This window comes from Muscardinus avellanarius (genome assembly GCF_963383645.1).
Source record: "Muscardinus avellanarius genome assembly, chromosome: 3".
NCBI lineage: Eukaryota > Metazoa > Chordata > Mammalia > Rodentia > Gliridae > Muscardinus > Muscardinus avellanarius.
Window position 1 is genome coordinate 110,314,965 of NC_137788.1, and position 52,461 is coordinate 110,367,425.

Genomic DNA, 52,461 nt, shown 5'->3' on the forward strand with positions numbered 1-52,461 from the left:
CTCTGATTTTGTGGCTCCAGGGCTGAGCTCTCCAGGAGGTGTCCAGGAGGCAGCGAGCCTGGCTAGGGTGTGAGGCTCGGACCCTTTCACCCACAGGACCTGGCCCCCCCATTCCATCTTGGTCTGTGCCTCCTCTTGGAGATGCCCTGGTCTCCCTGCCCCCCGCCTTTGCCTCTTCCTCCGTAGCCCCTTCCACGCACTTGCAGGGGAAGCCGGAGGAGCCAAGGATGGGATCCCACCGCCCCACCCAGGTCCTTCCCTCCTTCCCTCCCTGGCTGGCGCCCATTAGCTAGCCCAGGCCGTGGGGGCGGCGGCTGCGTCTCTGAGCCAGGCCCGGCCCCCGGAGACACCTGTTCTGACCTGCTAAGCAGGTTCCTAGGTTTCTGCCGTCGTCGTCGTTGGCCACGGCGGCGTGGGAAGCAGCTCTGGGGAGCTCTAAGCTCCGGATCGTGGCTCCTTGGGGGTAGCCACGGCCAGCCGGGCGGGCAGGGAGCACGGGACCAGGTGCCCTAGCAGAGACCCAGGGGCCACGGCGCTGGTGCCTGGGGACCTCGTGCTGGCTCCCTGCCTCTGGGTTGGTGCCAGCCTGCTTTAGAGCCGGCTCCCAGGGAGAACTCAACTGCGCTGGGAACTTCAACCGCGCTGGGCAGGTCCGCCTCCCAACCCATGCCCCCGTCCCTGGGAGCCGAGATGTGGGGCCCTGAAGCCTGGCTGCTCCTGCTGCTCCTGACGGCATTTACAGGTAGGACCTCCTTCTGGCCCCAGCCGGACACAGACACGCACGCACAAACATCACTTTCCCTGGACGGAGGAGCGGGCTCTCTCCCACCCCCGGCTGCCGACAGCGCCCCCAGAAAAGTGTGGGCGGCTCTTCCTCTCCAGGTCCCTCACAGTCCTCCAGGTCTGTCACTGTGTCTGGGGGCCTCAGCCTCCTCTGTCAAAGCCTTGCCTAGGCCCAGGGTATCTCACGGGGGATGGATGTGACTTGGTGCAGGGTGAGGACCCTGCGCAGCCCTGGATTGCCTCCCCAGCCCAGACCCTGGCCTCCAGAGCTGCCACAGAGCCGGCTGACTCAGGGCTGAGCTGGCCCAGCAGTCATCAGCTTCGGGAAGCCTGGGTTCAGGGAGTGGGCTGGCCATTTCCTTCTCCCCCCACATTGGAGGTACCAGGACTCGGGCACCTGCGGAGGCTCCGAGGGAGCTGAGAACCCCTCTTTATCCGGGCCCTCTCTTTCCCTGGGCACACCTACAGTTAGGTGCCGTGATGTCGAGAGGTGTTTTAGAGGGCCAGGGTCAAGGGTCAGGAGGCCTTAGAGATGGGATATGGGAGCTGGGTGCGGTGGCGCACGCTTGTAATCCCAGAATTCAGGAGGCTGAGGCAGGAGGATCGTGGCTCGCAGACAGCCTCAGCTACTTAGTGAGGCCCTCTGCAACTCAGTGAGACCCGGTTTCAAAAATAAAAACAAAAAATAGTAGGGCTGGGGGTGTCGCTTGGAAGTAGAATGCCCCTGGGTTCCATCCCCAGTACCACCAAAAAAAAAAAAAAAAAGAGTTGGGGTGTGGTGTCCTTTGTTCATCTCCTGTCCCCCGTTTTCTCAGATGCTTTACACATCTCCTGGTTCCCTGTCTCTGTGAGGTGTATGGAGAAGATAGACAGCTACAACCTTCAGAGCCGGGGGCGGGGCAGCAATGGTGGACACCCTGGACTTCCCAGAGCAGTCTCTCCTGGACAGCCAAGCCCTATCTGGAAAGGACAATGGGACCCTTAGCCCCAGGAGCAGTGCCGGGGTCTCCATGGTCTCCCTGCACCTGTTTGAGGCTCCCCGTGCTCAGTGGAGGCTCTCTGGAGACCAGGGCCTGGGTGGCTGGACCGGCGGGTCTTCAGGGGTCAGTGGCCCCGCCTCCCATCTCAGGATAGCAAGCTCCCTCCCGCCATCATCCTGGCTCGGCCTTGATTCCCATCTTCCAGGGGACGATGGAATCACTTGCTTGGGCCGAGAGGGCGGGGCTGGCCGCTGGGCTGGGGAGCCTCCAGCAGGCCCTTTCCTGTAGGATCTACTCACCCCCGGACCTTGGAGTCTTGCTGTCTCAGGACTGGGAAGGGATCAAAGGGCTCCCCACTCCAATTCCCTCACTGCACAAATGAGACCTGCAAGATTCCCCGGCGCTAGTAACATAGCCAGGCTCAGTGTCCAGGCTCCTGACTCCTGGTTCACTGAAGTCGGCTGAGCAGCGCAGGATGAGTGTAACCGAGGGACACCGCGGCCTCCGTTAAGATGCGATCCCGATCCCACCCTCCAGCTTTGTGACTTTTTTTTTTTTTTTTTTTTGCGGTACTGCAGATGGAACCCAGGGACATTCTACCTCCAGCTACACCCCCTGCCCTATTTTTTTTTAATTTTTTATTTTGAAACAGGGTTTCACCAAGTTGCAGAGGGCCTCACTAAGTAGCTGAGGCTGTCGGTGAACTTGAATCCTTCTGTCTCAGCCTCCCAAGTACTGGGATTGCAAGTGAGCGCCACCACGCCCGGCTTGATTTTTTCTTTTTTTTTTTTTTTTTTTTGTGGGTCTGGGGATGGAACCCAGGTACATTCTACCTCCCAGCCACACCCCCTGCCCTATTTTTATTCTTTATTTTGAAATGGGGTCTCACTGTGTTGTGTTGCAAAGGGCCTCACTAAGTAGTAGCTGAGGCTGTCCGCGAACCTCAAGCCTCCTGTCTCAGCCTCCCAAATGCTGGGGTTACAAGCGTGCGCCCCCATGCCTAGCTCTTTTGCTTTTTTGGGGGGGGATTGAAACTCCGGTATTCTATCCTAGAGCTGTGACCTACCCCTTTTTATGATCTGTTTGGTTTGATTTGGTGGTTTTGGGGTTTGGACCCAGGGAAGTTCTACCTCTGAGCTACACTCCCAGTTTTATTTTTTATTTTTTTTATTTTTTAGTTTGAAACGGGGTCTCACTAACTTGCCGAGGGCTTCACAGAGTTGCTGAGGCTAGCCTCAAACCTGCAATCCTCCTGTCTCAGCCTCCCAAATATTGGGATTACAAGTATGCACCTCTGTACCTGACTTTCATGTCTCATTTTAAGCCAGGGTCTTGCTTAGTCAATGAGGTTGGCTTGGAACTTGTGGTCCTTCTTCCCCAGCCTCCTGAGTGGCTGGATTACAGGCATGCACGACCTCACCCAGCTGCAGACTATTCTTTGGAAGAGGAAGGAGCCCAGGGAAGGGGTAAAGCCCTTCTAGTTAGGACCAGCTGCAGAAGGTAGAGAGCCTGGCTCCAGGGCCGCCCAGGAAGCAGGTTCCTAGGAAGACCCCACTGGGCGGTTGCTTGGCCCCATGCAGAGATAGAGGTACCTCAAGGGCCCCACACACCGGCCCCCCCGCCCCATGCAGAACAGGCAGATGTCCCTCTACCACCGCCCCGCTGCGTCTTCTCCTCTTCTTGGTGGCCGCAGAGCCTGGGCTCTCTCATGACTGATAAATCCCTGACTGGAGAGTCAGGATCCCATTTCTGCTATTAATTTGCTAGGTGATCCGGAGCAACTTAAGACTCCCAATAGACCCCGAGAGCTGGTCTCTCCAGACCATCCCGCTCTGAAGTGCTGACTCTGGGGTTATCCCACCCGGGGGTAAAGAAGGTGTTGGGACATTAGAAGTTGACCCACCTGGCTGTGACTGAGGACAGGGACTCTTCCGTGGGATCCTGCCTTCCCGGCCCTGTGCCCACCCCCCCCCCACTCCTGGGCCATCAGCGCTCTGAGCCCCAGGGCCCTGCCCCACCCTGCCAGGGAGGGGAGCCCAGGCTTGGGAGGCACCCCAACACCACAGTTCTTTGTCTCTCCTTAATGGGATGAGTTTCCGGGTGAGGTCCCCTCCCTCCTCCCACCCTCTCTCCTCCCTCCCCGTCTCATGCCCTGAAGCTTAGGGGCCCAAACTTGCCAGGCACCTCTCAAGAGGTCCTGGCCGTGAACCTGCTGGACCAGAGGGGCTGCAGGCCCCTAAATCCCCGGCTCAGGCTCCAGAGCGGAGGATCAGCTTGTAGTCTGAGGTTGGTTTCCTAGAAAGGGAGGAGCCCCAACTTCACTCTCCTACCCCTATTTACAGAAAACCCAGAGAAACCAGCAGGGAGGCGTGCTCCGCCCAAGTGCTGAGAACTGGCAGGTCTGGGGAGACCTGGCCCCGGTGACCTGGCTCCACCCTGGTGTCAAGAGCCCTGGCCAAGGGACCCCAGGCCCTGAGCAGAGGCAGGGCAAGGAGTGTCAACAGTCTCTGTCCCATCTCCTGGACCACAGCCTCGAGGGGAGAAGGCCAGGCTCCCAGGTCCCCAGACCTACCGTCCTGACCACCGGGGTCTGGATTTGGAAACAGAACGGGGAGCTCACTGGTTCCTGGGGCAAGACCCTAGGAGGCTCCTCAGACCTCCGGGAGCTCTTCCCAGACACCCCACACATCTCAAGAGCTGGGGTAGAAGCTGTAAACTGGGGTGGGGCAGGGCTGGGAGGGGACTGGGACCACAGGAGTCTGGGAGCAGCCGAGTTCTGGGTCTCCCACCCACGTGCGCCACTGCGGTGAGCTCGGGGCTCAGACTCTGGCTCCGGGGGTTTAGGGGACTTACCTGTGCTGGGAGCTGTGTCTGGGCCCGAGCCGGCTGCCTCCAGGCCTGTCCTCCCCATTGGCCGCCTCTCCCCTGTGATCCAACGCCCCCCTCCCCAGACTAATCTGCGGTGGGCGCTGTGCCCGGTTGGGAAGCTCTTGCTAAGCCGGCGACTTAGGACATGGGGGTAACGAGGGGGGTGGAGGGAGAGTGCAGCTCTCGGGTCCTTGGCACCCAGGGCAGAAGCTGAGAGGGCTCACGGTTGCCTATGCCCCATCCTGGATGCAGGGCAGGGGCTCTCTTGAGTCTTTTCCTACCCACATGCTCTGGAAGGATGATGCCAGGGAGAAGGGGAGGCAGGAGTTGATGAGGACGGAGACCCTGGGCAGCTAGGACCCTCCCTCTGGCCCTAGGCACGTCTCCCCTTCTCACCTAACCCCCCAGACAGCCCTTGCCCCGGGCCTGGAGCTGGAGCTGGTTTTTCTGGTGGCAGCGGCAGGCAACAGAGCCGACAGATTCCCAGGGAGAGGCCCCCTGGGGGGCCAGAGGTGTGGGGTGTGAGGACGGTGGGCGGTCTCCAGTGGGAACCTGGGGTGAGGGAGGGGAGCTTTTGTTTTGTTCTGCTGGGGGAGGCACTTACAGGAATGGTGACCTCACCTCTAAGTACAGAGGCCGCCAGCAGCCTCAAGTTCAGGGGGAGGTGGGGAGGTCCGGCCACTCTCCACACGTGCGTGCTCAGAGGCGCACCGCCGCCGCTGCGGACAGACGGGTGGAAGCCCAGACGAGGGACTCACGGGCGTGCAGAGCTCCGCAGGACGGACCGCCCACTGTGCACACGGAGGATGAGACATGCGTGGAACAGTGCAAGCACAAGGACACGCAGCCACGCGTGTCCACACGCTCACACAGCCACGCGTGCCCACACGCTCACACAGAGCTATGTAAGTTCACACACACTGACACACAGCTACCTATGTCCACACACAGATACGGTTACACATGTCCACACACTCACACATATGTTCCCACACAGAGACACACAGCTACACATGTTAACACAGAGATAGATAGCTACCCCTGTCCACACACTCACACACAGCTCTGCCTGTTAACATACTAACACATAGCTATGTATGTCTACATACTCACACATAGCTACACACATTCACACAGTAACACAGCTGTACACGCTCACACACACTGACAGCTACGCATGTTCATACACTAACAGATACACAGCTACGTATACTCACACACTAATACATAGGTATGTATGTTCACAAACTAACACACAACTATGCATGTTCGCACACTGACACACAGCTATGCATGTTCACACACACAGCTATGTGTGTTCACACACTAATACATATCCATGTGTGTTCACACACTGACATGTAGCTACGCGTGTTCACACACAGCTACACATGTTCACACTCACACTCACACATGGCTCTTCCCTCTGGACTCAGAAAAATCAGCACGTACACGCCCCTGGAGACAAGACAGGGGTGCATATGTGTGAAGCCCCCATAAGTTCGTGCCCGCACGCTGGGAGGGCTGGCCAGACCGTCGCCCGAAGGCCCCGCATTCAGACACAAAGGACTCAGGCGATCTGTCTCCCCCGCACACCTGCTCTAGGACCCCCATGTTGCCCCTAGAGATTGCTAATGGAGAAAGACCCCTCATAAAGGAAAAGATCTCGTCCCCAAAGATGCCGCCATGGCGGGGGGCTGCCAGCCTCAGTTTCCCCTTCTGAGATCAGAGGCCGGGCCTCACATAGAGAGTGGGGACCCAGGTCCAAGGGGGTGCACCCAGCTGGCCCAGGGCCGGAATGGAGGCCTGTCTGGGCGGGCGGGGTACGCAGAGGGCAGGGCCCAGAGAGGCCCGAGGGGGCCCGGCCAGGGTGGGGGAAGGCTGAGGGCAGGGATCCCGTCTGGCCAGTCGGGCCTGTTCTCTCCCTTGCGCAAGGTGGTGGCGGCTGGGCTGCGGCTAGGCCTGCTGCTGTGTGGCGGCTTCTGAGTCACCCAGGCTCCTGACCAGCGTCCTGCTGCTCCTGGGAGCAGGGGCGGGGGGCAGGAGGAGTGGCAGCCCCCAGTCCATCGGCCTCGGCAACCATCTGCAGCAGAAGGGGCCGCGGGCCTGGCCCGGCCTCGCCACCACACACCCACCCGCAGGGTGACCTCACCAGGCAGGCCGTGTGTCTCTTTAGGGCTGGTGACCTCATCATGCTGACGCCTGGCAGGCACTGGGTGGGGGAGGAGGCAGGCCTGGCCTGCCCCAGCCTGGGAGCCGGGACTGTGGAGCCCAGCTCAAGGCCCAAACTCAACTCTCCTCTCCTCTCGCAGCTCAGGGGGTGAACAGCACCAACTAGAGGACTGTGTTGCCCCTGTTTCAAATGTTCCTACCAAATACTAGACTTGGGACCGAGAGGGCCATCTGGGAGGGACTTTTCTGGATCACCGAGCTCCTTATTCTCCGAAGCTCGGGCTTCTCTTTTGGAGGTGGGGATCTTGGACTGGCCAGAGGTAGGGGCAGGAAGATTGGGACTCAGGGGTGCCCAGGGTGCCCATTCCTGCTGTACACTAAGAAGGTACTCTTGGGGGGAAATACGGGCAGGTCGTGGCGGGGGGAGGCAGGCGGTTGGCAAGGGCAGGGGTGGCGATGAGATGTATGCCACCTGACATTGTCCCAGCAAAAATAATAAAATAAAATAAAAATGGAAAGACTAAAAAATAGTGCTGGGGGTATAGCTCAGAGGTAGGATGCCCCTGGGTTCCATCCCCAGTACTGAAAAAAAAAAAAAGGAAAAATAAAAAGAGCCTTAGAGAGGATCCCCGTGGGGCAGGGCTTGGGGCCCCAAGGACCTGCACAGACCCCGCTGTTTGAAGCAGAGGCTGTGGTGGGGAGCCCTGTCCCAGGCCCTCCCCCAGCCCCTCTTTGGCAGCCCAGATCTCCCCAGTGCCAGGGGGAGGTGCCCAGGAGGGTGCAGGCGGTTAGCTGGACTCCCAGGCTGGGCTGGGTGGGACCGGCATTAGCTTAGGCAGGTCAGGGCCCTGGTATCTGACCCTGCAAGTCTGTCCTGTCTGCTCAGGCCCTCCCTGCTGCCCGCAGCATCCTCCCTTCCTCTCCTCCGGCCAGCAGGGCTGCGGGACCCCTTCCTCCGCCCCACGGAGTGCTCGGGCCCCGGGCGACCCACGTTCTCTCTCACGCCTGCCTCCCTCCATCCCTCCTTTCTTCCTCCGCCCAGTCCACAGGTGAACTCAAATAGCCAACGCGCCCCGCCCGCTCACTCCTTTTTCTTCTTCTTTTTTCTTTTTTTGCGGTACTGGGGATGGAACCCAGGGCATCCTACCTCTGAGCTACACCTCCAGCCCTAGTTTTTAGTCTATTTTCATTATTTTATTATTATTATTATTATTATTATTATTATTATTATTATTATTTTGTGGTACTAGGAATAGAAGCCAGGGGCATTCTACCTCTGAGCAATACCCCCAGCCCAATTTTTTCTTTTCTTTCTTTCTTTCTTTCTTTCTTTCTTTCTTTCTTTCTTTCTCTCTCTTTCTTGTGGTACTGGGGATGGAACCCAGGGGCATTCTATCTTCGAGCTCCATCCCCCAGCCCTATTTTTTATTCTTTATTTTGAAACAGGATCTCACTGAGTTGCAAAGGGCCTCACTAAATAGCTGAGGCTGGAGGGGAACCGCGATCCCCCTGTCTCAGCCTCCCGAATGCTGGGATTACAAGCGTGCCCCACCACGCCTTTTCCTCTTTTGCCTGTCTCTCTCACTCATCCACTCCCCCATTCCCTCATTCATTCATTCCCTCAGTCAGTCAGAAAGTCACCAACTTTCATCAGATTATATGGCAGGAATGGGGACACACACCACTGAGCGCCAGTCACAAACCAAAAAGCATCCCTGACGTGTGACCCAGTTTCTGTTCTGATAGAGCTAGGCTGAGACAGACTAGAACACAGCACATCCAGGCGGCAGGAGGGGTGCTCCGAGGGGGGTAAACACGGGTGTGTGGCGAGCAGGCCGGCCGCCCGGGGCTGGAGGAAGCGATGCCTCTGTGGGTTTTGGGGCATGAGTAAGAGTTCTCCCAGCGGCGGTGAGTAGGTCACCGTGGGGAGAGGACATTCCAGGCAGGGCACGGAGCTGCCAGGAGCCCTTGGCCCCAGAGCGCCCGCACCTGCCCAACCCCTGGTTCTGAGCCCCCGACTCTCACATTTCTCTCTTCCCTGGACCCAGGCCAGCCATCCTGGACCTTGGGTTGTCTTTCTTTCTTTCCCCACCTCCTTGCCTGGCTCCACCATGCCAGGGCTACGGCGCAGCCTTTGGGTGAGCGTCCTGTCTAGCCGGACAGCCCTCTGACCACACCAAACATCAGCGCCCGCTGGCTAAGGAACCCTGGCGGCTCCCAGCTCTGCCTGACTAGTCTGAATTCCTTCGCTCATGGGAGGTCCTGGGCGACCCGGCCCCGCCCACCCCACCCTTCTGGGCACACACCAGGAACCAGCCACCTTGTTACCGCCTCCGTCCTTTCTTGGTCCCCCTCCTAACCCTATTGAACTCCCGAAGCTCTGCGGGCATGAAGTCAGAGGCCCCATGGCCACACACAGCTCTTCCTCCAGAGCAGACCTCGGGCCCCCAGGGGTAGGGATGGCTCCTATTTGACACAAGTTTACATCTTTTTGTTTTTTTTTTTTTTTTAATGAATTTTGAAACAGATTGCTGAGGGTCTGACTAAGTTGCTGAGGCTGGCCTCAAACCTACGATCCTCCTGATTCAGCTTCCCGGTTGCCAGGATTAAAGACCTGCACCAGCATACCTGGTTTAAATATATTTTTTTCCCAAATGTATAACCTTATTGCCCTAAGGATATTTGGGGTTGGTATTGTAGCACAGTGGTACAGAGCTTGCTTAAATACATGAGGCCCTGGGTTCGATCCCCAGTATAGGAAAGTCATTAAAAATTTTATTTATTTATTTATTGGTGTGTGTGTGTGTGTGTGTGTGTGTGTGTGTGTGTGGTGCTGGGGATTGAATCCAGGGGTGTTCTACCTCTGAGCTACACCCCCAGCAATATCTTTTATTTTCTATTTGGAAACAGGGGTCTCACTGAAGTTGATGTGAGCCTCACTGAGTTGCTGAGGTTGGCTTCAAACCTGCAATCCTCCTGTCTCAGTCTCTCAAGTACTGGAATTACGGTGTGAGCCACCATGCCTGGCCTAAAATAATAAAATTCTTTTTGTGTGTGTGTGTATGTGTGTGTGATACTGGGGTTCCTGGAAGCCCTTCTACTTCCAGGCTATACTCCCAGACCTATTTTTTATATTTTTATTTGGAAACAGGGTCTCTTAAGCCAGCAAGGTGGCTTTGAAACTGCGCGATCCTCCTGTCTCCCCCTCCCAAGCGCGGGGATTACAACCGTGCGCCACCACGCCCGGCTTAAAATAATAAAATTCTAAAAATTTGTTTTTATTTCTTAGCCAGGTATGGTGGCTCATACCTATAGTTGTGACACTGGAAAAGCCGAGACAGGAGGATCTCAGGTTCAAGGCCAGCCTCAGCAACTTAGCAAGACCCTCAGCAGTTGAACAAGACCCTGCTTCAAAATAAAAATAAAATAGGAAGCTGGGCATGGGGGTAGCACCCTTGTAATCCCAGTTCTTGGGAGGCTGAGACAGGAGGATTACAGTTTGCGGCCAGCCTCAGCTACTTAGTGAGGCCCTCTGCAACTCAGTGAGATCCTATTTCAAAATAAAGAATAAAAAATAGGGCTGGGGGTGTAGCTTGGAGATAGAATGCCCCTGGGTTCCAGCCCCAGGAAGGAGGAGGAGGAGGAAAAGGAGGAGGAGGAGGAGGAGGAGGAGGAGGAGGAGGAGGAGAGAAGGAGAGGAATCTACATGGATCCATCTCTGATTCCAAGGTCCCCGAAAGTCCCCGAGAGCCTCCCAGCACTCCCAGCCTATGTGTGGAACTCCAGCGTCCATGCCTGTCTTCTGGTCGTGGCTCCCCGTTCGGTTGCTGTCTACCTGACCCTACATCTCTGGGTCTTGGACCTGGGCCCCTGTCTTCAGGCAGGCTCCTTCCTGCCCCTGAGCTTGGGATCATGCCTTTCCTACCACATGCAATACCTCCTGCACTCTGGGAAGCCAGGTCTCCCATCTTTCAGCCACGAAAAGAATGTTTTGAAGGGGAAGACCCTACTGCCTGCGCCGGGTCCCAGGCCCCTACGGCAGTGGCTCTGGGTGCCAAGCTGAAGGCTTTCACGGTGGCAAGTTGGGCCTCTCTAGGGAGTTTGTCCAGGGCCTCTAGTTTCTGAGCACAGCAAATCCATGTCCCCAAGGGCAGGGGCTGGGGCTCTGGCCCCTTGCAGCCCCCACCCATCACACACTCAGGGCACCATCCTAGGCTACACGAGGCGGGTGAGCATCTGCCATCAATAGTTGTGCAGGTCCTCTTCTTGGGGCTCTGTGTCCTTGGAGGTCGAATGCCCCTGGGTTCAATGTCCAATAACCACACACACAAAAAAGAATAAAAATATAAATTAAAGCAGGGCATAGCGGTGCACGCTTGTAATCCCAGCATTTGGGAGGCTGAGACTGGAGGGTCACGGTTTGCAGACAGCCTCAGCTACTTAGTGAAGCTCTTTGCAATTCAGTGAGACCCTGTTTCAAACTAAAGAATAAACCGGGCATGGTGGGGCACGCTTGTAATCTCAGCATTTGGGAGGCTGAGACAGGAGGATTGGGCAGGTTTGCGGCCAGCCTCAGCTACTTAGTGAGGCCCTTTGCAACTCTGTGAGACTCTGTTTCGAAATAAAGAATAAAAAATAGGGCTGGGGGTGTTGCTAAGAGGTAGAATGCCCCTGGGTTCCATGTCCAGACCTGCCCCCCCCCCAAAAAAAAAAGTCTAAGCCGGGCGTGCTGGCACACACTCGGATCCCAGCATTTGGGAGGCTGAAACAGGAGGATCACGATCTGTTAAATGCTAAGGCGTGTTGATAGTCTAGGGCAGCGATGTTTCGTGCATCTAACGAGGCCAGTAGCCGAACACCCAGCGCACCAGGACCTGGCCCGGGGCGCCGCGTCCTCACCGCTCTCCTCTGCCCGCAGGTCGGGGCGCGGCCGGTGTGCTGGAGACCGCGGACCTGGTGACCGTGGTGCTGGGCCAGGACGCCAAGCTGCCCTGCGTCTACCGCGGGGACCCCGACGAGAAGGTGGAGCAGGTGGCCTGGGCTCGGGTGGACGCCGGCGAGGGCCCCCGGGAGCTGGCGCTGCTCAACTCCCAGTACGGGCTGCACAGGAGCTCGGCCTACGAGGGCCGCGTGGAGCAGCCGCCCGCGCCGCGGGACCCGCTGGACGGCTCGGTGCTGCTGCGCAACGCGGTGCAGGCCGACGAGGGCGAGTACGAGTGCAGGGTCAGCACCTTCCCGGCCGGCGTCTTCCAGGCCCGCCTGCGGCTGCGCGTGCTGGGTGAGTGGCCGGGGCCAGGCCGTGGGCGGACGCGGAGGGCGGCGTCCAGGCCAGCCTGGCAGGCAGCTCATTCCTGGTGGTGCTGGGGTGGAACCCAGGGCCTCGACCTCTGGACCGTATCCCCAGCCCTATTTCATTTTATTTATTTATCTATTCATTCATTTACTTATTGTGATGCTGGGGGTGGAGCCCAGGGGCCTCTACCTCTGGACCATACCCCCAGCCCTATTTCATTTATTTATTTATTTATATTTATTTATTTATTTATTTATTCATTTACTTATTGTGATGCTGGGGGTGGAACCCAGGGGCCTCTATCTCTGGACCATACCCTCAGCCCTATTTTATTTATTTATTTGTTTATTTATTTATTTATTTATTTAAGTTTTTGCGGTACCGGGGCTGGATCCCAGGGGCATTCTACCTCAGAGCTACACTCCCAGCCCTATTTTTTATTCTTTATTTGGAAACAGGGTCTCTTAAGCCAGCGAGGCTGGCTTCGAACCAACGCGATCCTCCTGTCTCCGCCTCCCAAGCAGGGGGATTACAAGCGTGCACCACCGCGCCCAACCCTAGCCCTGTTTGTTTGTTTGTTTGTTTGTTTGTTTAGTGGTACTAGGTATTCGACTTCTGAGCTACAACCCCAGCCCTATTATTTATTTATTTATTTTGCAGTTCTGAGAATAAAACCCAGGGGCATTCTACTTCCAAGCTACACCCCCAGACCTATTATTTATTTATTTATTTATTTATTTATTTATTTATTTATTTATTATTTTTGCAGTTCTGGGAATAAAACCCAGGGACATTCTACCTCCAAGATACACCCCCAGCCCTATTTTTTTATTCTTTATTTTGAAACAGGGTCTCACTAAGTTGCAGAGCGCCTCCCTAAGTAGCGGAGGCTGGCCACAAACTTGCCATCCTTCCTGTCTCCACCTCCCAAGTACTGGTGTTACAAGTGTGCGTCACCACATCCAGCTCCTATTTTATTTATTCATTTTTTTTTTAGGTCTCACTAAGTTGCTGAGAGCCCCGCTAAGTTGCTGAGGCTGACTTCGAACTTGGGATCCTCCTGTCTCAGCCTCCCAAGTACTGGGGTTACAGGCATGCACCACCACACTCAGATCAGCCTCATATAAAAAGGGCTGGGTGTTTAGCTCAGTGGTAGAGCAGCCCTGAAATCAGTCCCCAGCACTGTGTGTGGGGTGTAGGGGGGTATCCACGGGGCAGAGGTTTCTCTAGGAAGGAACATCCAATTTATCCCCCCCAATCCAGAATCCATCTCCAAATCACTCCTAAAGCTGGGGAAGAATGTATCTATCAGGGAGATCTTCCTTCTGGAGGCCTGAAGCCTCCCTCTGTGTTTCTTTTGGCCTCTGAAGCAACAGAACTCAGGCATCTCAAGGAGCCAGCTAGCGTGGTGGGGCTCTCCTGCAGTCCCACTTGGGAGACTGAGACAGGAGGGTAGCGGGTTCGAGGACAGCCTCAGCAATTTAGGGAGACCTTGTTTTTAAATAAAAAAAGAAAGGGCTGGGGTTGTAGTTCAGAGGTAGAACATCCCTGGACTTAATCCCAGTACCCCAGTACAAAAAAAAAAAAAAGAGTCAAGGACCTACTACTGGTTCCTGCCACAGTTTCATCAAAGACACAATTCAAGCCGTCCCTTCCTATCCTGGGCTCCATGATTTTGTATTTTTTTTTTTTTTTGAGGGTCTGGGGATGGAACCCAGGGCCTCATGCATGGTATGTCCACAGCCCTGGCTCCATGGTTTTAAAATGGGGACATGAGGCCGGGCATGGGGGTGCATACCTATAATCCCAGTACTTGTGAGGCTGAGACAGGAGGATCACAGGTTTGCGGGCAGCCTCAGCTACTTAGGGAGGCCCTTTGCAACTCAGTGAGACTCTATTTCAAAATAAAGGATAAAACCAGGCGTGGTGGCACAGGATTGTAATCCCAGTGCTTGAAAGGAGGCAGAGACAGGAGGATCATGGTTCGCGGACAGCCTCAGCTACTTAGGGAGACCCTTTGCAACTCAGTGAAACCCTGTTTCAAAATAAAGAATAAAAAATAGGGCTGGTGGCGTAGCTCAATCAATCAGTAGAGCCAGGGATGTAGCTCAGCGGTGAAGTGTCCTGGGTTCATTCCCCAGTATAAATAAACAAATAAATAGGGCTGGGGCTGGGCATTTAGGTCCATGCCTGTAACTCCAGTACTTGAGAGGCTGAGATGGGAAGATTGCAGGTTCAAAGCCAGCTTCAGCAATTTAGTGAGACTCTCAGCAACTCAGTGAGACCCTGTTTTCAAATAAAAAAGTAAAACAGGGCTGGGGTTGTGGGTTTGTAGCTCAGAAGTAGGATGCACCTGGGTTCCATCCCAGCACTTCAAAAAAGAAAAAAAAGAAAAGAAAAAAAAAAGGCACTAGCAGTCTTGCAGTAGAAACCCCTGCCTGTGCATCTAAATTTTGTCACCTAAGAGCTGATGACCTAGACCTATAACAAGTCATTTTGCTTTCCTGAGATGTAAGTTTCCTCAGCTGAAAAATAGAGATAATAATACCTACCTCACTGGTTTGTTGACAGAATGAAATGAGATAATGTTTGTAAAGTATTTATCCTAATAGTTAACACATAGTAAGTGCTTAATAAGTATTATTAGATATTATCAAATTAGCTTTTAACTTACTTCATTTTATTTATTTATTTATTTATTTATTTATTTATTTATTTATTTATTATATTTTGTGGTACTAGGGATGGAACCCAGGGGCATTCTACCTCCAAGCTACACCCCAACCCTATTTTTTTTTTTAATTCTTTATTTTGAAACAGGGTCTCACTAAGTTGCAGAGGGCCTCACTGAGTAGCTGAGGCTGGCCATGGACCTGCGATCCTCCTGTCTCAGCCTCCCAAGTACTGTGATTACAAGTGTGTGCCACCACGCCCAGTTATTATTTTTGTTTTTAAGAAACGACCTATGCAGCTGGGCGTGGTGGCGAATGCTTGTAATCCCAGCATTCAGGAAACGGAGACCAGAAAATCAGGGTTTGCAGGCAACCTCAGCTACTTAGTGAAGCCCTTTGCAACGCACTGAGACCCTGTTTCAAAATAAAAAATAAAAAATAGGGCTGGAGGTGTAGCCCGGAGGCAAAATGCCCCGGGTTCCATCCCCAGTACCTCAAAAATAAAAATGGCCTATTCTCCTGAGGTGATGCACACTTGTGATCCCAGTACTTGGGAGGCTGAAACAGGAAGATTACATGTCGAAGGCCAGCCTCGGCAGTTTAGAAAGACCCTCATCAACTTCGCCAGACTCTGTGTCAAAATAAAAATAAAAGAGCCGGGCGTGGTGGCGCATGCTTGTCATCCCAGCACTTGGGAGGCTGAGACAGGAGGATCGCGCCGGTTCGAAGCTAGCCTCAGCTGCTGAGTGAGGCTCTCAGCCATTTAGTGAGACCCTGTTTCCAAATAAAATATAAAATAGGTCTGGGAGTATAGCCCAGAGGTAGAAAAGCCCCTGGGTTCCACCCTCAGTACCACAAAGATAAGAATAAAAATAAAGAAAATAAAAGCTGGGTATGGTGGCTCACGAATGCAATCCCAGCATTTGGGAGGCTGAGATGGGAGGACCCATGCATGGTTCATGGACAGCCTCAGCTACCTAGTGAGGCCCTTTGCAACTCAGTGAGACCCTGTTTCAAAATAAAGAAATCAAGCCGGGCATGGTGGCACACGCTTACAATCCCCACACTTGGGAGGCAGAGACAGGAGGATCGCGCAGGTTCGAAGCCAGCCTCGCTGGTTTAAGAGACCCTGTTTAAAAAAAAATACACACACACACACACACACACACACACACACACACATAGGTCTGGGAGTGTAACCCGAAGGTAGAAGGGTTTCCAAGAACCCCAGTACCACCAAAATTTTTTTTAAATTAAAAAAAAAAATAAAGAATAAAAAATAGGGCTGGGGGTCCACCCCCAGTACCGCAAATATATAAATTAATTAATACAAAATAAAAACGGCTGGATGTAGTTTGCAGGTAGAATACCTCTGGGCTCAATTCTATCCCCAAAACAGCAACAACAACAGCTCATGCTCATTGTAAACAACTGAAAGAATGGAGAAAGAGGCAGTCACCTGAAATTCAGCCGCCGACTTGGTGCCCCCGTCGGTGAATTAAGAGCAGGGCAGGGCTGACGCTGCAGTTGCGCATGCCGGCCACTGGGCGGCGCTGGTCCCCGGCCTGCGGGAGCCCATGGTGACCCTGCCTTCCCCACCACAGTGCCTCCCCTGCCCTCACTGAACCCGGGCCCGCCGCTAGAAGAGGGCCAGGGCCTGACGCTCGCAGCCTCCTGCACAGCCGAGGGCAGCCCCGCCCCCAGCGTGTCCTGGGACACCGAGGTCAAAGGCACCACGTCCAGCCGCTCCTTCCAGCACTCGCGCTCGGCCGCGGTCACCTCCGAGTTCCACCTGGTGCCCAGCCGGAGCATGAACGGGCAGCCACTCACCTGCGTGGTGTCTCACCCCGGCCTGCTCCAGGACCAGAGGATCACGCACACCCTGCAGGTGGCCTGTGAGTACCTGGGTGGGGGGTGTCCCAGGAGTTCAGCAAGGATTGGTGAGACCCTGTGCCACCCTGAGCCCCACCCAGCTGGCCAGCCTGGGTTCCAGAGGCCACTGTGTGTCCAGGGGCAGAAGACCAGGCCGGGCGTGGTGGCGCACGCTTGTCATCCCAGCATTTAGGAGGCTGAGACGTGAGGATCACGGTTCGAGGACAGCCTCAGCTACTGCTTAGTGGGGCCCTCTGCAACTCAGTGAGACCCTGTTTCAAAATAAAGAATAAAAAATAGGGCAGGGGGTGTAGCTCGGAGGTCGAATGCCCCTGGGTTCCATCCCCAGTACTGCAAAATAAATAATAAATAAATAAAGCAGAGGACGGGGGCCCAATCCCTGATGGCTTCAGTAAGGTCACTCTGAGCTTCTGCCTCCGTATCTGTATGGAGCAAACGGCCTTGCTTCACGGCGCTCAGTCAAATATAAACATGAAAACGTAGAGTTGCCAATGGAAACGGCGAACGAAATACACACTTTGCCAAATAGACGTTTTAGGTTTGGAGACAGAGGGACTCAGGACAGGCCTCCTGCTGCTGCCTGCCAGCGGTTACTTAATCTCGTTAGGCTTCGCTTTCTTCATCAGCGAAAAGAGTGTAATTATCCCCATGTGATAGGATTTGGGTGAGAATTAGCAACCGCGGAGCAAAAGCATCTCTGAGCCCAGGCAGGGGCGGCTCAGGACGAGCAGAGGCTCCTCCCAGCGGTGGGCTCAGCTTCTGGGGGAAAAGGACCCAGCTCCTGGCACAGACTAGGTCTTCCACAAGTGCTCGGTACAGATAAACACACCACCTGTCGGACTGTTTGCTGAGCAGGTGACCAGTCCAGGGTTTGCACCACAGCGGGTCGGGAGAAGCGGGGATGTCGCTGCCCTGACCACTGCGCTCACGCGGGCCGGGCCGCCGAGAAGACTAGGGGGAGAACGCAGGGCGCCCCAGGACTAAGGGCGCCCTGCCTCTCCTCCCGTCTCTCCCAGTCCTCGCCGAGGCCTCCGTGAGGGGGCTCGAGGACCAGAAGCTGTGGCACGTGGGCAGAGAAGGAGCGACGCTCAAGTGCCTGAGCGAAGGGCAGCCCCCGCCCTCCTACAACTGGACACGGTGAGAGCCGAGGCCCCGGAGGGCGGGGCCGGGCCGGGGCGGGGCCTGCGCTTGAGGGCGGGGCCTAGATCTGGCGGGTGGGCCGGGGCGGGGCGGGGCCTAGACCTGGAGGGCGGGGCCTGGGGCCAGGCACTGGATGAGCTCACTGGGGGGCTGAGACTAGATGTTCTGAACTACTCCAGGTAAAGTGGGTACACGTTCAGATCAGCGCAAGGACCCGCGTGGTCAACTGGGTGCGTGGCACCCGCCTGTAAACCTGGTACTTGGGAGCTGAGGCAGAATAAGTTTAGCTTTGAGGCCAGACTCAGTAACTCAGCCAGACCCTCAGCAACTTAGATCCTACTTCAAAATAATAATGGCTTGGGGGGTGGGTTAAGCTTGGAGATAGAATGCCCCTGGTACCAAATCCCCAGGACAAAAACAAACAAACAACAACAAAAAAAAACCCAGCATGCATGGTCACCAAAAATTATTAATCGTATACACTCCCACTGGCAGGGACTAGACTGAGAGGTTCTTGGCTTTACCTCCTAACTTTATTTATTTATTTATTTATTTATTTATTTATTTATTTTGTGGTACTGTGGATGAAACCCAGGGGTATTCTACCTCTGAGCTACATCCCCAGCCTTATTTTTAATTCTTTATTATTATTATTATTATTATTATTATTATTATTATTACTACTACTACTACTACTACTACTACTATTTTATGATACTGGGTATGGCCCTATTTTTTATTTTTTTATTTTTTATTTTTTTATTTTTTATTTTTGGTGGTACTGGGGATGGAACCCTTCTACCTCCGGGCTACACTCCCAGATCTATTTTATACTTTTATTTAGAAACAGGGTCTCTTAAGCCAGTGAGGCTGGCTTCGAACCTGCGCGATCCTCCTGTCTCCGCCTCCCAAGCTCGGGCCACCATGCCTGGGTTTTATTCTTTATTTTATTTTATTTTGTGGTACTGGGGATGGAACCCAGGGGCATTCAACCTCTGAGCTACATCCCCAGACCTATTTTTTTTTTCTTTATTTTGAAACAGGATCTCACTGAGTTGCGAAGGGCCTCACTAAGTAGCTGTGGCTGTCCTCAAACCTGTGATCCTCCTGTCTCAGCCTCCTGAATGCTGGGATTCCAAGCATGCACCACCACGCAGGGCACCTTCTTAACTTTTCGATTGTAAAATGTAGCATAGTATTAAGTGCCCACCTCCCTTCCTTACTCCATTCCCTGCAGAGTGATTGGCTTTTCCCGGGGTCTGGGATGTCCAGAGAACCAGGGAGGAGTTGCACGCACATGTGTGTGAGCCCATGACAGGCATGTTCTCACGTGTGGGCTTGTGGGCCCTGAGAGAGACTTGTGCCTGGGGCTAAGTTTCTGAGTCTGGCCATGGAATGGGAGGGGCTTGGAGCACCTATATTTTCCCAGTACCTACGAGCGCAGCCAGGAGTAGAGAATACGGCGGTGTGGGCTTGAGAGCACCTGTGCCTGGTCCCCCCGGGGTCACCTGCACCACGGGGGTGCGGCATGGCACCCGCCGGATCTCCCAAGCACGTGGAGTGTCCGGGTCTGCCTGGACCTGCCTGGGGGAGGCGGGGCACCGTGGGAACAGCGGTTCCAGGTGACGTCATGGGATGGGGAGCCGCCCTGGCATGTCGCGGGGCAGCTCCAGGCCTAGCCGGCACCCCCTTCAGGGCCCCTGTCCTCCAGGCTCAACGGGCCTCTGCCCAGTGGGATCCGCGTGGAGGGGGACACCCTGGGCTTCCCCGCGCTGACCACTCAGCACAGCGGCGTCTACGTGTGCCACGTTAGCAACACGCTGTCCTCCAGGGCCTCCCAGGTCACTGTGGCTGTTCTTGGTAAGCAGGAGGAGCGGGGGGCAGTAGGGGACCCAGGCCCGGCCAGGGTGGAGAGGAGGCGCCGGGCGGTTTGTGAGCTGGGGCACTGGGGCCCGGCCTGTCTCCAGCAGACCCGCAGGAGCCGGGGAAGCCGGTGGACCTGGTGTCGGCCTCGGTGGTGGTGGTGGGGGTGATCGCTGCCCTCCTGTTCTGCCTGCTGGTGGTGGTCGTGCTGCTCATGTCCCGATACCATCGGCGCAAGGCCCAGCAGATGACCCAGAAATAGTGAGTGCTGGCCGCTGGGGAAGCCCAAAGGTGGGCTGGGCGGGAGGCAGGCCTGGACCACGCAGCCCACGGGTGCTGTCCCTGGCTTCTGACGAGGTCTCTTTCTCAGTGAGGAGGAGCTGACCCTGACCAGGGAGAACTCCATCCGCAGGCTGCATTCCCATCACCCGGACCCTCGGAGCCAGGTGTGTGTGCCCAGGCAGGGTGCCTTGTGGGCATGGCTGCACGGCCTGGGCGCTGTGCACCCAGGGTGGGCATCGCGGCTTGGGGGCTGCTGGGACTCCTGGGAAGGCCCCCTCGGCCCTGGCCAGGGGTGTCAGGGGTGGCGGTGGGATGTTCGTGTGTCAGGGGGAGACCTGTGGGATGGGGAAGGCGGAGGGAGGAGGCTGAGCTCTGTTCTAACCCCACAGCCCGAGGAGAGTGTAGGGCTGAGAGCCGAGGGCTACTCTGATACTCTCAAGGACAACAGTAGCTGTTCTGTGATGGTGAGGCCCCCGGCCCCACCGGTGTCCCCAACACTGTCCTAGGCCCCTTGCTGGCCCCAGGTGGGGCGCATTCGCAGCCCCCAGACCAGCCCCTCTCCTCGGTCCTGGATCCCACAGACCCACAGCCTAGACCTTGGCTCTCTGCCTGTCTCCCCTCCCCATGCCTAACACACTTCCCGGTGCCCGATTGCGCCCGGGCCCCCCTCCGGGGCGGCCGTGCCCTTGCTTCACCTGACCCACCGTGGCCCACCATGCGCCGCTGCCCCTGGCCGGCCTGCCCCGTGTCCCGACGCCTCCTCTGCCCTCGGTCTCCAGAGTGAAGAGCCGGAAGGCCGCAGCTACTCCACGCTGACCACGGTCAGAGAGATCGAGACCCAGACGGAGCTGCTGTCTCCAGGCCCCGTGCGGCCCGAGGAGGAGGAAGATCGGGACGAAGGCATCAAACAAGCCATGAACCATTTTGTTCAGGAGAACGGGACCCTGCGGGCCAAGCCCACGGGCAACGGCATCTATATCAACGGGCGGGGGCATCTGGTCTGACCCAGGCCCGCCTCCCTCCTCAGCCTGGCTCCTTCTGCTGACGCGGGGGGGCTTCGGCTCATCTGGGGGGCCTCCTTAGACGCCGCCTGCCCCACCGACCGCTCCATCTTCTTCTCCAGCCCTTCTGTGTGTGGGGAGGGCCCCACTGGCCGAGTCCCTCCCCCTGAGCACCGCTCATCGCGTGTGTGTGCGTTCTTTGTGTGCGTGGCGGGTGACTGTGCGAGTGCTGGAGTGTGTGTGCTGGGTGGATGCCATGTGTGTGCCAGGGGATGCTTGGCGTGTGTCTGTGTCTGTGCGTGGCCTCGACAGCCTGAGTACACAGGTGTTCTCAGACCCCAGAGCAGTATTAAGACACAGAATTTGGAGGCAGGAGGCGGAGACTGTGGGCTGGATCCAGGTGTGCGGGCACAGCTGGAGCTAGAAACTGTTCTCTCAAGTGGGGGAGCTGGGTTCCGGCCACTTGGGACCCACCCCCCACCCCTCACCCCCGCCGGGCAAGAGTGAAGCAGCCGCCCCGGGGTCCTCCAGAGGCTGGAACTGCTTGAAGAAGCCCTCGGGCCGTGGTGGCCCATCGAGTGTACATACTTCCTGTAAATAAACTCGCGGGAGGGAGCTCTCTGAGGCTGCTCAGGCTCCCTGAAGAAGATTTTTTAAAAAGACAAAAAAACTTTTCAAGGCCTGGGACGGTTTCGCGTGAAGCGAAGCCGGCCGCGCAGGACCTCCCTGGGATCCCCGCTGAAGGCCGTGGAGTGTGTGCCCTCAGGAGCCTGGGCCTGTGAGTCCAGACGGGCCAAGCCCAGCGCTGAGGACCCCTCTCTCCACCTCCCCGGCCTCGTGTTTGTTCTCAGTTGTATCCACAGTTTGGGGTTTTGCAGGGACCAGGACTCTGGTTCCATTGTGGCTTAGAGGAACGGAGGGTTATGCCAGAGACGGGGGAGCCGCGATTGCAGGTCGCGGGAGAGGGGCTGGGGGCGAGGACAGCTCCTTTCACCCTGGTGGTTTCTGGGTCATCAATTCAGGGCTCTTCTGGAAGTTTCTCTGAGCAGGGGCTGGAGTTCAAGGTTTATTTTTATTTGGCCTGCCTAAATATACTCAACCAGAATACCAAGATTTAGTGCCCAGACCTTGCATGGTTCAAATCAGCTGGATTCCTAGTCACAAGGAGAGGCTCTCAACCCCTGCTCCCCAGCAGCCTGGGACTTTGTGGACCCCAAAGATCTAGGATCCTGGCTGGGACGTGGGAGGTCAAGACAGGAGGGTCAGAGGTTAGAGGCCAGCACAGGGTTACTTAGTGAGCCTTTGCTCAAAATAAACAGGACTGGGGGTGTAGCTCAGTGACAGAATGTTCCTGGGTTTACGCTCCAGTGTTAAACACACACACATACATACACACAAGCAAAAGAAAAATCTGGGATGTACATTTTGTATAAATATGTGCATATTTGTACATAAAATATACAGTTTTAAAATAAACAGATAAAACCTGTTCTGTCTGGTTCCTGTCTTGCGCCTTGAATCATAAGAGCCCTGAGCACCTTGGTCTCTGTATTGGTACCAAATAGACCTTCGACCATCTCTGAGAACCCCCAGCTAGCAAAGTAATGCTAAGAATCCCTTCTGGGATAACCAGTGTCTTGATTTGCAAAGTGGTGTGTGTGTGTGTGTGTGTGTGTGTGTGTGTGTGTGTCTCAGCCTCCCAAGTACTGGGATTATACACATGTGCCACTATGCCCAGCTCTACATCATGTTTTAAATCCTTTATAGGAGCCGGACGTGGTGCACACGCTTGTAATCCCCACGCTTGGGAGGCGGAGACAGGAGGATCGCGCAGGTTCGAAGCCAGCCTCACTGGCTCAAGAGACCCTGTTTCCAAATAAAAAAGTATAAAAATAAGTCTGAGAGTGAATCCCGGAGGTAGAAGGGTTTCCAGGAACCCCGGAACCACCAAAAAAAAAAAAAAAAGAATCAAAAGTAGGGCTGGAGGTAGAGTTCACAGGTAGAATGCCCCTCGGTTCCATCCCCAGTACCACAAAAAAATAACAATAATAATAATCCCCAGTAACACACATACCATACATCCTCCTGTCTCAGCCTCCCAAGTACTGGGATTATAAGTGTGCGTCACCATGCCCGGCTCACTCTATCCCTTTCTATGGGTAAATGGAAACTTCCGTTAAACACCTTCCATGGCCAGGCGTGGTGGCTCATGTTTGTAATCCCAGCATTTGGGAGGCTCACACAGGAGGATCAGTTCGAGGCCAGCCTCAGCTACTTAGTGAGCCCCTCTGCAACTCAGTGAGATCCTGTTTCAAAAGAAAGAACAAGAAATAGGGTTGGGGCTGTAGCTCAGAGGTAGAATGGCCCTGGGTTCCATCCCTGGTATCTAAAAAAAAAAAAAAAAGGATACAATAGGCTGCTGGAGCTGGAAGGATTTTGGAAGGATTTATGGACCATCTAGTCTGCACCTTTATTTCCATGTGTGGAAACAGGCTCAGTGAAGTAGTGTAGGCCAACTGGGGCCACAGGCCCATCCACAGCACCCTGAGCCCCCGCACTTCTGGGCGAGCCTCGGGTCTCCAAGTCAGGCCTGAGAATTCTGGTCTCCAGGGGCGTTGGCCACCTGCTCGAGCCCCAGGAACCATCACCCACCGGGGCGCTGACATCACGCCCCTGGACCAATGGGCGCTGTCCCAGCCAGGGGTGCGGATGTGAGTGGCAGCTACCTCCCCCACCGCAGGCGCTGTGGTTGAAAGATGCTCTAGCAGGAAGCAGGTTTGAGGAGCTGCGCAGCTTCCTGCCCCCCAGCCTCCCCAAGCTGCGCGGGACTGAAGGGCCAGGCCGAGGGCCCGGCTGGACCACGAGACGCAGCTTGTGCCAGGGTCCCAGCGGCTTCCTCTTCCACAGCCACTTCCGTGTGGCTGGGGCCCCGCGGGCAGGAGCTGCCACCCTCGCCAAGGCCACCCTCCCTCCACCCCAAGTTTGGGGCCCTACCCCCCGGGGCTGGGCCAAGCCCAGGGGCCGGCTGGGATCCCATGGGGGCCCGGTAGGGCGAGCGTCTTGGGGGACAGAGGTGGCCAGGCCAAGACTTGAGGCTCCTGCCATGAAGTCTCGGCAGAAAGGGAAGAAGAAAGGCAGCTCGAAGGAACGGGTGTTTGGGTGCGACCTGCAGGAGCACCTGCTGCGCTCAGGCCAAGAGGGTAAGGGGCTGGCTGGAGCGGTGGGTGGGTGGGGGCCAGCAGGCACCTGAGCAAGGGCTGGGGGCCCGGGGTCGCCCCTCAGAGGCCTGTGAGCAGGAAGCATGACTCAGAGAAGAGGTTACTGATGCCCTTGGGTATCTTTCTGGGGGTGGGGGGACACGAGTGTGAGCCCCAAAGAGCGGCTGGGGGGGGGGAGAGATGTAGTGTTGGGAAGGTCAGGAGAGGCGAAGGCATGGTAACCGGGCCAGGAAAGGTCAGGAGAGAAGCTGCCACAGGGACAGTGATGAATTTTGGCCCTCAGAAGGGCTTCCAAGGAGTGGAGAGAGGATGGGGCATCCTAGCTGGAGGAAAGCATCCAGGGACAGGGATCCAGGGCATCCAGGGACACAGATCTGGTCCTCTGCAGCCTTTGTGAGGCCAGGAGGATGTTGGGCAGGGATGGTGTCTGTCTTCAGTGTCTGTGAGTCTTTGGTGCTTCCTGGGCAAAGGAGAAACCAGTTCCAGGTGGAGGGCCAGGGGCTTGGGGAATGTCGTGGGAAGACTTCAAGAGAGCTGCAGGCACGTGTGGAGCTGGGAGCGGAGGTCCTAAAGGAGGATGGACTGGGAGCCATCTGTGAAGCCCCTGGTCCTCTCCCCTTCCCTTCCAGGGAGTGTGGAGGCCAGTGGGAGAAGAGCAACCCCGGGGCTCCCCACTGCGCCGGACATGGAGTAGCCACGCAGAACTGAATCCCAGGCCCTGGGCCGCCCAGGCTGCTTTGGTCTTGACGCCCCACACTCTGCACAGAGAAGAGTGGCGTTCTACCCACCCCACCCCAATCTGTCATTTCCTCTTCAGTGTCCCCTTCTTAGTTGAGAGGCCTTGGTGGCTCCCCGCTCATTTCCTGCCCTAAGCTCCGCCCCTATGTCCCCAGACGCCTCCTTCCCCTTTTGTACTCCCCCGGGGGCCCCATCTCCACCGGGCTAAGGGAAAGCCCGGGCCCCAGAGCCTGGAGGAGCAGTGAGCAGCTGAGGCCGCTGAGCCTCCTCTCCCCAGGGTGAGCGGAGCTCCGCTCCCCAGCGCTGGGTGTTGGCCAAGGACTTAATGATTTAGCTGGAGGTCTGCTCTTACCCCAGCTGTCTGCAAACTCCCGGCACAGCTTCCTCATCCCAGCACCCCATATCCTGTGGTTCCGATCGCCAATCCTATCTTGAGACACTGAACCCTCACTAAGTAGCTGAGGCTGTCCTTGAACCCCATCCTCCTGTCTCAGCCTCCCAAATGCTGGGATTACAGGCAGTGCACCACCACGCCTGGCTTCTGACATGTTTTTGTTCAGTGAGTTTTTGTCCTTAAACCTGCAATCCTCCTGTGTCATCCTCCCAATTACTGGGATTACAGGTATCCACCACCGCACCCAGCTTATTTTTTATTTTGAAGTAGGGTCTTGTTCATTGTTGAGGGTCTCGCTAAGTTGTTGAGGGTCTCGCTAAGTTGCTGAGGCTGGCCTGGAACGTGCGCGCCCCATTTCCGCCTCCCAAGTAGTAAGATTACAGTATTTGTACCCCTGGTTCCATCCCGTTTTTCTGGATCTCTCTAAACTACCTTGGCGACATTTCTGCATTTTAGCCTCCTCCACCCACAGGCTCGGGCCTCTCCGATGGTGATGATTTCTCTTTCCCTGCCTCTCTGCGTCCTCAGTGCCCCAGGTGCTCAGGAGCTGCGCAGAGTTCGTGGAGGAGCATGGCGTGGTGGATGGGATCTACCGCCTCTCAGGGGTCTCCTCCAACATCCAGAAGCTCCGGTGAGTCAGGGGGCCGAGAGCCCAGGTAGGGCGGCAGGGAGAGCCAGAGGAGGAGCTGGGAGAAGGGGCGTGGACCCCAGGTACCGCCCTAGGGAGGAGCCCATGTCTCAGGGTATTGTAGAAACCCACGCCAACACGTGAACACACACACACACACACACACACACACACACACACTCAGCTCTTAAAACGACTCAGATATAACTCACATACCATAAAATCCACCATTCAGAAACATACAATTCAGGAAGCCAGGAGTGGTGGCACGCGCTTGTCATCCCAGTACTAGGGAGGCTAAGACAGGAGAATCGTAGCCTCAGCTACTTAGTGAGGCCCTCTGCAACTTAGTGAGACCCTGTTTCAAAATAAAGAATAAAAAAATAGGGCTGGGGGTGTAGTTTGGAGGTAGAATGCCCCTGGGTTCCATCCCCAGTAACACACACACACACACACACACACACACACACACACACACACACACATTAAGTAATTAATTAAAAAATAAAAATGCACAATTCAGAGCTGAGTGTGGTGGCTCACACCTGTAATCCCAGTAATTGGGAGACTGAGATAGGAGGACTGAAGCTTTGAAACCAGTCTCAGCAACTCAGTGAAGCCCACATCAATTTAGCAAGACCCTGTGTTTTCAAATAAAAAATAAAATAGGGCTGGGATGTAGCTTGGTTGAATGTCCCTGGGTTCAATCCTCAGCACCACACACAAAACAATAATAATATAATAATAATAATAATTAATAATAATAATAATAATAATAATAAGTTCAGCTGGGCACAGTGGAGCATACCTATAATCTCAGTGTTTGCGAGTCTGAGGCAGGAGGATTTCAAGTATGGTACAAGTATGGAGGCATTCTACCTCCAAGTACACCCCAAAACTATTTTATTTTTTAGTTTGAAATAGGTGTTTCTAGGTTTCTGAATGTCTTGCTAAGTGGCTGAGGCTGTCCTCAAAACTGCAATACTCCTGTCTCAGCCTCCCAAGTACTGAACTATATAGGTGTGTGCCACCATGCCAGATTTTTTTTTTAAATGTGATTCTGGGGATGAAACCCAGGGGATTCTACCTCTGAGCTACACCTCCAGCCCTATTTTATTCTTTTATTTTGAAACAGGGTCTCATTAAGTTGCTGAGGGCCTCACTGAGTTGCTGAGACTATCCTTGAATCTGTAATCCTTCTGTCTCAGCCTCCCAAGTACTAGATTACAGGCGTGTGACACAGCACCTGGCTTATTTTTTATTTAATTAATTAATTTATTTATTTATTTTTTTTTTTTTGCGGGTCTGGAGATGGAGCCCAGGGGCATTCAACCTCCGAGCTACATCCCCTGCCCTATTTTTTTATTCTTTATTTTGAAACAAGGTGTCACTATATTGCAGAGGGCCTCACTAAGTAGCTGAGGCTGGCTGTGAACCATGGTCTCACTCCTGAATGCCAGGATGACAAGTGTGCGCCACCACGCCCAGCCTCCTGAGTATATTTTGAATATTATACCCTTATAACCTATGATTTCCACATATTTTCTCGCACTTGGTGGATTCTCTTTTTTCATTTTTGAAGTGCTAAGGTGGAACCAAGGACCTTTTTTTTTTTTTTTTTTTTTTTTTTTTTCAGTACTCGGGATGGAACCCAGGGGCATTCTACCTCCAAGCAATACCGCCAGCCCTATTTTTCATTCATTCTTTATTTTGAAACAGGGTCCCACCGAGTTGCAAAGGGCCTCACTAAGTAGCTGAAACTGTCTGTGACACGTGATCCTCCTGTCTCAGCCTCCCAAGTACTGGGATTATAAGTGTACACCACCACGCCTGGCTTGAATTGTACTTTTTTTTTTTTTGGTACTGGGCATGGACCCCAGGGGCACTCTACCTCTGAGCTCCACTCCCAGCCCTATTTTTTATTCTTTATTTTGAAACAGAGTCTCACTGAGTTGCAGAGGGCCTCATTAAGTAGGTGAGGGACCATCTCTTTTCTTTTTCTTTTTAATGTTTTAATTGGTGCACTGTAGTGGTACATCTCAGCGGGGGAGAGACCCTTTCCTTGACACCGGCCCAGGTTTCCCCTCCCAGCCCGTGGTCTGGCTCTCCTTGGCTGCCTGCATTTCTGCCCTTGGACCTAAGCCGCTCTCCGGCCCCGGCCAGGAAGACTCGGCCGTTTCTAAGAGTTGCCCGGTTCCTATCAGGAGTCAGCTGTGAGGCCCACCATCGATCTGTGCAAGCACCTCCACACCCCTGCACAGCAGCCCACACGAAATGCCCCGACACAGCCCTGCTCGCACACAAATCCACCTGTCTACACACATACACACACACACACACACACACACACACACACACACCCTGTGTCTGCACACACCACCATCTTCCTCTGTGACCTTCACGTGTGGACGCAGGACCCTGCCCGGAGCTCGGCCTCTGCCCCCGCCCGGCCCTGCCGGTCCTGACCACTCTGCGCCTCCCCAGGCAGGAGTTCGAGGCAGAGCGGAAGCCAGACCTGCGGCGCGACGTCTACCTGCAGGACATCCACTGTGTCTCCTCCCTGTGCAAGGCCTACTTCCGCGAGCTGCCTGACCCCCTGCTCACCTACCGGCTCTACGACAAGTTTGCTGTGAGTTGAGGGGCGGGGCGTGCACTGAGGCGTAGACAGCCCAGCGTGCCCCGTGCCAACCCGAGGCATAGCCGAAGGACGAGAACACAGGCAGGCGTTCTCGGGGAGCCAGCATGGTGGCACACGCCTGTCATCGCAGAACTTGGGAGGCTGAGACAGGAAGATCAAAGGTTTAAGGCCAGTCTCAGCAACTTAGAGAGGCTCCCAATAATTTAGTAAGAGCCTGTTAAAAAAAAAATAAATAAACGGGCACTGTGTGTACACCTGTAATTCTAGTACTTGGGAGACCGAGACAGGCGGATCGCAGGTTCATGGCCAGCCTCAGCTACTTAGTGAGGCCCTCTGCAACTCAGTGAGACCCTGTTTCAAAATAGAGAATAAAAAATAGGGCTGGGGGTGTAGCCCAGAAGTAGAAAAGCCCCTGGGTTCCATCCCAGAGCCACACACACACACACACACACACACACACACACACACTAAAAAAAGGTCCAGAGTGTAGCTCAGAGATGGAATACTTCCTGGGTTCAGTGTTCAATCCCCAGTACCAAACACACACACACACACACACACACACACACACACACACACAGAGTCCTTTTTCTCTAAAGTGTGGGGAAACTCTGGCCCTGGCAGAGTGGACTCCACCGCTGCATCCTGTGTGCGGTCTCAGGCCCTTGGGGAGGGCATCGTGGAGAGAGACCAAAGAGAAGAGGGGTGGGGAGGCAGAGGCGGCAGGAGCTGGGACACTGGGGAGGAAGGATCTATTCCCCAATAATGCTTTTCATTTACTACAGGCTGAACCCAGGGGCATTCTACCTCCAAGCTATACCCCAGCCCTATTTTATTTATTTATTTATTTATTTATTTATTTATTTATTTATTTATTTTTGCGGGTCTGGGGATGGAACCCAGGGGCATTTGACCTCCGAGCTATTCCCCCTGCCCTATTTTTTATTCTTTATTTTGAAACCAGGTCTCACTGAGTTGCAGAGGGCCTCACTAAGTAGCTGAGGCTGTCTGTAAACCGTGATCCTCCAGGTCTCAGCCTCCCGAATGCTGGGATTACAAGCGTGCGCCACCACGCCCGGCTTTATTTTATTTTATTTATTATTATTACTATTATTTATTTATTTATTTTTGGTGGTACTGGGATTCCTGGAAGCCCTCTACCTCCGGGATACACTTCCACGGGCTACACTCCCAGACCTATTTTTTAACATTTTTATGTGGAAACAGAGTCTCTTAAACCAGTGAGGCTGGCTCCGAACCAGCGGGATCCTCCTGTCTCCGCCTCCCAAGCGTGGGGATTACAAGCTTGCGCCACCACGCCCGGCTCTATTTTATTTTTTATTAAAAAAAATTTTTTTTGCGGTACTGGAGATGGAATCCAGGGGCATTCTACCTCCAAGTTATTTTTATTCTTTATTTGGAAACAAGATCTCACTGAGTTGCAGAGGGCCTCACTAAGTAGCTTAGGCTTTCTGGGAACCTGGATCCTTCTGTCTCAGCCTCCCGAATGCTGGGATTACAAGCGTGCGCCACCACGCCCGGCCTATTTTTATTTTTATTTTGAAACAGGTTCTCAGGTTCTCACTAGGTTGATGAGAGTGTCACTAAATTGTTTTTTGTTTTGTTTTGCGATACTGGGGATAGAACCCAGGGACACTCTACCTCTGAGCTCCACCCCCAGCCCTATTTTCTATTCTTTATTTGGAAACAGGGTCTCACTGAGTTGCAGAGGGCCTCACCAAGGAGCTGAGGCTGTCCTCCAACCGCGATCCTCCTGTCTAAGCCTCCCAATTGCAGGGATTCCCTGTCCTGGCTATAGCTGTCTTTTGTAGGCTCCAAACTGACTAGTGTCTACTAGGTCACGGTGCCCCAAAGAGCAGGGCGGGCGCAACGGAGGAGGGGGATCCGTGCTGGCTGCCCCCCCATGCTCCTGCGGGGTCACCGACTCCCCTCCTCCCCACTCAGGAGGCAGTGGCAGTGCAATTGGAGCCTGAGCGCTTGGTCAAGATCCTAGAGGTGCTTCGAGAACTCCCTGCCCCAAACTACAGGTGCAAGGGGCCGAACCCCCACGCCCCAGGGCTCTTCCCTACCGGAGCCCCAGCCCTGCCCATCCCACGCTGCCCCGCCTCGCCCAAATCAGCCCCAGCCCCTGCCCCTGCCCCGCCCCAGTCCACTGCCCCGCCCCTGTCCCGTGCCCCGCCCAGGCCTATGCCCCGCCCCTGCCCCGTGCCCCGCCCAGATCTATGCTCCGCCCCTGTCCCATGCCCCGCCCAGGCCTATGCCCCGCCGCTGTCCCGTGCCCCGCCCATATACATGCCCCGCCCCTGCCCCTGCACCACCGCGCCTGTGCCCCGCCCATGTCAGGTCCCTGCCCCGCTCATGCCCCGCCCCTGTTCCATACCCTGCCCCCTCGTTCCCCGCCCCACCCGTACCCATGCCCCGCCCATATCCATGCCCCGCCCCTGTCCCTGCTCCTCAGCGCCTTGCCCCACCCATGCCCCGCCCTCGCCCCGCCCTCGCCCCATCCAGGCCCCGCGTGACGCTGTCCCCTCTCTGCAGGACCCTGGAGTTCCTCATGCGACATCTGGTGCACATGGCCTCCTTCAGTGGACAGACCAACATGCACGCCCGCAACCTGGCCATCGTGTGGGCCCCCAACCTGCTGAGGTGGGCCGCGTGTGGGGCTCCCGGGACAGGTGTCGCTGGCTGGTGAGGGGTCTTATGAAACCCAGTGAGAAAGGGAAGATAGAATTTCGTGGGGTGGGATGGGGTGCCCTGGGGGAGGTCCTAAGAATGGCGGGGTGCGGTGGCACGAGCCTGTCATCCCAGGGACTTGAGAGGCTGAGGCAGGAGGGTCACAAGGCACTGGCCAGCCTGGGCAACTCAGTGAAACGCTGCCTCAAAATAAAATAAAATAAAATAAAATAAAATAAAATAAAATAAAATAAAGGCCAGACGTGGTGGGGCATGCTTGTAATCCCCATAGCTGGGAGGCTGAGACATGAGGATCCAGGTTCTAGGACAGTCTCCTTAGCAAGACTCTGTTTCAAATATAAAGAATTAAAAAAAAAAAATCAGGCTGGGGGTGGAGCTCAGAGGTAGAAGGCCCCTGAGTTCAATACATGCCTGCAATCCCAGTACTTGGGAGGCTGAGACAGAAGGATCACAGGTTTGAGACCAGCCTCAGCAATTTAGCAAGACCCTGTTGTATTTTTTGGTTTTTGTCTTTTTTGGGGGGAGGAGGGATGGAACCCAGGGGCATTTGACCTCTGAGCTACACCCCATGCCCTATTTTTATTCTTTTTTTTTGTTGTTGTTGTTCTTAGCTTATTTTTTTTAAGGGTTTTTTGTTTTGTTTGTTTTGTTTGGGTTTTTTTTGTTTTGTTTTTGTCTTTTTTGGAACCAGGATCGAACCCAGAGTGCCACACCTGCAAATCAGGTGCTTTGCCACTGAGCTACATCCCGGCCCTTTTATTCTTTAATTTGAAACGGGGATTCACTGAGTTGCAGAGGGCCTCACTAAGTGGCTGAGGCTTTCTATGAACCGCCATCCTCTGGTCTCAGCCTCCCGAATGCTGGGATTACAAGCGTAGCCACCACACCCGGCTAAGACCCTGTTTTTAAAATACCTAATAAAATCTGTCTGAGAGTGAGCTTGGAGATAGAAGTCTCCTGAGTTAAATCCCCAGAACAGCCGGGCGTGGTGGCGCACGCTTGTAATCCCCGCGCTTGGGAGGCAGAGACAGGAGGATCGCGCAGGTTCGAAGCCAGCCGCGCATGCTGGTTTAGGAGACCCTGTTTCCAAATAAAAATGTAAAAAATAGGTCTGGGAGTGTAGCCCGGAGATAGAAGGGCTTCCAGGAACCCCAGTACCACACACACAAAAAAATAAAATAAAAAATAAATCCCCAGAACACAGCACAACACACACACACACACACACACACACACACACACACCAAGAAAAAAAAGAAAAGAAAAACAGAGATTAACTGATTATGTATATGGATTAAGAAATGAATATAGAAGCCAGGCGTGGTGGCGCACGCTTGTGATCCCAGCATTCGGGAGACTGAGACAGGAAGATCGTGGTTCACAGCCAGCCTCGGCTACTTAGTGAGGCCCTCTGCAACTCAGTGAGACCCTGTTTCTACATAAAGAATAAACAATAGGGCCGGGGGTATAGCTTGGAGGTAGAATGCCCCGGGTTCCATCCCCAGTACCGCAAAATTAAATCAGCGAAACGCAGTGTAGTTAGGGGCGCCCGGGCGAGAGCAGGCATCCTGCGGGAGAGCTGGGGTGGGCGTGGGGAGAGTAACCCGAGTCCGCTCAGGTCTAAGGACATCGAGGCCTCAGGCTTCAACGGGACGGCGGCCTTCATGGAGGTGCGGGTGCAGTCCATTGTGGTAGAGTTCATCCTCACGCATGTGGACCAGCTCTTCGGGGGCGCCGCCCTCTCGGGTCAGTATCCTCCCAGTCCACACTCTGGGGAGTCAGTCATTTCAGAGCTACATGCGGCACTGAGATCAGCAGGTTCGGATGGTGGCGTGGGGAGGACGTGGAGGGACGCGGTCAGGGTGACGCAGGCCCCTTCTGCTGTCGGTCCCGGGGTAGCTTGGCCTGACTCAGCATCCTGGCTTCTAAGACCACTACTGTTGGCTCACACCCGCGCCGGCCCCTCAGGCCCATGTCCTGGGGTCTCCGGGCCTCTTCGCTCAGGACGGGGTCCCTCGAGGAGCGGGGCGCCCAGGGCCCTCACCAGGCACGGCTGGGGGCGCTGCCTCCGTTCTTGCCTGGCCGACTTTGTTCCTCTTCCTAGGCGGTGAGGTGGACAGTGGATGGCGGTCGTTCCCAGGGTCCCGGGCTTCCAGTGGCCCCGAGGACCTCATGCCAAGGTCTCTGCCCTCCCACCTGCCCAGCATCCTGCAGGCCGGCGATGGGCCCCCCCAGATCCGGCCCTACCACACCATCATTGAGATTGCAGAGCACAAGTAAGCTAGCTTCCTTCCTCTTCTTTCTTTCTTTCTTTCTTTCTTTCTTTTTTTTTTTTTTTTTTTTGGTGGTACTGGGGTTCCTCCGGGCTACACTCCCAGACCTATTTTTTACATTTTTATTTGGAAACAGGGTCTCCTAAGCCAGCGCACGCGGCTGGCTTCGAATCTGCGCGATCCTCCTGTCTCTGCCTCCCAAGCGTGGGGATTACAAGCGTGCGCCACCACGCCCGGCTCTTTCTCTCTTTCTTTCTTTCATTCTTCTTTCTTTCGTGGGTCTGGGGATGGAACCCAGGGGCATTTGACCTCCAAGCTACACCCCCTGCCCTATTTTTTATTCTTTATTTTGAAACATGGTCTCAGTAAATTGCAAAGGTATTCATTAAGTAGCTGAGGCTGTCTGCGAACCGCATTCCTCCTGTCTCAGCCTCCCAAATGCTGGAATTACAAGCGTGCGCCACTACGCCTGGCTAGTAAACCTCCTTTCTGAACGCTCCTTCTCCATGCTGACCTCTGTGTTCTGACCCCCGCTTCTTCTCCATTGCCTGCAGGAGGAAGGGGTCTTTGAAAGTCAGGAAGTGGAGATCTATCTTTAATTTAGGTCGCTCTGGCCATGAGACGAAGCGTAAACTTCCCCGGGGGGCCGAGGACCTAGGTAAGCCTGGGAGGCCGGGGAGATGAGGGGTGCTCTGCTGACGGTGTGTGAAGACTCTTGCACTATGAACATCCCTGTTTTGCAGAGGAAAAATCTAGCAAGGGGGCTCTGCGGCCAGCTAAGAGCATGGATTCATTGACTGCTGCTACTGGGGTCAGTGATGGTGAGTACAGGTGTGTACACGTGTGTGTGTGTGCACGCACGTGTGTGCATGTGTGGCAACCTGGGCCCATGGGTGTTCAATAATTCTACAAACATAGCCAGGCACAGTGGCACACACCTGCAGTTCCAGGCTGAGACAGGAGAATCACAGGTTTGAGACCAGCCTCAGCAACTTGGCAAAACCCTCAGCAACTTAGTGAGACCTCGTTTCAAAATAAAACATAAACTGGGCGTGGTGGCGCACACTTGTAATCCCAGCATTTGGGAGGCTGAGACAGGAGGATCGCGGTTCGCGGACAACCTCAGCTACTACTTAGTGAGACCCTTGACAATTCAGTGAGACCCTGTTTCAAATTAAAGAATAAAAAATAAAAAATAGGGCTGTGAATATAGTTGGAGGTGCAATGCCCTGGGTTCCATCCCCAGTATTGCTTGCCAAAAAAAAAAAAAAAAAAAAAAGGAAAGAAAGAAAGAAAGAAAGAAAGAAAAGAGAAAATAGGGTTGGGAGTGTAGCTCTGTGGTAGAATCCCCTGGATTCCATCCCCAGTATCACAAAAACTAAAAATAAATAAATAAATAAAAAATTTTAAAAAAAGAATAAAAAAAATAGGGCTGGGGTGGAGCTTAAAGTAAAATGTCCCTGGGTTCCATCCCCAGTACTACAAATAAATAAATAAATAAATAAATAAATAAATAAATAAATAAATAAAAAAAACCTGGGCAGTAGCTTAGAGGAAGAACACCCCTGGTTTAATCTCCCTCAAATCCACAAACATTTAACGATGCCCGTTCTATACCGGTCAGGGGATAGATGCTAAATTTCAGCAGTGAGCTTGTGTAAGCCGTGGACATATCTTTGAGCATTTGCTCAGGGGGGTCCCGTGGTTCGTAGGCTGACTTCAGACCTGCCGTCCTCCTGCCTCAGCCTCCTGAGCTGGGGCCCAAGCGTCGGTGTCTGGTAGAGCAGATGGCCAGTGATGGGGAGGAAGGGGGCCCCGGGCAGGCGCGGGCGTCTCTGGCTTGGGGGCCGGGCGGAGGTGGAGTGGCCAAGGGAGGCTGGGCCTGGCACCTTCCAGGCCGTCCTTAGTAAGGGGCAGAGAGCGCTGTCCAGAAACCAGAGCATTGGCTTCTGAGCAGAGGCCGTGCTGACCGGCCCTCTCCTCCCCACAGAGCCGGAGGGGCTGGCGGGGCCCAGCAGTCACCAGCCACACCCGCTGCTGCCCGAGAGCCTGGAGGGTGATTCTCTGGAAGCCGCGGAGGGTGACCAGGAGCAGGAGGCAGAGGCGCTGGGGGACCCGAGCTCCGAGCCAGGAACCCCGCGAGCGGGGCGGTCTGCCGCCAGGGCCACGGGCAGCAGCCGAGCAGAGCGCTGCGTCGGCGTCCACATCTCAGGCCCCTACAACGTCAACCTGCCTCTGCACATCACCTCGGTCCTCAGCGCACCTCCCAACATCATCTCCAACAAGTCCTTGGCCAGGCTCACCCGTGGCCTCGAGTGCCCGGCCCTGCAGCCCCGGTCTGGCCCTGCCTCAGGCCCCGGCCCCTCAGGTGAGGACGGCAGAGGGCCCGGGACTTCCCACTGAAGTCCTGACCCTGAGCATCCACCCCGGGAAGGGCAGGGGCCTAAGACTCCTTGGGTTTGGGGGTGGATGCCTTCAGTTACAGCCTCGGGTTGGGAGTTGGTAAATCCAGTAATATTATCACACTGAGTAACTGTCATGTTGGGGGTTGGAGAATCCAGCAGTATTGTCAGGAGAAGGGATTTCCAGAGCCTTTAAATCATCAACATACTCAGGATGAGAGTCTAAGTTAGATACCCACAGCAGGGCAATCACAGTGATATAAATACTAACAGCGAGCCGGGCGTGGTGGCGCACGCTTGTAATCCCAGCATTCGGGAGGCTGAGACAGGAGGATCCGGGTTCACCAACAGCCTCAGCTACTTAGTGAGGCTCTTTGCAACTCAGTGAGACCCTGTTTCAAAATAAATAGGCTGGGCATGGTGGCGTACGCTTGTAATCCCAGTGCTTGGGAGGCTGAGACAGGAGGATTGCACAGGTTCGATGCCAGCCTCAGCTACTTAGTGAAGCTCTCAGCAACTTAGTGAGACCCTGTTTTCAAATAAAAAAGTATAAAATAGGTCTGGGAGTATAGTCCAGAGGTATAAAGCCCCTGGGTTCTACCCCCAGTACCACCAAAAAATAAAAATAAATAATAAAAAAATAATAAATAATAAAAATAGGGGGTGTAGCTTGGAGGTGGAACACCCCTAGATTCCATCCCCAGTACTGTAAAAAAGAAAAAGAAAAAGAAAAGGTTATTTATCTGGAGGGATCAAGGCTAGGAAGACCCACATAGGAAAGGGTCAGAGCCAGGGCCAGCCTTGGCTTCATAACCCAGGGACTCCCTTTCCCCAGCAGATGAGAAGTCAGAGGCAAACCCAGCCTCAGGCCGCCTGGCTGCCCCGGGTGTGGCGCCCATGACTCCTACCCTGGAGGACTGCCTGTCCCAGGAGGTGACGGACTCCTTCTCCTTCCTAGAGGACTCGAGCAGCTCCGAGCCCGAGTGGGTGGGGGCAGAGGACGTGGCAGGCGCAGCCTTTTCCCATGGGGAGGACGACCCTGGGCTGGGCTACCTGGAGGAGCTCCTGGGAACTGGGCCTCAGGTAAGGAGCAGCCAGGTGGGTTGAGGGATGAAGCGGAGTGGGAGGTGGACAGGGCATCTGGTCCTGAGCCCCAGAGGGAGGGTGGATAGGGTATCTGGTCCTGAGCCCCAAAGGGAGGGCGGACAGGGCTTCTGGTCCTGAGCCCCGGAGTGGGAGGGTGGACAGGGCGTCTGGTCCTGAGCCCCAGAGGGAGGGTGGACAGGGCGTCTGGTCCTGAGCCCCGGAGTGGGAGGGTGGACAGGGCGTCTGGTGCTGAGCCCTGGAATGGGAGGGTGGGCAGGGCGTCTGGCCCTGAGCCCCAGAGTGGGAGGGTGGGCAGGGCGTCTGGCCCTGAGCCTCAGAGTGGGAGGGTGGAAAGGGCGTCTGGTCCTGAGCCCCAGAGTATGTGTGTGTGTGGGGGTGGACAGGGCGTCTGGTCCTGAGCCCCAGAGTGGGAGGGTGGAAAGGGCATCTGGCCTGAGCCCCGGGCTCTGCAGCAGGTGCAGGAGTTCTCTGTGGAGCCGCCACTGGATGACCTGTCTCTGGACGAGGCGCAGTATGTCCTGGCTCCCAGCTGCTGTTCACTGGACTCCGCTGGTGCCAGGCCTGAGGTGGAGGAGGACAATGGGGAGGAGATCTTCCTGAGTGCATACGATGACCTGAGTCCCCTTCTGAGCCCTAAATCCCCGGAGTGGGAGGATGTGGGGGATCTGGAGGTAGAGGACGCAGGGTGTGGGGGGCAGGACCCGGGCGAGGCTGAGGATGGGCAAGTGTGCCCGGAAGTTGGCGGAGACAAGGAGGCCGAGCCTGGGATCCAAATGGGCATCCGGGAAGAGGCCCAGGGGAGTCAAGAGATGGGGCTGGAAGTTGGAAAGGCTGGTGAGGAAGACACCAGCTCAGAGGTGGTGGTCAGTGTGGAAGAAGGGGGTAGGGAGAAGGCAGAAGCCCAAGGTCAGAAGGAGGTTAAAAGAATAGAGGAAGAACCCAGAGGAGAGTGGGGAAAAGAGCAGAAGGAGAGAGAGGTCCGGAGAGTAGACGGGCAAGGAGGAGAGGAAGGCCCGGTAGAGGCTAACACGGCCCCCGAGAGCGAGGCCCAGGAACTCCTGGTGGCCGCGAGCCGGACGACTGGACAGCACGAGGCTGAGGTGGACAGAAGGGAGGAGGCCCCAGGGCCAAGCGAGGCTGGGGAGCACGCGGCAAGAGATGGCCAAGGACGTGGTGAAGACGGAAGCCCAGAAACAGCAGCTGATGGGCAAGATGTGGAGGTCCGCGGGGAGCGGCAGGGTGGAGCTGGAGAGGCCCAGGGAGCCCAGCAGGCCGGGGGCGACTGTGTAGAAGAGGCGGCACTCTTGGAAAGGCCAGGGGTAGAGTGTCTGGGGGCCGGCGGGGTCAAAGAGTGTGCTGCCCAGTCTTCTGAGATGGACCCGCAGGCTCCCCAGCCCGAGGAGGTGGAGCCCGAGGAAGCGCCCAGTGTAGCCAGCTGTGATCCGTGCCCCTTTATCTTAGCTGGTGGCGTGAGCATGCGCCTGGCTTCCACCCTGGTACAGGTCCAGCAGGTCCGCTCTGTGCCCGTAGTGCCTCCAAAACCCCAGTTTGCCAAGATGCCCGCCATGACATGTGGCAAGATCCACGTGGCCCCCGCGAGCCCGTGTCCGAGGCCTGGCCGGCTGGACGGGACTCCTGGGGAATGGGCTCGGGGCTCCCGAGCTTCCCGATCCTCTTGGAGGAATGGGGGCAGTCTCTCCTTTGACGCTGCTGTGGCCCTGGCTCGGGACCGACAGAGGACGGAGGCACAGGCAGTTCGGCGGTCCCAGACCTGTACTGGAGGCGGGGACTACAGCCTCAAGCCCAGAGCCTCCACCTGTACCACCAACCCCGACCCGTCTCCTCGGTCCCTTGGTTGCCTGGAAGTCCCATCTGAAGGCACAGAAGGGTCTGGACCCCAAAGGAGTCGGCTTAGTCTACCAGCTAGAGAGCCCCAAGCCCCTATTGCCCTTCTGTCCCCTCAGCGCCAGTCGTATGCATTTGAAACACGGGCACACCCTGGAGAAGGTGACGGACTATAACAGGACTGGACTTAAGGGCACAGGGCCCTCTTGTCGGTGTTGGGGATCCCTCGTGCCATCTCTTATGCTGCCTGAGCTGTAGTGTTCCCCTCTCTGAGCTTTGGCCCTCCAGGTGCTCTTTGACCGTGAGAGGCACCGGGCAATTGGTGATTTTTGCCTGAGTTCATTTCAGACACAAAGGACTAGATCTCAGAGTTGCCCAAGTGAGCACGCTCCCGCTCTCAGGATGTGCGTTGGCTTATCAAAGGGAACACAGGAAAACTTACAAGGTTTCTTCAAGTGAGGACTGGAGGGGAATTCCAGCCAGGCTTCTTCCCTCCTCTTGGTGGAAACCCCAAGTACAGGCCAGGTCCGAGCCTCCCACACACAAACACGTCTTCAATTGCCCATCCCTGTTCTGTCCCTAGACCTTGGATATCTCCTGAACCTTTTAGCTCCAGATTAGGAGGAACTCATCCAAGAAGCTCTCTGAAGTCCTCAGTGCTGGAGGGAGTGGAGGAGCTGCCTCCAGTCGCCTTGCAGAAGAGGGGTTCTGTGCGCATCTCCCCTTTTTCCTTTGGAATACCCCCCCCATTTCAGAAAAGAGAAATATTGCCACTCAGGATTCAGGATTGCATCACAATCCCACTTTAATATGGGAGGATGAGCTGGGTGTGGCGGCACACACTTGTAATTCTAGCACGTGGAGGCTGAGACGGGAGGATCGCACAGGTTCGAAGCCATCCTCAGCTACTGAGTGAGGCTCTCAGCAAATTAGTGAGATCCTGTTTCCAAATAAAATAGAAAATAGGTCTGGGAGTACAGCCCGGAGGTAGAAAGCCCCTGGGTTCCACCCCCAGTACCACACACACACACCAGAAAAATAATAATAATATGGGAGGATGTTTCAAAATAAGTTTTAATTTCACATTTAAACATTATGAGAACTCCTTATACTTATTAAAATCTCAGGTGGAAGGTGTCACCTTTTCATGTGTTTGGCCAAATGTCTTTTTCTCTCTTTTTGTTTGGGTGTTCTTCCTCAGTTGTCATGGAAACCTGTGGCTAGAAACTAGGGCTGGGTTCATGGTGGTCAGGAAATGGGGAAGAGAAACTTGTATTTACATAATGCTCATTTTGTGCCAGGAACCAAGCTAGGTATTCTGTGTACACCAAAATTTTACTTTTGATTTTCTTGAATTCGCATGAATCTGTAAAGATGGCATTGGTATCTTCATCTTACAGATAAAGAAGCTAAAACTAAAATTTGAGTTAAAATGGTAAGCCCACGATGATGATGACTACCATTTGAAAATACAAGTGCGTGAATGGAACTGGAGGACATTATGCTAAGTGAGATTAGTCAGTCACAAAAAATAAGAAATCAGTTGCTTTCCCTAATATGTGAGAGTTAGGGAGAAATGGGTCATAGGAGGAACTCTAGATGAAAAAGGAAATCCTATGGAGGAGCAAACAAGACAACCTAAAGGAGGAGAAAGGAGGAGGGAAGAGGAAAATCTCTAAAACACACAATGTACTTAAACATATCAAAGTCAACCACTAAGCCGAGCAAGGGAGGGAGGGACAGGGAGGGAATGGGGTGGGAATTGGGTAGGGGCTAAATCAGTGATGTGTACATGTCTCTACACACGTTTTTTACCTCAATATGATGTATGAATATAATGCACCAATAAAAATTAAAAAAAAAAGAAAATACAAGTGCAGTTATGACAAAGCAACAAGGAGAAAGCTTTTCCAAACAGTCCAAGACATGAGTGGAACCAGGGTTTTGCTAAGTTGATGAGGCTGGCTTTGAACCTGCAAGCCTCCTGTCTTGGCCTTCCAAGTACTGGGATTACCAACCTGCTCCACTGCACCCGGCTTTTTTTTTTTTTTTGGTACTGGGGATGGAACCCAGGGGCATTCCACCTCCGAGCTACACCCCCAAGCCTATTTTATTTTTTGTTTTGAAACAGGGTCTCCTTAGGTTGTTGAGAGTCTCAGTGCATTGCTGAGGCTGGTCTCGAACCTGCAATCCTCTTGTCTCAGCCTTTTAAGTACTGGGATTACAGGTATGTGCCACCTGGACACCCCCCCCCAACACATAATACACACACATGCTTGCCAAAGATGTCAGAGGTAAGAAGTGGCAGAGGTGAGCTGAGAACCGGGTTTTGTATGGCCCCAGAGTCTGATTTCTTCTCATTATACCACACGACTCCTTCCATTAGGGGTACATCCTGAAGAAGAGGAATCTAAATTCTTCTTGCAGAAAGTGTGAGCCCTGGGGTTTTTAGGCGAGAGACTGATAGTGCTAACACAAAAGAGTATGCCGAAGTCGACGTGCTGGTGGACATCCTGATACGTCCTAACCCATCCAGTTTGAAATCCTTCAAAACGATGCCCTGGTCCAAGAAGGCCTCCCAAAGGACGCTCATTAAAGATGGAGCTTAGATGCCTCTCTCACTCCCTTTCCCTATAGCTATAAAGGCCCTGCTTAGCACAAAGACCAAGAGTAAGATAGTCGTTTTCCCCTCATCTCGCGTAAAGCACCACCGACTTCGGTACCATAGTCCAGGACACAGCTTCGTGCGGGCGCCAGATTAGCCAGCCACACCTACTCCTCTCTCTGCCCTTACCAAGATGGCGCAACAGGAAGTGGCTGGAAGAAGGGCGGGGTCCGGCCACACTTCCGCCCCTCACCAACACGGCCGCGGGATGCGAGCGCGCACGCGCAGCCCCTATGGCGCACTTCCGCCCCTCACCAACACGGCCGCGGGATGCGAGCGCGCATGCGTAGTCTCCTATGGCGCACTTCCGCCCCTCATCAACATGGCCGCGGGCCGCGAATGCGCATGACCAGCTGTCTATGGAGCTCCCGGGGCTGGGAGAGGGAGAGCAGTGTCGGGCGAAACCCGCAGCAGAAGCGGCCTGGGCGGGTGAGCGAGGGCCGGCGGCAGCCCCGGGGCGGGCGGATCGGCGGGGCGGCGTGGGGGGCGCCTCGGCGTCCCAGGCTGGGGGCCCCCGGGGGCGCTCGCACGCCTTTGTTCCGGGGAGGGGCCGAGCCTGGCTCTTTATCTCCGGCGGGGCTCGGTGGGCCGAGCGCGCGTCCCGCCGGGGCCCGCGCCCCGAGCCCTGCCCGCCGCTCTGCGGGGTGCAGCGGGGCCGCCGGGGATGCTCGCGCCCCGCAGGTCGCACGCCCGACCCCCTTTGTGTGCAGACTTCGCCGGCGCCCAGCGCGCGAGCGCAGCATCTGGTTCCCGAGCCCTGCTCGTCATGCAAGGGGCAGGCTCCCCGAGGCCCCCGCGCGATCGGAGCACGCCGCCCGGCCCGAGCTAGCGCCCGGCGAGCCGCCCCCAGCTGACAGCTGCGAGCCATCAGGGATGCCCGGCTGCCGGGCCCTCCTCCTCGCCCGCGCCTGCGGGCAGCGCAGCCGCACCCGAGCGAGGCTCCCTCCCGGGCGGAGGATGGAGCCGTAGGTGGTCCCCTTGGGGACGGCGATCGCCGCGGCAGCGTTACTTCCAGTTTCGCTTTCAGTTCCTTTTTTTGTTATTGTTCCATTTTCCCCGGACGTGGATGCTGTTTGAGGTTTATTCGCTGAAAATTGTCCTTTTACATCCGTATGGATCGATAAGAGAGCTGGCCGAGGAATCCTGGTCCTTCCGTATTGGGATTATATATATATATTTTACAGTTTTGTGCCGTGTTGCTGTTTTCCTTTCGGGGGCCTTGGTGTCGCCCAGCCCTTTGTTTTTCCTGCCCCCTAGCCGGTCAGGGTCTTGAGGCCGGCACCTCGTATTCGGACCCCTCCTCCATTGTCTTCCCAACCCAGAGCCTGGAGTTCACACCCTGCCGAAGCTCGGTTGATTTGGAGTTGTCATGGCAACATTTTAGCAACTGTGTTGCTCCACAGGAAGGCCTAATGAGTGAAATAGAGAAAGCTTGGATATGATGCACTTGGTCCTGAGGCTGTCCCGCAGATGCTGTGAATCTAGACAGCCTCAAACAGGAGCTCTGTCCATAGAAAGGTGGAGGGCGGGGCCGGCCTTAGAGGGGTAGGGATGGTTCTCAAAGGACCGTGGGCTCCAGGTTTTACTTCATTCATGTGTGTGTGTATATATTTTTGTGGTGCCGGGGATTGAACCTAGAGGCGTTCTACTTCCAAGCAACAGCACTAACCCTTTTAATTTTTAAAATTTTGAAACATGGTCCTGGTAGGTTGCTGAGAGCCTCACTAAGCCGCTGAGGCTGGTCTTGAACCTGTGATCCTCCTGTCTCAGCCTCCCGAATACTAGGATTTATAAGGCGTGCTCCACCACACCTGGCTTCGTAAATTTGAGAACAGAAATTTCTTGCTGTACAGTTGGTGTCTGAAAAACTAGGAGACGCATCACTGTTTATGACCCTGTTTTTTTTTTAACATGAAAAATGAGAGTACCATCATATTAAACTTTACTTCAGATTTTACCTTTCTAGTAGAAATACTACATGCAATAATCACGATTTTTTTTTTTTTTTTTTTTTTGGTGGGTCTGGAGATGGAACCCAGTGGCATTCAATCTCCGAACTACACACACCCTGCCCTATTTTTCTTTATTTTGAAACAGGGTCTCACTAAGTTGCAGAGGGCCTCACTAAGTAGCTGAGGCTGTTCATGAACTGCGATCCTCCGGTCACAGCCTCCTGAATGCTGGGATCACAAGCATGCACCACCACACCCAGCAAGAATTTATATTGATATACCTGGTAGCCATATTTTAAAAACACCTTCTTATATGAACCTAATGTATTTTTTTGTTTTTGTTTTTTTTCTGTAATGGGGATAGAACCCAGGGGCATTCTGCCATGAGCTATACCCTCAGCCTTTTGTGTGTGTGTGTGGGGGTGGGTCTGGGGATGGAACCCAGGGGCATTTGACCTCCGAGCTACACCTCCAGCCCTATTTTTTATTCTTTATTTTGAAACAGGGTCTCACTGAGTTGCAAAGGGCCTCACTAAGTAGCTGAGGCTGTCACGAACCGCGATCCTCTGGTCTCAGCCTCCCAAATGCTGGGATGACAAGTGTGCGCCACCATGCCCTGCTGAACCCTGTGTATTTTGATAGTGATGGTCTAAATATGGCCCTGATCTCTGTGAAGCTGTTGTCATGGCAGGTCATAATAGCTTTAATAATAATCCATCCAAAAATATGTTGCGTCTCCATCTTGCAGTATAATTATCTCCTCTCCACCAGAAGTTGGGGAGGTAACAGAGGGCCGAGGAGCACTGTTTGTAGAGTTGCTCTTTTGTTCTCCCCAGTCCAGTCTTCAGTAGATAAATTGGGGCGGTGGGGGAGTGCCGTTGGGTTATTTTCCTGGCTGTGTCTTCCTGGAGCCTGGGTTCTAGAACCAGGGCAGCAATTCAGTTTCCTGGACTCACTGCAGACTCCATGATTTCTGCTAGAATTTAGCACTCAGGCCTGCGAGTCAGGAGATACGAAGACCCCCAGAGGAGAACGAGGCCCTCGGATGTGCCCCCTCGAAGAGAGATGAAGGGGTGAGTCAAGGGAAGGTAGGGGGCGGGGGGCAGGTGCTGGCTTTGGCGCTCGGGCTGACCTGGACTCCGTCCCAGCTGAGGGATGCGGCTTCCCTGTCTACAGAACAGAAGTGGTGCCGTCTGGGTCTCAGCGCTGCCCTTAGTACTGAAGAAGGCAGTGCTGCTGAGTGCTTGGCGGCTCTGCACCTAGGCACACCTGTCGTTGCGTCTCCCGGACCCAGCGGGCGTGGGGGCCGCCCTGCGTTACTGGGCCAGCGACTTCACCCTTCCTTTTGTCTTTTTACCACCGACAGGCAGCAGAAAACAGCTGAAGCAGAAGAGGGGACAGTTCAGATTCAGGAAGGTGAGAGCCAAGCAGGAGCAGGAGCAGGGACCCGTCCTGTCCCCCTCCCCATCTTCCCCGCACCCCCTTCTTTTTTTCTTTTCTTTTTTATTTTGCAGTACTGGGGATGGAACCCAGGGGCATTAGACCTCCAAGCTACACCCCCGGCCCTGTTTTTTATTCTTTATTCTGAAACAGGGTCTCACTGAGTTGCAGAGGGCCTCACTAAGTAGCTGAGGCTGTCCCCAAACCGTGATCCTCCTGTCTCAGCCTCCCGAATGCTGGGATTACAAGCCTGCACCAGCACGCCTGGCTAACACCCCCTTCCTCTGTAAAGGCCATCTCGGTGGGGTGGGGCGGGTGGGGCCAGCTGGCGCAGACCCCCGTGGCCTCTTACCGCAGGTGCAGTGGCTACTGGGGAGGACCCCACCAGCGTGGCTATTGCCAGCATCCAGTCTGCCGCCACCTTCCCCGACCCCAATGTCAAGTACGTCTTCCGAACTGAGAATGGGGGCCAGGTAAGGGGGGCCAGGTGCCTGCAGCTTCCTGGGGTGGGGCTGAGGGCGTGCTCACAGCGGGGAGGATGCGGTGACAGTGTGGACTCCCCAGGTGGGGGCGCGGCTTTGGAGCAGAGATGGCTGGGTGGGCGGCTGAAACCTCAGCGTGGGAAGGAAGGGCAGCCGAGTCCCTGGCTATCTGAGGGAGGCTCCAGTGCGCACACCTTTCTGCCCCGCCCTCCCTGTGTGCTTCCAGGTGATGTACAGGGTGATCCAGGTGTCCGAGGGGCAGCTGGATGGCCAGACCGAGGGCACTGGCGCCATCAGCGGCTACCCTGCCACCCAGTCCATGACCCAGGTACGGGGGAGGGGCCGACGGCAGGGGAGGCCCCAGAGGCCGGGAGGCTGAGGCACTGGGTGCTCACGGGCTCTCCCGCTCCCTCCCCAGGCCGTGATCCAGGGTGCCTTCACCAGCGAGGATGCAGTGGATGCCGAGGGGACGGCTGCTGAGACACATTATACTTACTTTCCCAGCACCGCCGTGGGAGAGGGGGCTGGGGGCACCACATCGGGGAGCACGGCTGCCGTCGTTACCACCCAGGGCTCAGAGGCGCTGCTGGGGCAGGCCACCCCTCCCGGCACTGGTGAGACCATGCGAGAGGCAGGGGCTCTGGGCTTCCCGCCCCCCTGGTGACGGCTGGGAGCCTGGGTGCGCGGCCGTCCCGGCTGCTCAAAGGGTGTCCCCTGCTCTTCGCAGGTCAGTTCTTTGTGATGATGTCGCCCCAGGAAGTGTTACAGGGTGGGGGCCAGCGCTCCATCGCCCCCAGGACCCACCCCTACTCCCCGTGAGTGAGCTCCGTGTCTTCTTGGGTCCTACCGGTGGCCTTGGCTTCTGCTACCCTGTGCCTAAGCCCCCACCCCGAATTCCAGTCTCAGTGCTGGCCCTTCCTCATGCTGGCCACCCTGGGCTCTGTTCTCAGGAAGTCGGAAGCCCCCCGGACCACCCGGGATGAGAAGCGCAGGGCTCAGCACAATGAAGGTAAGGAGGGGTTGTGAGCCCTGGGGGGCTGCCCCTTTCTCTGGGCCGCGGGGGCTCTGACCCTGACCCCGCTTCCACCCACAGTGGAGCGTCGCCGCCGAGATAAGATCAACAACTGGATCGTGCAGCTGTCCAAGATCATCCCGGACTGCTCCATGGAGAGTACCAAGTCAGGCCAGGTTAGGGATGGCCCCGTGCTGCTTCCAGAAGTGGAGGGTGCGGGGCGCTGCTCTGGCCACCTGCGTACCCAGGGCTCATGCTCTGTCCCCATTCGTAGGGGGCAATGAGGTTCAGAGTGAGATGTGCCTTTTTTTTTTTTTTTTTTTTTTTTTTTGCCGTACAGGGGATGGAGCTCAGGCATTCTACCTCTGAGCTACACCCCCAGCCCTATTTTTTTATCTTTTATTTTGAAACAGGGTCTCACTGAGTTGCAGAGAGCCCCACTAAGTAGTAGCTGAGGCTGTCCATGAGCTTTGATCCTCCTGTCTCAGCCTCCCAAATGCTGGGATGATACGCGTTCGCCACTGTGCCTGGCTGAGAATATGCTTTTCGAAGGCAAGCTAGGAGCCGGGCGTGGTGGCGCACGCTTGTCATCCCAGTACTTGGGAGGCTGAGGCACGATTGCAGGTTCAGCAACTTACTGAGGCCCTCTACAACTTGGTGAGACCTGTTTCAAAATTTAAAAAAAATAGGGCTGGGGGGGGAAGACAGGTAGGAGCCCTAAGTCCTCAGCCACATTTTCTTGGCTCTTGTCTGGCAGAGTAAGGGCGGGATTCTGTCCAAAGCCTGCGATTATATCCAGGAGCTCCGGCAGAGCAACCACCGGCTGTCAGAAGAGCTGCAGGGGCTAGACCAGCTGCAGCTGGACAACGATGTGCTCCGACAGCAGGTCAGCCCCTGGCCCTTTCCTGGGGGGGCAGCTTCCCTAGAGAGCTTGCCATGTTCTACTCCCCACGCACCACTGGGGAAGTTCAGGTATGGGCGGCCAGCCTCCTGCCCCTTTCCTTCCTCGCCCCCTTCCCATGCCAGGTGGAGGACCTCAAAAACAAGAACCTGCTGCTTCGAGCCCAGCTGCGGCACCACGGGTTGGAGGTGGTCATCAAGAACGACGGCAACTAGCTCTGGGACTCGGGCTCCGCGCCCAAGAGCCACAGCCAGCCAGGAGGAACACAGCTGACCTGTGCCCACGCCCTCGCTGCCCACCTCCGCCAGGGCCCGGCGTCACCGAACTGAGGCCTGCAGTGCGGGCGCCGCGGGTGTGGACCGCGCTTGCCAGGGCTTGCCCGCTTGCTTGGAGGTCTGCGGCCAGCGGGCTCCGGCCATGCAGGACTCCAGGCCTCCACCGGCCTCTCCCCGGAGCGAGGTTCGGACGTGGCCTGGTGACTCTGGAGCGGGCTTCGTGGAGAAGTGGGGGAAGGACGCTCGGCAGAGTCCTCACCCCTGAAGAGGCGGCCAGCCCCGCCGGAGAGCAGCTGGGGCCTGCGCACAAGTCTCTGGACCAGGGGCTTGGCAGACGGGAGCCCGCAGGGGCCTTTCCCTTGCTGGGCTTATTTTTCTCCTTTTCCTTTCCTTTTTTTTTTTTTTTTTTTTTTTTTAAGATAAAATTGTTCAGAACCACAGTCCTCTCTTTCCTCCTCTCCAGGGCCTTTTATAGAGGGAGGGGGCACATTACCCTTGGACCAGTAGGGCTGGGCCTGCCTCCGGGTGGGAGCTGTGCCCATGCCAGGCTGGGTGTCCTGTCTGCACATGCTGGGCAGCAGGCAGGATCTCCCCGGGCTGGCATCTGTGTGTCTGGAACAGGTGCTGCGGGAGCCCTGCGAGGGCAGTGCCTCCGCTTCAGCTTCCGGCTGGGCGCTGGGCGGGATGCTACAGGCCAGGGGGAGGGCCAGGCGGCATCCCTGCATCACAATCGCTGTGTGCGCCATGGCTGGAAGTACCTTTGAGGGAGACCTGGGATGCCCTGGCCTAGGTGTGGCCCCTGGGGTGGAGGTGCACCTGCAGAGGGGTGCTGGGGCACTGCTGGGCGGGGGGTGCAGCAGCCCTGAAGCCCTCTCCTCCAGTGCCCACGGTCTCCTCTCTCCCTGATCCCCGTGCTGCTTGCTTCAGGCCGAGCCCAGCTCTTCTATGTGTGGTCTCAGGAGGAGGCCGCGGCTGGGACCATCCCAGGTATGGGACGGAGAGGGCGCCCGTGCGCCCGCGAAAGGCTCTGGTTTCATGGGCTGGGGGCGCTGCCTTCCCAAGAGAAGGGCTGGTGGGGGCGGGGCCTGGCCATGGAACTGGCCGATCCGGTTTGAGGAGCGGGCAGGGCAAGGAGGGCCTGGCTGCTTCTGTGCCTGTGGCCTCCCAGGGCCGAGATGGAATCCACTGGCTCAGCCAGCCAGCCGGGCCTCCAGGTTGGGGCAGGAGGGGGCTCCAAGAGCAGACTGGCCTCCCCGCCCGCTCCTCCCCAGTGTCCGAGCTGGCCAGCAGCCTACAGATGGAGCCAGCTGCCTTCTGGGCTCTGCACTGTGCCTAGAAGCCCAAGCTGGAAGACAAGAATCTCATCTTCTGTCAGATGGGCAAGCGAGGCTGCCAGGCTGCTGAGCTGGCCCGCGGGCTCGGTTACTTGGGGTAGGGCAAGGAGCTGGCCGGGGGCTGGGCATGGCCTCCTGGCCGGGGACCCCTGACGCTCTCTGTCTCCGCAGAGCTCAGCACTACACGGGCCTATAAGGAATGGATGGAGAACCAGGGGTAGGGGAAGGAGATTCTCTCAATTACTCTCCCCCACAATAGCAACTTTCCTGGAGGGTGTCCAAAGCCTGCTGGACAGTCTTTATAGAGCTTTGCACATGAAAGAACCTAATAAAAAGCTTCAATCAAAGCGTTGGAAGCACTGACTTGTCGGGTAGCCGGGAAGTGGTTCCCGTGTTAATCCACACCTCAGTCTAGGCCTGGAGCATTTGTCCTTGCCTCGGGTGTCCACCTGGCCCCCTCCAAAAGTGCTAGCAGGTTACTGAGAAACTACATTCCTTCTTCTAGAATACTTGTTTCCCGCCGGGCGTGGTGGCGCACGCTTGTAATCCCCGCACTTGGGAGGCGGAGACAGGAGGATCGCGCAGGTTCGCTGGCTTAAGAGACCCTGTTTTCAAATAAAAATATAAAAATAGGTCTGGGAGTGTAGCCCAGAGGCAGAAGGGTTCCCAGGAACCCCAGTACCACCAAAATATAAATTTGATAAATAAATAAATAAATATAATACTTGTTTCCAGCCCAGGCCGAGTGTGGTGGTGCCTATCTAATTCCAACACTTGGGAGGCTGAAACAGGAGGATCACAAGTTTGAGCCTACCCTCAGTAATTTAGTGAGGCCCTGTTTCAAAATAAATAAAATAAGTCAGGTGTGGTGGTGCATGCTTGTAACCCCAGCATTTGGGAAGCTGAGACAGGAGGATCACGGTTCACAGACAGACTCAGCAACTTAGTGAGACCCTGTTTCCAAATAAAATATAAAATAGGTCTGGAGTATAGCCCAGAGGTAGAAAGCCTCTGGGCTCCACCCCCAGCACCACCAATAAATAAAAATATAAACCAGGCATGGTGGTGCACACTTGTAATCCCAGCATTTGGGAGGCTGAGACAGGAGGATCGCAGTTCATGGACAGCCTCAGTTACTTAGTGAGACCCTATTCAAAAGTAAAGAATAAAAAATAGGGCAGGGAGTGTATCTCAGAAATCAAATGCCCCAGGTTTCCATCCCCAGACCCATAAATAAATAAATAAATAAATAAATAAATAAATAAATAAATAAATAAAAATAGGGCTAGGAGTGTAGCTCAGAAGTAGAATGCCCCTGGGTAGAATGCCCCAGTACCAAAAAACAAAATATCCTTTTTTGTGTGTGTACATGTGTGTGTTTGGGGACAATAGGTGTTGGGAATAGAACCCAGGGGCATTCTACTTCCAAGCTAGACCCTCAGCCCTATTTATTTTTATTTTATTTTATTTATTTATGTGGTGCTGGGGATGGAACCCAGAGGCTTTTCTACCTCTGGGCTATACTCCCAGACCCATTTTATACTTTATTTGGAAACAGGGTCTCACTAAGTTGCCTCACTAAGTTGCTGAGGCTGGCTTCGAACCTCTGCAATCCTCCTGTCTCAGCATCCCAAGCGTGGGGATTACAAGTATGCACCACCACACCCAGCCTTTTATTCTGAAACTGGGTCTGCTTGAGTTGCAAAGGGCCTCACTAAGTAGCTGAGGCTGTCTGGGAACCAAACCACGATCCTCCTGTCTCCCAAGTCTCCCAAGTGCTGGGATCACTAGCATGCCCACCACTCCCCTCTGGCTGTTTGTTTGCTTTTATCACCTTGTCCTGCCTTCTGGATGGAGCCAGCCTCCCACTTTGCTCTCCCAGCCCACACTGAGCCCTCCTCCTCTGGCGCCCAGAGCTGTCACAGCGCTCCCGCTGCTTCCTGAGCCAATCTGCCCTTCACTGGACATTGCTGGGTCTGAAGATAAGGTTGAAATGTGTGACAGTCTGGCCCGAGGTCAGTTACCCTCCCCCAGATAGCCAACCCTTGGTTCTCAGGTTGAGAAACTTCTCTTGGCATCGAATTTCCGTGTGTGTGTGTGTGTGTGTGTGTGTGTGTGTGTGTGTGTGTAGGTCTTGAACCCAGCAGTGTGCTACTTCTGAGCAATGTTCCTGGCCTCCTTGGCAAAAATGTTAACTTTTTTTTTTTTTTTTTATGGTACTGGGGATGGAACCCAGGGGCGTTCTACTTCCGAGCTACACCCCCAACCCTTTTTAAAAAAAATTATTATACTTTATGTTTTTGAAACAGGGTCGGTCTCACTAAGTTGCAAGGGGCCTCACTAAGTAGCTGAGGCTGTCGGTGAACCATGATCCTCCTGTCTCAGCCTCCTGAATGCTGGGATTACAAGCGTGTGTCACCACGCCCGGCTTTTTTTATTTTGAATCAGGGCCTCACTAAGTTGCCAAGGCTGGCCTTGAACCTGTGGTTCTCCTATCTCATCCTCCCAACTACTGGGATTACAAGTGTGCACCAACACACCTGGCTTTGTTTTGAGTCTTGAATAACTGTTCTAGTCTTTTTCCCCCCACCCTTGATCTTCATCATAGATTACAGCATTTATTATGATGATTAGTGAGGCAAAATTTATGTACAGTAAAAGACCCAGTTCACTGATTCTTGAATCTGCTCACTTGGAACCAAACAAGTCTCTAAACAAGACTCAGGACTCTGGGGTCCCCCGGAGTTTTCTGCCTGCCCTTTCCGGTCCATCCACCCCCGCACCTCTCTGGGGACTGACTGCCTTCTATGTTCTACCACCAGAGGTCGGCTTTCTAGTACCTTCCCTGGCCTGCTGACATCTATCTTTTGCTTCAGTTTTATAGCAGAGGGCTAGAGAGAATTCTAGAAGAATGACCCCAGGTCTACTACATACATCCATGCCCTCCGGTTTGAGCATTTGTGAAAACATTCCTTCCCCTGCCTCATTAACTATCTGGTTAATAACCCTGATAGGCTGTTCCAATCCACTGCCCGCCTTGGAAACCAGGTCTCCTTCCCTTTCTTGAGAGAGAGAGAGAGAGAGAGAGAGAGAGAGAGAGAGAGGTGGGTACTGGAGATCAACCTTGGAACAAGCTGGGTTGTAATCCCAGCACTTGGGAGGCTGAGACTGGAAAATCAGGGTTCACGGACAGCCTCGGCTACTTAGTGAGGCCGTCTGCAACTTAGTGAGACCCTGTTTCAAAATAAAAATATAAAATAGGGTTGGGAGTGTAGCCTAGAAGTAGAAGGGCTCTGGGGCCCATCGCCAGTAACACACATAAATAAATAAATAAATACATACATACATACATACATACATACATACATAACAAATAAATAAAACATACATAGTTTTAAAAAATTGGCTGGGAGCATAGCTTGGAGGCAGACTGCCCCTGGGTTCAATCCCTGGCAACACACACACACACACAAAAAAAAAAAAAAAAAAAAAAAA

General features: G+C 55.0%; 4 protein-coding genes across 6 annotated transcripts; all 4 read left to right on the forward strand.

Annotated features, from left to right (window-relative positions):
* Positions 1-666: 666 nt before the first annotated feature.
* Positions 667-20,950, forward strand: NECTIN4 (nectin cell adhesion molecule 4; the record flags this gene model as incomplete). Of its 2 annotated transcripts, XM_080690473.1 has the most annotated exons (9): positions 667-742; positions 11,722-12,081; positions 16,373-16,663; positions 17,678-17,798; positions 19,513-19,661; positions 19,772-19,925; positions 20,035-20,110; positions 20,336-20,410; positions 20,726-20,950. In XM_080690473.1, 9 exons carry the CDS (start codon positions 667-669, stop codon positions 20,948-20,950), a joined length of 1,527 nt encoding a protein of 508 aa, XP_080546599.1. The 2 variants fall into 2 exon arrangements, with proteins under 2 accessions (XP_080546599.1, XP_080546600.1); XM_080690474.1 differs by lacking the exon at positions 20,336-20,410.
* A 3,100-nt stretch (positions 20,951-24,050) lies between these two features.
* ARHGAP30 (Rho GTPase activating protein 30) lies at positions 24,051-39,081 on the forward strand (the record flags this gene model as incomplete). Of its 2 annotated transcripts, XM_080692802.1 has the most annotated exons (13): positions 24,051-24,147; positions 25,826-25,928; positions 28,410-28,554; positions 30,529-30,611; positions 31,123-31,230; positions 32,897-33,024; positions 33,383-33,554; positions 34,106-34,209; positions 34,295-34,372; positions 35,542-35,919; positions 36,789-37,036; positions 37,516-37,869; positions 38,446-39,081. In XM_080692802.1, the coding sequence occupies 13 exons, from the start codon at positions 24,051-24,053 to the stop codon at positions 39,079-39,081; spliced, it is 2,634 nt and encodes an 877-aa protein (XP_080548928.1). The 2 variants fall into 2 exon arrangements, with proteins under 2 accessions (XP_080548928.1, XP_080548927.1); XM_080692801.1 differs by having other exon boundaries at positions 37,516-39,081.
* Positions 39,082-44,895: 5,814 nt separating this feature from the next.
* USF1 (upstream transcription factor 1) lies at positions 44,896-47,572 on the forward strand (the record flags this gene model as incomplete). Its single annotated transcript, XM_080693129.1, has 9 exons — positions 44,896-44,938; positions 45,320-45,435; positions 45,671-45,772; positions 45,863-46,058; positions 46,172-46,259; positions 46,395-46,453; positions 46,538-46,632; positions 47,214-47,342; positions 47,483-47,572. The coding sequence occupies exons 3-9, from the start codon at positions 45,674-45,676 to the stop codon at positions 47,570-47,572; spliced, it is 756 nt and encodes a 251-aa protein (XP_080549255.1). The 5' UTR covers positions 44,896-44,938; positions 45,320-45,435; positions 45,671-45,673.
* Positions 47,573-48,376: 804 nt separating this feature from the next.
* On the forward strand, positions 48,377-49,162 carry TSTD1 (thiosulfate sulfurtransferase like domain containing 1; the record flags this gene model as incomplete). Its single annotated transcript, XM_080691532.1, is given in 5 exon segments — positions 48,377-48,442; positions 48,514-48,619; positions 48,904-48,965; positions 48,969-49,063; positions 49,138-49,162. Coding segments are annotated over 5 exon segments (354 nt in total).
* Positions 49,163-52,461: the final 3,299 nt, after the last annotated feature.